This window comes from Zea mays, chromosome 2 (assembly GCF_902167145.1).
Source record: "Zea mays cultivar B73 chromosome 2, Zm-B73-REFERENCE-NAM-5.0, whole genome shotgun sequence".
NCBI classification, from domain to species: domain Eukaryota; kingdom Viridiplantae; phylum Streptophyta; class Magnoliopsida; order Poales; family Poaceae; genus Zea; species Zea mays.
In genome coordinates, this window is record NC_050097.1 from 32,813,881 (window position 1) to 32,884,288 (window position 70,408).

Genomic DNA, 70,408 nt, shown 5'->3' on the forward strand with positions numbered 1-70,408 from the left:
CCAAAAGAGATCAAATCCTCTCCCAACTCCACACAAAGCTTTAGTGACTAGAGAGGGTGATTTGTAGTGTTCATTTGAGCTCTTGCGCTTGGATCGCTTCTTTTCTTTGGCATTCTTTCTTGTGATCAAACACTCACTTGTAATTGAGGCAAGAGACACCAATTGTGTGGTGGTCCTTGCGGGAAGTTTGGTTCCCAAGTGATTTGAGAAGAGAAGCTCACTCGGTCCGAGGGACCGTTTGAGAGAGGGAAGGGTTGAAAGAGACCCGGCCTTTGTGGCCTCCTCAACGGGGAGTAGGTTTGAGAGAACCGAACCTCGGTAAAACAAATCCGCGTGTCTGACTTTATTATTCGCTTGCGATTTGTTTTGCGCCCTCTCTCGCGGACTCAATTATATTTCTAACGCTAACCCGGCTTGTAGTTGTGATTATTTTTTTGAGAATTTCAGTTTCGCCCTATTCACCCCCCCTCTAGGCGACTTTCAGTCCATACCCTGCAGAGGTATCTCCACTCTCTCCGGTGCATTTGCCGCAGGAATATGCGACTTCGACACTCCTCTTATATCAGTAAAGGCATCTGGCAGATTATTTGCTAAGTTTTGCAGGTGTATTATTCGTTGAACTTCAAGTTCGGTTTCTCTAGTGCGTGGGTCAAGCGATTGGATGCTACTAGCACTCCATTCTATTTCTCGGCATTCTTTATTATTAAGGTACAATCCTCCCCCTAATGCCGGGAAATGCTCTTCATCGAAGATGCTATCAGCGTACCGAGCCGTGAACAGATCCCTAGTTCTAGGCTCTAAATATTTGATTATGGACAGAGATTCATAACCAACATAGATCCCCAACTTCCGATGAGGTCCCATAGATGTACGCTGGGGTGGTGATATCGGCACGTATACAACACAGCCGAATTTTCGCAGATGGGAAACCACTGGTTGTTGACCACGCGTTAACTGGTGGGGAGAAGCAGAGTGGTAAGCAGATGGTCTATATTGGATTAAGGCCGCAGCGTTCAAAACTGCGTGTCCCCAACAACTGGTCGGGAGTTTGCTATCTTGTAGAAGTGGCCTGGCTATGAATTTTATTCTTTTAATTAAGGACTCAGCAAGTCCATTCTGTGTATGGACATGCGGTACAAAATGCTCTACATTTATGCCCAAAGCAAGACAATAGTCATTAAAGGCCTTTGAGGTAAACTCTCCGGCATTATCCATCCTGATTGACTGAATGCGATTCTCCGGGAAGCTCGCACGCAAACGGATAATTTGGACAATAAATTTTGCAAATGCGTGGTTCCGCGTGGACAACAGGCACACGTGGCTCCACTTAGTAGAAGCATCTATAAGAACCATAAAATATCTGAAGGGCCCTGATAGGGGGTTGATTGGACCACAGATATCACCCTGAAGTCTCTGCAGGAAACTCGGGGACTCAGCCTTTACTTTCAGGTAAGAGGGCTTAGTTATCAGTTTTCCTTTAGCACAAGAGACGCATAAGAAGTCTTTAGGAATTTGTGTGGTTTTCATGCCATGGCCAATGGAGCTAGTTATGATGTTCCGCATCATCCTTAATCCAGGGTGTCCTAGTCTTTCATGCCATACTCGAAAAGACTCAGGATTTTTAAATATAGTAGACATCACAACAAATTCAGGGGGTGGTTTAATTCTTGAGTAATACAACCCAGAGGAGGTGCCTTGCGCTTTCTCTACCACTTTTGTTTCACATTCGTTTGTTGATGTGATATGGAGGTATTCAGCACCACCCACACATGCAGTTGTAACGTGATAGCCGCTACGACGGATATCTTTGAACGTGAGGAGAGTACGAGTTGCTCCTGGGTATAGGAATGCTTCTTCAATAAAGATCCTAGTACCGTTAGGGAGGACAACGATGGCTCGACCGGAGCCTACAATGCGGCCATTGTTGCCGACAATTGTAATGATATTCTCAGTCCTCTTCAGGAGTGTCTGAAAATATTTCGTCTCTCTAAGAATCGAATTTGTGGCTGCGCTATCAATCAGGCATGGTTCATCGTTTTCCTCCATCGTAGGAAGTGAGTCTTGTTCTATATAAATAATATATAATATTGATTTAGTTCATCATCCATGATGACAACATATAATAGAGCAAGAACAATTAAACCATGAATGAGGAATAAATAAAATTGCAAAGCAATTAATCTCAATCAACCAAATAGTATGGGCTCAGCAGGAGCATTTATTACATCATAACCAAATAAATGTGAAAGGGAATTAGGCTTACACCTAGTTCCTAAATAATTTTGGTGGTTGAATTGCCCAACACAAATAATTGGACTAACTAGTTTGTTCTACTGTATAAGTTATACAGGTGCTAAAGGTTCACACTTAGCCAATAAAAAGACCAAGAGTTGGGTTCAACAAAAGAGCAAAGGGCCAACCGAAGGCACCTCTGGTCTGGCACACCGGACTGTCCGGTGTGCCACCGGACAGTGTCCGGTGCACCACCGGACATATCCGGTGCACCAGAGGACTCCAACTCGAACTCGCCACCTTCGGGAATTTCCAAGAGGCACTCGCGCTATAATTCACCGGACTGTCCGGTGTACACCGGACAGTGTCCGGTGCGCCAAGGAAGAGCGGCCTCAGGAACTCGCCAGCTTCGGGAATCTCCAACGGCTAGTCCGCTATAATTCACCGGACATGTCCGGTGTGCACCAGACTGTCCGGTGCAACTCCGGAGCAACGGATACTTCGCGCCAACGGCTACCTGCGGCGCATTAAATGCGCGCGCAACGCGCACAGAGGTCAGGCGTGCCCATACTGGCACACCGGACAGTAAACAGTACATGTCCGGTGTGCACCGGACATCCAGGCAGGCCCACAAGTCAGAAGCTCCAACGGTCGGAATCCAACGGAACTGGTGACGTGGCTGGGGCACCGGACATGTCCGGTGTGCACCGGACTGTCCGGTGCGCCATCGAACAGACAGCCTCCACCAACGGTCAAGTTTGGTGGTTGGGGCTATAAATACCCCAACCACCCCACCATTCATTGCATCCAAGTTTTCCACTTCTCAACCACTTACAAGAGCTAGGCATTCAATTCTAGACACACCAAAGAGATCAAATCCTCTCCACCTCCACACAAGTCTTTAGTGATTAGCGAGAGAGATTTGCCGTGTTCTTTTGAGCTCTTGCGCTTGGATTGCTTCTTTTCTTTCTCACTTGTTCTTGAGATCAAAACTCCATTGTAATCAAGGCAAGAGGCACCAATTGTGTGGTGGCCCTTGCGGGGAAGTTTTGTTCCCGACTTTGATTTGAGAAGAGAAGCTCACTCGGTCGGAAGGACCGTTTGAGAGAGGGAAGGGTTGAAAGAGACCCGGCCTTTGTGGCCTCCTCAACGGGGAGTAGGTTTGAGAGAACCGAACCTCGGTAAAACAAATCCGCGTGTCACACTCTTCATTTGCTTGCGATTTGTTTTCCACCCTCTCTCGTGGACTCGGTTTTATTTCTAACGCTAACCCGGCTTGTAGTTGTGTTTATATTTGTAAATTTCAGTTTCGCCCTATTCACCCCCCCTCTAGGCGACTATCAATTGGTATCAGAGCACGGTGCTTCATTATAGCCTAACCGCTCGAAGTGATGTCGGGAGATCACGCCAAGAAGGAGATGGAGACCGGCGAAAAGCCCACTACAAGCCACGGGAGCACTTCATCGGAAGAGTCCCGCACCAAGAGGAAGGAGAAGAAGAAGAGTTCATCCAACAAAGGGAAGGAGAAGAAATCTTCTTCTCACCACAAAGAGAATAAGGAGAAATCTTCTTCTCACAAGCCGCATCGGAGTGGGGATAAGCACAAGAGGATGAGGAAAGTGGTCTATTACGAGACCGACACTTCATCAACATCTACCTCCGGCTCCGACGCGGCATCCGTCACTTCTAAGCGCCAAGAGCGCAAGAAGTATAGTAAGATCCCCCTACGCTACCCTCGCATTTCTAAACATACACCTTTACTTTCCGTCCCATTAGGCAAACCACCAACTTTTGATGGTGAAGATTATGCTAGGTGGAGTGATCTAATGCGGTATCATCTAACCTCGCTCCACAAAAGTATATGGGATGTTGTTGAGTTTGGTGCACAGATACCGTCCGTAGGGGATGAAGACTATGATGAGGATGAAGTGGCCCAAATCGAGCACTTCAACTCTCAAGCAACAACAATACTCCTCGCCTCTTTAAGTAGAGAGGAGTATAACAAAGTTCAAGGGTTGAAAAGCGCCAAGGAGGTTTGGGATGTGCTCAAAACCGCGCACAAGGGAGATGAGCTCACAAAGATCACCAAGCGGGAAACGATCGAGGGGGAGCTCGGTCGGTTCCGGCTTCGCAAAGGGGAAGAGCCACAACACATGTACAACCGGCTCAAGACCTTGGTGAACCAAGTGCGCAACCTCGGGAGCAAGAAGTGGGACGACCACGAAATGGTTAAGGTTATTCTAAGATCTCTCATTTTCCTTAACCCCACTCAAGTTCAATTAATTCGTGGTAATCCTAGATATACTAAAATGACCCCCGAGGAAGTTATCGGGAATTTTGTAAGTTTTGAGTGCATGATCGAAGGCTCGAGGAAGATCAACGAGCTTGATGATCCCTCCACGTCGGAAGCTCAACCCGTCGCATTCAAGGCGACGGAAGAAAAGAAGGAGGAGTCTACACCAAGTCGACAACCAATCGACGCCTCCAAGCTCGACAATGAGGAAATGGCACTCGTCATCAAGAGCTTCCGCCAGATCCTCAAACAAAGGAGAGGGAAAGATTACAAGTCCCGCTCCAAGAAGGTTTGCTACAAGTGTGGTAAGCCCGGTCACTTTATAGCTAAATGTCCATTATCAAGTGACAGTGACAGGGGCGACGACAAGAAGGGGAGAAGAAAGGAGAAGAAGAGGTACTACAAGAAGAAGGGCGGCGATGCCCATGTTTGTCGGGAGTGGGACTCCGACGAAAGCTCTAGCGACTCCTCCGACGACGAGGACGCCGCCAACATCGCCGTCACCAAAGGACTTCTCTTCCCCAACGTCGGCCACAAGTGCCTCATGGCAAAGGACGGCAAACGGAAGAAGGTTAAATCTAACTCCTCCACTAAATATGAGTCTTCCAGTGATGATAATGCTAGTGATGAGGAGGATAATTTGCGTATCCTCTTTGCCAATCTTAACATGGAGCAAAAAGAAAAATTAAATGAATTGATTAGTGCTATTCATGAAAAAGATGACCTTTTGGATTCCCAAGAGGATTTTCTAATTAAAGAAAACAAGAAACATGTTAAGGTTAAAAATGCTTATGCTCTAGAAGTAGAAAAATGTCAAAAACTATCTAGTGAGCTAAGCACTTGCCGTGAGATGATTGACAACCTTAGGAATGAAAATGCTAGTTTAAATGCTAAGGTTGATTCACATGTTTGTAATGTTTCAATTTCCGATCCTAGAGATAATAATGATGATTTGCTTGCTAGGATTGAAGAATTGAACATTTCTCTTGCTAGCCTTAGAGTAGAAAATGAAAATTTAATTGCTAAGGCTAAAGAACTAGATGTTTGCAATGTTACAATTTCCGATCTTAGAGATAATAATAATATCTTGCGTGCTAAGATTGTTGAACTTAATTCATGCAAACCCTCTACATCTAGTGTTGAGCATATTTCTATTTGTACTAGATGTAGAGATGTTGATATTGATGCTATTCATGATCACATGATTTTAATTAAACAACAAAATGATCATATAGCAAAACTAGATGCTAAAATTGCCGAGCATAACTTAGAAAATGAAAAGTTTAAATTTGCTAGAAGTATGCTCTATAATGGGAGACGCCCGGGCATCAAGGATGGCATTGGCTTCCAAAGAGGAGACAATGTCAAAATTAATGCCCCTCCAAAGAAATTGTCAAATTTTGTTAAGGGCAAGGCTCCCATGCCTCAGGATAACGAGGGTTACATTTTATACCCTGCCGGTTATCCCGAGGACAAAATTAGGAAAATTCATTCTAGGAAGTCTCACTCTGGTTCTAACCATGCTTTTATGTATAATAGTGAGACATCTAGCTCTAGGCAACCAACCAGTGCTAAGTTGCCTAAGAAGAAAATTCCTAATGCATCAAATAAACATGCCATTTCATTTAAGACTTTTGATGCATCTTATGTTTTGACTAACAAATCCGGCAAGGTAGTTGCCAAGTTTGTTGGGGGCAAACACAAGGGATCAAAGACTTGTGTTTGGGTACCCAAAGTTCTTGTGTCTAATGCCAAAGGACCCAAAACCGTTTGGGTACCTAAAGTCAAGAACTAAATTTGTTTTGTAGGTTTATGCATCCGGGGGCTCAAGTTGGATACTCGACAGCGGGTGCACAAACCATATGACAGGGGAGAAGAAAATGTTCTCCTCCTATGAGAAAAACCAAGATCCCCAACGAGCAATCACTTTCGGGGATGGAAATCAAGGTTTGGTCAAAGGTCTTGGTAAAATAGCTATATCTCCTGACCATTCTATTTCCAATGTTTTTCTTGTAGATTCATTAGACTACAATTTGCTTTCTGTATCTCAATTATGCAAAATGGGCTACAACTGTCTTTTCACTGATGTAGGTGTCACTGTCTTTAGAAGAAGTGATGATTCAATAGCATTTAAGGGTGTGTTAGAGGGTCAGCTATACTTGGTAGATTTTGATAGAGCTGAACTCGACACATGCTTAATTGCTAAGACTAACATGGGTTGGCTCTGGCACCGCCGACTAGCCCATGTTGGGATGAAGAATCTTCATAAGCTTCTAAAGGGAGAGCACATTTTAGGATTAACAAATGTTCATTTTGAGAAAGACAGGATTTGTAGCGCATGCCAAGCAGGGAAGCAAGTTGGTGCCCATCATCCACACAAGAACATCATGACGACCGATAGGCCGCTTGAGCTACTCCACATGGATCTATTCGGCCCGATTGCTTACATAAGCATCGACGGGAGTAAATATTGTCTTGTAATAGTGGATGATTATTCTCGCTTCACTTGGGTATTCTTTTTACAGGAAAAATCTCAAACCCAAGAGACCTTAAAAGGATTTTTGAGACGGGCACGAAATGAGTTCGGCTTAAGGATCAAGAAAATAAAAAGCGACAACGGGACGGAGTTCAAGAACTCTCAAATCGAAGGCTTTCTTGAGGAGGAGGGAATCAAGCATGAGTTCTCTTCTCCCTACACCCCACAACAAAATGGTGTAGTGGAGAGGAAGAATCGAACCCTATTGGATATGGTGAGAGCACCTAGAGGGGGGGGGGGGTGAATAGGTGATCCTGTAAAACTTCAAAACTTAAGCCACAAAAAACTTTGTTAAGTGTTAGCACAATTATGGCCAAGTGGCTAGAGAGGAGTCAAAACACAATAACCACAAGAAATCAATCACAGAGATGACACGGTGGTTATCCCGTGGTTCGGCCAAGTACAAAACTTGCCTACTCCACGTTGTGGCGTCCCAACGGACGAGAGTTGCACTCAACTCCTCTCAAGTGATCCAATGATCAACTTGAATACCACGGTGTTCTTGCTTTTCTTTTCTCAATCCCGTTTGCGAGGAATCTCCACAACTTGGAGCCTCTCGCCCTTACAAAAGATGTTCACAGAGAATCACGGAGCAAGGGAGGGATTAGCAACTCACACACAACACAAAGATCACAGCGAATACGCACACACAAGACCCAGACTTGAGCTCAGAAGACTAGCACACTAGAACGGAGCTCAAATCACTAGAATGTCGAACAAGTGTGCAAGATTGATGTGTGAGTGATCAAGAGTGCTCAAGGAATGCTTGGTGTACTCCTCCATGCGCCTAGGGGTCCCTTTTATAGCCCCAAGGCAGCTAAGAGCCGTTGAGAACAAATCTGGAAGGCCATCTTTGCCTTCTGTCGTCGGGCGCACCGGACAGTCCGGTGCACACCGGACACTGTCCGGTGCCCGATTTGTTTCCATAAAAAGCTCATCCGACCGTTGCTTTCTGATGCAGATCTGCGCACAGTTGGCGCACCGGACATGTCCGGTGCACACCGGACAGTCCGGTGTACCTTTCCGACCGTTGGCTCGGCCACGTGTCGCGCGCCGATCGCGCGGCCGACCGTTGGCCCGGCCGACCGTTGGCTCACCGGACAGTCCGGTGCACACCGGACAGTCCGGTGAATTTTAGCCGAAGTCGCCGGAGAAAAACCTGAGAGCGGCGTCTTCAGGTCGAGGCAGCCTGGCGCACCGGACACTGTCCGGTGCACCACCGGACAGTCCGGTGCCCCATACCGAAACAGCCTGTTGGCTGTACACAGCCAACATTCTCCTTTTCTTCTTCTCTCTGTTTCTAACACTTAGACAACTATATTAGTACACAAAACCAATGTACTAAGGCTTAGAAACATACCTTTGCTTGTGATTTGCACTTTGTTCATCCATGGGCATAGATTCATATTTAAGCACTTGTGTTGGCACTTAATCACCAAAATACTTAGAAATGGCCCAAAGGCACATTTCCCTTTCAATCTCCCCCTTTTTGGTGATTTATGCCAACACAACATAAAGCAACTAGAACAAGTGCAAAATCACTTCAAATGACACTTAAATTTATTTTGATTCATTTTTGGCATATATGGATCATCCTTTGCCACCAACTTGGTTTGTTTTTGCAAATCAAACTCAAATCTCTATCTCTAAGTCAAACACACATGTTGAAGCATAAAGAGAGTCATTCCAAAAGAGATTGATCAAAGATTTCAAAAACTCCCCCTATTTCCCATAATCAACACTTCTCCCCACAAGAAGCCAACTTTTGACAATAGAGACAATAAAAGCTTTTGACACAACAAAAACTCTATTCTACTATTTTCAAAATCTCTCAAGTGGTAGCTGATCCATTTATTGCTTTGGCCTTTATTTTCTCCCCCTTTGGCATCAAGCACCAAAACGGGATCAATTGTGGCCCTTTAACCCCATTGCCTCACCAAAATCTTCAATTAAGAGTACAAAGGCAATAAGATCATAGAGATGAACTTGGAATAAGTTACCCTCTCATCGGAGTGCAGTGGAAGTATTGCATGGACCAAGTTCACCTTTCCCCTTTCAATCCACCTTCGAGACTAAATCAATCAAACTCAAGCAAATGGTTAGTCTCAAAGGGTCAAGTTGTAACACATCTCCCCCTAAACATGTGCATCACTTTGCAACGGACTTGTGAGGTCCAGGGAGTGTTTGTACAACTTGAGCACCACAATAAGCAACAAAATGCAGAATGAACCTGATCAAATGCATAAACACATGTATGCTACAATTCAATCCAAGTTCCGCGAATCTAAGACATTTAGCTCACTACGCAACCTGCAAAAGGTCTTCTCATCTAGAGGCTTAGTGAAGATATCGGCTAGCTGGTTCTCGGTGCTAACATGAAACACTTCGATATCTCCCTTTTGCTGGTGGTCTCTCAAAAAGTGATGCCGAATGTCTATGTGCTTTGTGCGGCTGTGTTCAACAGGATTTTCCGCCATGCGGATAGCACTCTCATTATCACATAGGAGTGGGACTTTGCTCAGATTGTAGCCAAAGTCCCGGAGGGTTTGCCTCATCCAAAGTAGTTGCGCGCAACACTGACCTGCGGCAACGTACTCGGCCTCGGCGGTGGATAGGGCAACGGAGGTTTGTTTCTTAGAGTTCCATGACACCAGGGACCTTCCTAAGAATTGGCACGTCCCTGATGTACTCTTCCTATCGACCTTACATCCAGCATAGTCGGAGTCTGAGTATCCAACCAAGTCAAAGGTAGACCCTTTTGGATACCAGAGTCCGAAGCAAGGCGTAGCAACTAAATATCTAAGAATTCGCTTCACCGCCACTAAGTGACATTCCTTAGGATCGGATTGAAATCTAGCACACATGCATACGCTAAGCATAATGTCCGGTCTACTAGCACATAAATAAAGTAAAGATCCTATCATTGACCGGTATGCTTTTTGATCAACGGACTTACCTCCTTTGTTGAGGTCTGTGTGTCCGTCGGTTCCCATCGGCGTCTTTGCGGGCTTGGCGTCCTTCATCCCAAACCTCTTTAGCAAGTCTTGCGTGTACTTCGTTTGGGAGATGAAAGTGCCGTCTTTGAGTTGCTTCACTTGGAACCCAAGGAAGTAGTTCAACTCGCCCATCATCGACATCTCGAATTTCTGCGTCATCACCCTGCTAAACTCTTCACAAGACTTTTGGTTAGTAGAACCAAATATTATGTCATCGACATAAATTTGGCACACAAACAAATCACCATCACATGTCTTTGTAAAAAGAGTTGGATCGGCTTTCCCAACCTTGAAAGCATTAGCAAGTAGAAAGTCTCTAAGGCATTCATACCATGCTCTTGGGGCTTGCTTAAGTCCATAGAGCGCCTTAGAGAGCTTACACACATGGTCGGGGTACCGTTCATCCTCGAAGCCAGGGGGTTGCTCCACGTACACCTCCTCCTTGATTGGCCCGTTGAGGAAAGCGCTCTTCACATCCATTTGGTACAACCTGAAAGAATGGTGAGCGGCATATGCTAGCAAGATACGAATTGACTCTAGCCTAGCCACAGGAGCAAAAGTCTCCTCGAAGTCCAAACCTGCGACTTGGGCATAACCTTTTGCCACAAGTCGAGCCTTGTTTCTCGTCACCACCCCGTGCTCGTCCTGTTTGTTGCGGAACACCCACTTGGTTCCCACAACATTTTGCTTGGGACGAGGCACCAGTGTCCAAACTTCATTGCGCTTGAAGTTGTTTAGCTCCTCTTGCATGGCCAACACCCAGTCCGGATCTAGCAAGGCCTCTTCTACCCTGAAAGGCTCAATAGAAGAGACAAAAGAGTAATGTTCACAGAAATTAACTAATCGAGATCGAGTAGTTACTCCCTTGCTAATATCACCCAGAATTTGGTCGACGGGATGATCCCTTTGAATCATCGCTCGAACTTGGGTTGGAGGTGCCGGTTGCGCTTCTTCCTCCATCACTTGATCACCTTGTGCTCCCCCTTGATCAATCGTCTCCACTTGAGGTACCTGTACATCACCTTTGGTTGGGGGATTCACCATGGTTGAGGAAGAAGGTTGATCACGTTCATCTTGTTCCTGTGGCCGCACTTCTCCAATTGCCATGGTTCGTATAGCGGCCGTCGGAACATCTTCTTCATCTACATCATCACAATCAACAACTTGCTCTCTTGGAGAGCCATTAGTCTCATCAAATACAACGTCGCTAGAGACTTCAACCAAACCCGATGATTTGTTGAAGACTCTATACGCCTTTGTATTTGAGTCATAATCTAACAAAAACCCTTCTACAGCTTTGGGAGCAAATTTAGAATTTCTACCCTTCTTCACTAGAATGTAGCACTTGCTCCCAAATACACGAAAGTAGGATACATTGGGTTTGTTACCGGTTAGTAGCTCATACGACGTCTTTTTGAGGAGGCGATGAAGGTAGACCCTGTTGATGGCGTGGCAAGCCGTGTTTACGGCTTCCGTCCAAAAGTACTCGGGGGTCTTGAACTCTCCTAGCATCGTCCTCGCCATGTCGATGAGCGTCCTGTTCTTCCTCTCTACCACACCATTTTGCTGTGGTGTGTAGGGAGCGGAGAACTCGTGCTTGATCCCTTCCTCTTCAAGGAACTCCTCCACTTGAAGGTTCTTGAACTCGGACCCGTTGTCGCTTCTTATCTTCTTCACCTTGAGCTCAAACTCATTTTGAGCTCTCCTGAGGAAGCGCTTGAGGGTCCCTTGGGTTTCAGACTTATCCTGCAAAAAGAACACCCAAGTGAAGCGGGAAAAGTCATCAACAATAACTAGACCATACTTACTCCCTCCTATGCTCAGATAGGCGACGGGTCCGAAGAGATCCATATGCAGCAACTCCAGAGGTCTTGAAGTGGTCATCACATTCTTGCTGTGATGCGCTCCTCCCACCTGTTTACCTGCTTGACAAGCTGCAAGGTCTATCTTTTTCGAATTGCACGTTAGTCAAACCTATCACGTGTTCTCCCTTTAGAAGCTTGTGAAGGTTCTTCATCCCCACATGTGCTAAGCGGCGATGCCACAGCCAGCCCATGCTAGTCTTAGCTATTAAGCATGCATCTAGACCGGCCTCTTCTTTTGCAAAATCAACTAAATAAAGTTTGCCGTCTAATACACCCTTAAAAGCTAGTGAACCATCACTTCTTCTAAAGACAGACACATCTATATCTGTAAATAGACAGTTATACCCCATATGACATAATTGACTAACAGATAATAAATTATATCCCAAAGACTCAACTAAAAACACATTAGAAATTGAGTGCTCATTAGAGATTGCAATTTTACCTAACCCTTTTACCTTGCCTTGATTCCCATCACCGAATATGATTGAATCTTGGGAATCCTTATTCTTGACGTAGGAGGTGAACATCTTCTTCTCCCCCGTCATATGGTTTGTGCATCCGCTGTCGATAATCCAGCTTGAACCCCCGGATGCATAAACCTGCAAGGCAAATTTAGGCTTGGGACTTAGGTACCCAACTCATGTTGGGTCCTACAAGGTTAGTGCAAATATCCTTAGGGACCCAAATGCAAGTTTTGTCTCCCTTGCATTTTGCCCCTAACTTCCTAGCAACAATTTTCTTATCCTTTCTACAAATAGCAAAGGAAGCATTTAAAGCACAGTAAATTGTAGAAGGTTCATTCACTACTTTCCTAGGAGCATTATGAACAACATTTCTCCTAGGCATTTGATGAACAACATTTCTTCTAAGCACATTTCTACCAGGCATAACATGAGAACTAGAAGCAGTCATAGCATAAGAGTCATAAGCATGTGAACCAAAAACATCATGACCTTTGAAAGCATTTCTAGAATATCTCCTATCATGATATAAAAAGGCATGGTTCTTTTTAGCACTAGTAGCCATAGGAGCCTTCCCTTTCTCCTTAGTGGGAATGGGAGCTTTATGGCTTGTTAAGTTCATGACTTCCCTCTTGAAGCCAAGTCCATCCTTAATTGAGGGGTGTCTACCGACCGTGTAGGCATCCCTAGCAAATTTTATTTTATCAACTTCACTCTTGCTAGTCTTAAGTTGAGCATTAAGACTAGCCACTTCATCATTTAGTTTTGAAATTGAAACTAAGTGTTCACTACAAGCATTAACATCAAAATCCTTACACCTAGTGCAAATTGCAATATTTTCAACACAAGAGTTACTTGCTACTTCTAGTTTAGCATTTAAAACATTAATTTCACCTTTTAAAGAAGAAATGGTTTTATTACAAGTAGAAAGTTCACAAGAAAGTATTTCATTTCTTTTAACTTCTAGAGCAAGTGAATTTTGTGCACTAACAAATTTATCATGTTCTTCATATAAAAGGTCTTCTTGTTTCTCTAAGATTCTATCCTTTTCATTTAAGGCATCAATCAACTCATTAATCTTAGCTATCTTAGTTCTATCCAATCCCTTGAATAAACTAGAGTAATCAATTTCATCCTCACTAGATTCATCATCACTAGAAGAATCATAAGTATTAGCATTACGAGTGATTACCTTCTTTTCCCTTGCCATGAGGCAAGTGTGATGCTCGTTGGGGAAGAGGGTTGATTTGTTGAAGGCGGTGGCGGCGAGTCCTTCATTGTCGGAGTCGGAAGAGGAGCAATCCGAGTCCCACTCCTTGCCTAGATGCGCCTCGCCCTTTGCCTTCTTGTAATGCTTCTTCTTTTCCCTCTTGTTTCCCTTTTCCTGGTCACTATCATTATCGGGACAGTTAGCAATAAAATGACCAAGCTTACCGCATTTGAAGCATGATCGCTTTCCCTTGGTCTTGGCCTTGCTTGGCTGTCCCTTTCGACTTTTTAGCGCCGTCTTGAATCTTTTAATGATGAGGACCATCTCTTCATTATTAAGACCGGCAGCCTCAATTTGTGCCACCTTGCTGGGTAGCGACTCCTTGCTCCTTGTTGCCTTTAGAGCAATGGGTTGAGGCTCGTGGAGTGGACCGTTCAACGCGTCGTCGACGTATCTTGCCTCCTTGATCATCATCCGCCCGCTCACGAATTTTCCAAGTACCTCTTCGGGTGTCATCTTCGTGTACCTGGGATTCTCACGAATATTGTTCACGAGATGAGGATCAAGAACGGTAAATGACCTGAGCAGTAGGCGGACGACGTCGTGATCCGTCCAACGCGTGCTTCCGTAGCTCCTTATTTTGTTGATAAGGGTCTTGAGCCGGTTGTATGTTTGAGTTGGCTCCTCGCCCCTTATCATCGCGAACCGTCCAAGCTCGCCCTCCACCAACTCCATTTTGGTGAGCAAGGTAGCGTCATTTCCCTCATGAGAGATCTTGAGGGTATCCCAGATTTGCTTGGCGTTATCCAAGCCACTCACCTTGTTATATTCATCCCTGCACAATGAAGCTAGAAGAACAGTAGTAGCTTGTGCATTCTTATGGATTTGCTCATTAATGAATATAGGACTATCCGAACTATTAAAGTGCATTCCACTATCTACAATCTCCCATATACTAGGATGGAGAGAGAATAGGTGACTACGCATTTTGTGGCTCCAAAATCCGTAGTCCTCTCCATCAAAGTGTGGGGGCTTGCCGAGTGGAATGGAAAGCAAATGTGAATTTGAACTTTGCGGAATGCGAGAGTAGTCAAAGGAAAAGTTAGAATTGACCGGTTTCCTTTGCTCGTAGTCGTTGTGGTCGTCGTCCTTTTGGGAAGAAGTAGACTCATCACTGTCGTTGTAGTAGACGATCTCCTTGATGCGCCTTGTCTTCTTCTTCTTTCCTTCCTTCCGTCTATGACCCGAGCCAGAGTCGTTAGGCTTGTCATCTTTGGGCTCGTTGATGAAGGACTCCTTCTCCTTATCGTTGATCACGATTCCCTTCCCCTTAGGATCCATCTCTTCGGGCGATTAGTCCCTTTCTTGAAGAGAACGGCTCCGATACCAATTGAGAGCACCTAGAGGGGGGGTGAATAGGTGATCCTGTAAAACTTCAAAACTTAAGCCACAAAAACTTTGTTAAGTGTTAGCACAATTATGGCCAAGTGGCTAGAGAGGAGTCAAAACACAATAACCACAAGAAATCAATCACAGAGATGACACGGTGGTTATCCCGTGGTTCGGCCAAGTACAAAACTTGCCTACTCCACGTTGTGGCGTCCCAACGGACGAGAGTTGCACTCAACTCCTCTCAAGTGATCCAATGATCAACTTGAATACCACGGTGTTCTTGCTTTTCTTTTCTCAATCCCGTTTGCGAGGAATCTCCACAACTTGGAGCCTCTCGCCCTTACAAAAGATGTTCACAGAGAATCACAGAGCAAGGGAGGGATTAGCAACTCACACACAACACAAAGATCACAGCGAATACGCACACACAAGACCCAGACTTGAGCTCAGAAGACTAGCACACTAGAACGGAGCTCAAATCACTAGAATGTCGAACAAGTGCGCAAGATTGATGTGTGAGTGATCAAGAGTGCTCAAGGAATGCTTGGTGTACTCCTCCATGCGCCTAGGGGTCCCTTTTATAGCCCCAAGGCAGCTAAGAGCCGTTGAGAACAAATCTGGAAGGCCATCTTTGCCTTCTGTCGTCGGGCGCACCGGACAGTCCGGTGCACACCGGACACTGTCCGGTGCCCGATTTGTTTCCATAAAAAGCTCATCCGACCGTTGCTTTCTGATGCAGATCTGCGCACAGTTGGCGCACCGGACATGTCCGGTGCACACCGGACAGTCCGGTGTACCTTTCCGACCGTTGGCTCGGCCACGTGTCGCGCGCCGATCGCACGGCCGACCGTTGGCCCGGCCGACCGTTGGCTCACCGGACAGTCCGGTGCACACCGGACAGTCCGGTGAATTTTAGCCGAAGTCGCCGGAGAAAAACCCGAGAGCGGCGTCTTCAGGTCGAGGCAGCCTGGCGCACCGGACACTGTCCGGTGCACCACCGGACAGTCCGGTGCCCCATACCGAAACAGCCTGTTGGCTGTACACAGCCAACATTCTCCTTTTCTTCTTCTCTCTGTTTCTAACACTTAGACAACTATATTAGTACACAAAACCAATGTACTAAGGCTTAGAAACATACCTTTGCTTGTGATTTGCACTTTGTTCATCCATGGGCATAGATTCATATTTAAGCACTTGTGTTGGCACTTAATCACCAAAATACTTAGAAATGGCCCAAAGGCACATTTCCCTTTCATATGGCAAGGACCATGCTTGATGAGTACAAGACTTCGGATCGGTTTTGGGCCGAGGCAGTCAACACCGCCTGCTACGCCATCAACCGGTTATATCTTCACCGAATCCTCAAGAAGACATCCTATGAACTCCTAACCGAAGGCTTTTTACTTGGTTATGACTCAAACACAAGGGCATATAGGGTCTTTAACAAGTCCACTGGACTAGTTGAAGTCTCATGTGACGTTGTGTTTGATGAAACTAACGGCTCTCAAGTAGAGCAAGTTGATCTTGATGAGATAGGTATTGAAGAGGCTCCGTGCATCACGCTAAGGAACATGTCCATTGGGGATGTGTGTCCTAAGGAATCCGAAGAGCCTCCAAATGCACAAGATCAACCATCCTCCTCCACGCAAGCATCTCCACCAACTCAAAATGAGGATGAAGCTCAAGTTGATGAAGTAGAAGATCAAGCAAATGAGCCACCTCAAGATGACGGCAATGATCAAGGGGGAGATGCAAATGATCAAGACAAGGAGGATGAAGAGCAAAGGCCGCCACACCTAAGAGTCCACCAAGCAATCCAACGAGATCACCCCGTCGACACCATCCTCGGCGACATTAATAAGGGGGTAACTACTCGATCTCGGGTTGCACATTTTTGTGAGCATTACTCTTTTGTTTCCTCTATTGAGCCACACAGGGTAGAGGAAGCACTTCAAGATTCGGATTGGGTGGTGGCGATGCAAGAGGAGCTCAACAACTTCACCAGGAATAAGGTATGGCATTTAGTTCCACGTCCTAACCAAAATGTTGTAGGAACCAAATGGGTCTTCCGCAACAAGCAAGACGAGCATGGTGTGGTGACAAGGAACAAAGCTCGACTTGTGGCCAAGGGATACTCCCAAGTCGAAGGTTTGGATTTCGGTGAAACCTATGCACCCGTAGCTAGGCTTGAGTCAATTCGCATATTATTGGCCTATGCTACTTACCATGGCTTTAAGCTTTATCAAATGGACGTGAAAAGTGCCTTCCTCAATAGACCAATCAAGGAAGAAGTCTATGTTGGGCAACCTCCCGGCTTTGAAGATAGTGAGTACCCAAACCATGTCTATAAACTCTCTAAGACGCTTTATGGGCTTAAGCAAGCCCCAAGAGCATGGTATGAATGCCTTAGAGATTTCCTTATTGCTAATGGATTCAAAGTCGGAAAGGCCGATCCTACTTTATTCACTAAAACTCTTGAAAATGACTTATTTGTATGCCAAATTTATGTTGATGATATCATATTTGGGTCTACTAACGAGTCTACATGTGAAGAATTTAGTAGGATCATGACACAAAAGTTCGAGATGTCTATGATGGGGGAGTTGAAGTACTTCTTAGGATTTCAAGTAAAGCAACTCCAAGAGGGCACCTTCATTTGCCAAACGAAGTATACTCAAGATATTCTAAGCAAGTTTGGGATGAAGGATGCTAAGCCCATCAAGACACCCATGGGAACCAATGGGCATCTCGACCTCGACACGGGAGGTAAGTCCGTGGATCAAAAGGTATACCGGTCGATGATAGGTTCTATTTATGTGCATCTTGACCGGATATTATGCTTTCCGTATGCATGTGTGCAAGATTCCAAGCCGACCCTAAGGAAGCTCACCTTACGGCCGTAAAACGAATCTTGAGATATTTGGCTTATACTCCTAAGTTTGGGCTTTGGTACCCTCGGGGATCCACATTTGATTTGATTGGTTATTCGGATGCCGATTGGGCGGGGTGCAAAATAAATAGGAAGAGCACATCAGGGACTTGCCAGTTCTTGGGAAGATCCTTGGTGTCTTAGGCTTCAAAGAAGCAAAATTCGGTCGCTCTTTCCACCGCCGAAGCCGAGTACATTGCCGCAGGACATTGTTGCGCGCAATTGCTTTGGATGAGGCAAACCCTGCGGGACTACAGTTACAAATTAACCAAAGTTCCTTTGCTATGTGATAATGAGAGTGCAATCAAGATGGCGGATAATCCCGCCGAGCATAGCCGCACTAAGCACATAGCCATTCGGTATCATTTTCTTAGGGATCACCAACAAAAGGGAGATATCGAGATTTCTTACATTAATACTAAAGATCAATTAGCCGATATCTTTACCAAGCCTCTTGATGAACAAACTTTTAACAAACTTAGGCATGAGCTCAATATTCTTGATTCGCGCAATTTCTTTTGCTAGATTGCACACATAGCTCATTTGTATACCTTTGATCATGTCTCCTTCATATGCTATGACTAATGTGTTTTTCAAGTCTACTTCAAACCAAGTCATAGGTGTATTGAAAGGGAATTGGAGTCTTCGGCGAAGACAAAGGCTTCCACTCCGTAACTCATCCTTCGCCGTCGCTCCGAGCCACTCTCCATCTTTGGGGAAGAGAGCAAAAGGATTTCATCTTTGGTATAATCTTAACTCATTTGTTTATGACCAAAGGGGAAGAAATTACTTCGAGGGCTCTAATGATTCCGTTTTTGGCGATTCATGCCAAAGGGGGAGAGAGTATGAGCCCAAAGCAAAAGGACCGCACCACCACCAATTTCAAAAACTTAGTTTTTCAAAGAATATTTTTTCAATTGGTATCCCATTGTGTTCAAAAGGGGGAGAAAGTAGTATTTCAAAAATGATATATCAAAACCCTCATTTGAAACAGGGGGAGAAAATTTCAAATCTTGAAAATGCTTTGCAAAATCTCACTCATTTACCCTTGACTATTTGCAAAAGAACCTTGAAAAGGATTTACAAAATTTTTTTTGCAAAAACAAAACATGTGGTGCAAGCGTAGTCCAAAATGTTAAAAATGAAAGAAACAATCCATGCATATCTTGTAAGTATTTATATTGGCTCAATTCCAAGCAACCTTTGCACTTACATTATGCAAACTAGTTCAATTATGCATCTCTATACTTGCTTTGGTTTGTGTTGGCATCAATCACCAAAAAGGGGGAGATTGAAAGGGAATTAGGCTTACACCTAGTTCCTAAATAATTTTGGTGGTTGAATTGCCCAACACAAATAATTGGACTAACTAGTTTGTTCTAGTGTATAAGTTATACAGGTGCTAAAGGTTCACACTTAGCCAATAAAAAGACCAAGAGTTGGGTTCAACAAAAGAGCAAAGGGCCAACCGAAGGCACCTCTGGTCTGGCACATCGGACTGTCCGGTGTGCCACCGGACAGTGTCCGGTGCACCACCGGACATATCCGGTGCACCAGAGGACTCCAACTCGAACTCGCCACCTTCGGGAATTTCCAAGAGGCACTCGCGCTATAATTCACAGGACTGACCGGTGTACACCGGACAGTGTCCGGTGCGCCAAGGAAGAGCGGCCTCAGGAACTCGCCAGCTTCGGGAATCTCCAACGGCTAGTCCGCTATAATTCACCGGACTGTCCGGTGCAACTCCGGAGCAACGGATACTTCGCGCCAACGGCTACCTGCGGCGCATTAAATGCGCGCGCAGCGCGCACAGAGGTCAGGCGTGCCCATACTGGCACACCGGACAGTAAATAGTACATGTCCGGTGTGCACCGGACATCCAGGCAGGCCCACAAGTCAGAAGCTCCAACGGTCGGAATCCAACGGAACTGGTGACGTGGCTGGGGCACCGGACATGTCCGGTGTGCACCGGACTGTCCGGTGCGCCATCGAACAGACAACCTCCACCAACGGTCAAGTTTGGTGGTTGGGGCTATAAATACCCCAACCACCCCACCATTCATTGCATCCAAGTTTTCCACTTCTCAACCACTTACAAGAGCTAGGCATTCAATTCTAGACACACCAAAGAGATCAAATCCTCTCCACCTCCACACAAGTCTTTAGTGATTAGCGAGAGAGATTTGCCGTGTTCTTTTGAGCTCTTGCGCTTGGATTGCTTCTTTTCTTTCTCACTTGTTCTTGAGATCAAAACTCCATTGTAATCAAGGCAAGAGGCACCAATTGTGTGGTGGCCCTTGCGGGGAAGTTTTGTTCCCGACTTTGATTTGAGAAGAGAAGCTCACTCGGTCGGAAGGACCGTTTGAGAGAGGGAGGGTTGAAAGAGACCCGGCCTTTGTGGCCTCCTCAACGGGGAGTAGGTTTGAGAGAACCGAACCTCGGTAAAACAAATCCGCGTGTCACACTCTTCATTTGCTTGCGATTTGTTTTCCACCCTCTCTCGCGGACTCGGTTTTATTTCTAACGCTAACCCGGCTTGTAGTTGTGTTTATATTTGTAAATTTCAGTTTCGCCCTATTCACCCCCCCTCTAGGCGACTATCAAAATGTTCTTCTAAAAATAAAAATTGCTATGGAAATAAATGTGGAGCTAATGGCTGATAACGTGATCAACTACAGGAGATCATCAGTATCGAAATCGACTTTGCCTAACGTAGCATCGTTCTTAGTTGTGGCATCAACATTTATGGTAGCATGCTCAAACTGTGCAGCAGGCTGAGGCAACTCAAGGTGCTCTCCAGTTGTGGCGTCTACAGGCACCTGGATAAAGTGAGCCTCTGAGTTCTGGCGTTTCTTCCATTCCTGATATATGTCAATCAGGTATTTCTCAGTGGTGCATGTACGGGACCAGTGCTGCTAAGACCCGCACCTAAAACATCCTTCGCCAGCATGCTTTGAGACACTTGCATCGCCCTGCTGGGGTTGCTTTTGCCTTTGCCTCTGCCTCTGCCACGACCATTGTTGCTGCTACTGTCGCTGCCATTCTGTGGCTGCTTCTTAAAAGTTCCCCTTGTTGGCCCCTGATTATTGCGGCGCCCACGACCCCTTCCTCTAGAGGAGCCTCTCTTCCCCTGAGACGGGAAGTTTGCATGTACTTCTGGTACGGCCGCAGCGCCGACAGGACGCTTCTGGTAGTTTTGCATCAGGAGCTCATTCTGAGCCTCTGCGCCAAGCAACATGTTGACGAGCTCACAGTACTTCGTGTACTTGTTGTTTCGGTATTGCTGCTGAAGCACCATGTTGGAGGGGTGAAAGGTCTGGAGAGTTTTCTCAATCATCTCCAGGTCTGTGACTATCTAGCCACAGAAACGTAGCTGAGCGACAATGCGATGAATGGCAGTGTTGTAAGCCTCCACAGTCTTGAAGTCGAGGAAGCGGAGTGTGGCCCATTCCTGTTGCGCCCGCAGAAGCATCACATGCTTCTGCACACCGAAGCGCTCTCGCAACTTCGTCCACAGTACTAGATGGTCTTTCACCTCCAAATACTCCATCTTTAAGTCTGGATGGATGTGGCGCCTAAGGAAGTTTGCAGCTTTTGCTTTCTCATGAAGCTGCAGGCCAATGTCGTTTGGGCCTAGCCGAACGATTGCCTTTCCCAGCTGCATCGCCTCCAGATGAAACTGGCAGTCGTTAGCCCAGGTCAGGTAGTTTTTGCCATTCAGGGCAAGCTCCGCGAAGTCAGTCTTGCTGCCTTCAGCCATAGCCTGTCACGCAAAATTAACTCCAGGTTAATTAGCCATGTCAATTATCCATAACAGAAATTTAAATGGTTGCACATGCATTATTCTATTTATAAAAAAGATAGAATAAAATGATATACGAAGTATGTAAAAAAATATTAAACAAACTCAGCAAGAATTTATTTAAATGTATGTTCGGTGGCATGAAACACGATAATGAAACAACAAATAAACGGTCATGCAAAACCATATCAGTCCATCCGTTTGTGCAAGCGACTTGCGGGGTGGGATGCGGCCGTATGCGCATGCGGAGGTGTTCGTGGTGGGACCGTGGGAGCGAGCGCAGCGGGGCTGCAGGCCGCGCGCAAGCAGCACTGTGAGGGCCACTCCGTATCCAGCACGTGCATGCGGTTCTAGAAAACTTAAACCACCCTGCAAGGAAAACGTCAAAGGCCACAAGCCTATCTTTCCACTTTTTTTTCCTTAAGATAACGTCAACCTCACATGCATGGAAAAAACTTTCCTATTTTTTCTCCCTAACATAACGTCAACCGGCCATGCAGGGAAAAAAAACTTTTCCACCTCTTTTTTTTTCCAAGAAAAACGTTAACCGCCGCCTATGCATGCAGGGAAAAAAACTGCCTATGATCTGGCATGCGCATGCGCACAGAGGATTTGTCACGCTCGGCAATAGGTCTAGCAGAGAAAAAGATCTGCCGCCTATGGTCTGGCACGCCCGGCAATGGCTTCAGCCTTCTGCGGCGGTAGTACTTTTTCTCTCTTTTTTCTTTTTGCGAAGAAAACTTGAACCGCCTATGGTCTGGCATGCGCGTGCGGAGGATTTGTGCGGTGCGTACGGATGGATTTGAGATACTACTCTTTTATCCATGGTAAAGAGTAAAATTACAGATCTATTCCATACCGTGTTTCTTGTGTTGATGAACCGGAACGAAGCCTATCGCGTAGGACAGTTCGGCAAGGCCGGAGGACCTGCCGGCGTGATGGAGAGTCGATGCCGATCGGATCCACGAGTCGAGGTAGAGCAGTGCTGATGACGTGTTAAACAACGTGGTTGTCGCAGATCCCCGATCCGGACTCCAAACCCTCCCAACAGCAGTAGGGACGTGAGAAGTTGTAGAAGTCCGCTCCCTTCCCAGTAACTCAACACAGAGAGGAACAAGAGACACAGTGAATGAAAGCTCTTCTGTCTATCTTTATTATGATGGGTATGGGTACATATATATAACCTGTGTACTCCTAAGGACAGTTTCGGTATTAGCCCATTAAACCCCTTTTAGGGTTTCTCAACATAGATCACCTTAAAAATAATTCATTCTATTTCAAACTAAAATTCGTTTTTAAATAATTAATAGATTTATACAATATTTAAATATATTCTATATATGTTTAGATTTATCATTATTTATTTGAATATATAAAAAATAAGTACTATTTTGGAATAGAGCTTGTACAATTAACTTGCGTCGGCGCTGCTCCCGCCTCCGCTGTTGGAAAGTGGAACACGTCGAACTCGAAAGGCAGGTTCGGAGCTGGAAAGGCGACGACCCGACGGCGTGCCGCTCCTGATGTATTGCCGCCGCATGATGCTGCCGGGGGATGGCGCTGCCCCGGCCCCCGGGCGGCGAAGCCACTTTCGACGGCGACGACGCACGCGCGCGGATCCTGTCCTGCTTTTCCAGCGCCGGGGAGGGACGTGACGTGGTTTCGCCAGCCAGCCAGCCGGCCGCCGCCGCCTTTTGCCTTCCCACTCCCGGGAGTGCGGGAGATAATTGCTATTATGGAAGAAGAGAGAAGGGAATTCGACGAAATGGAGGCGTTGGCGTTGGCTTCTATATTTTGGAGACGTAGACGACAGACAAACTCCAAAATGGATGTGAGACAGCACTTGGGGCTGCGTAAACAGATATAAGTGTCCTGTCACCGTTTACCGTCCCCGTGCGCAGACGCCGTCTGGCGTTGTCTCTGTCGCTTCTCCTCCGTCGCGGAATTGGAGTGCAGAGTGCTCTTGGGGTGGCTTGCGTCTCCGTCTCCTCTTGCGGCTCCTTCTTCGACGCGGCGCTGGAGCTGTCGCCGCGGATGGAGGCCGCCCTGGAGCTGCGGGCGCGCGCGTTCCTCGCGCTGCGTCGCTACAGCGAGGTCGCGGAGATGCTCCGCGATTACATCCCCAGCCGCGGCAAGTCGTGCTCTGGCGAGGACACCTCCTCGTCCTCGTCGGCGTCCCTCTTGTCCACTGGCTCCGGTGATCTCGGCACGATCTCCCGCGCCAAACTCTTCTCGCCCGACCGCCACCGCTCCGACGACGCGGAACCTGACGCTCGCCCCGTCCGCTCCTTCTGCTGCTTCGACATCTCCGAGCTCAAGCGCCGCGTCCTTGCCGGCCTCTCCAAGAACCCGAGCACCGGTACCCAGTGGAGGTACGGGACCTTGAGCATTGCACGAATTGGTGCCTTGATTTGGCGAGAATGAGAATCCGACCGACCGGTTTCCTGATGGTTGATGCCCACGTCCACGTACAGGTACTTGGTCCTCGGCCAAGCTTGCTTCCACCTCGGCCTCATCGAGGACGCTATGGTGCTGCTGCAGACCGGCCGCCGCCTCGCTTCGGTGGCGTTCCGCCGCGAGAGCGTGTGCTGGTCGGACGACAGTTTCTCGTCGTCGTCGTCCTCCGCGACCGCCGCGACTCCCTGCGTCCCGTCCGGCAAGACATCCAGCTCCGGTTCGGCGTTCATAATCCCAACGACGGAGTCGGAGGCCGTGTCCCAGCTCCTGGCGCACGTGAAGCTCCTGCTCCGGCGCCGAGCGGCTGCCATGGCCGCGCTGGACGCTGGCCTCTCGGCCGAGGCCGTGCGCCATGCGGCGCACCTCGAGTCCCTGTCCATCGACCCGGGCCGCCACTTGCTGTACTCCTACTCCGCCGCCGCGCACGGATTCGTGGCGGCGCTGCTACCGGTCCCCGAGGTGCTCCAGGTTGTGCCGGACGAGATGTTCCAGCTCCACACCACGCGCTTCCCAGAGTTCTTGGGCCTTCTCACGCCGGCCTACCGGCCTGCCATGGGCAATCTGGAAGCGGCCACGCACGACGTGGTCATAGGGGTTCTTGACACCGGCGTATGGCCAGAGTCGCCGAGCTTCGCGGGCGGCAACCTGCCGCCATCGCCGGCTCGCTGGAAGGGGGTGTGCGAGGCTGGCGTGGATTTCCCGTCGAGCTTGTGCGGGAGGAAGCTGGTGGGCGCGTGCAGCTTCTCGCGCGGCCTCCGTGCGGCAAACGGCGGCGCAATAGGTGTGGGGAAGAGGACGTTCAGGTCGGCCCGGGACAGGGACGGGCACGGCACGCACACGGCGACCACGGCGGCTGGCGCGGTGGTGGCGAACGCAAGCCTGCTCGGGTACGCCACGGGGACGGCGAGGCGTGCAACATCGACTCCAATTCCGCGACGGAGGAGAAGCGACGGAGACAACGCCAGACGGCGTCTGCGCACGGGGACGGTAAACAGTGACAGGATACTGATATCTGTTTACGCAGCCCCAAGTGCTGTCTTGTATCCATTTTGGAGTTTGTCTGTCGTCTGCATCTCCAAAATATAGAAGCCAACGCCAACGCCTCCATTTCGTCGAATCCCCTGCTCTCTTCTTCCATAATGGCAATTATCTCGGAGTGCGGGGAGCATGGATGATGCGGTAGTACCGTGCACGATTCGGTTGGAAAGTGGGTGGAAGGCACCGCACCTGGGGGCGGCAAAAGCGGATGCCGAGTTCGCTTTGAATCCTGTCGGCCTCGTAAAAATCACTTTGAATCTCGCGACAAGGCTGGGCCACCCACGCCTCCTAGGCTGCTGCCTGCAGCCGCTCGTACCATCACAATCGAGTCCACATCACGTGGACTTCGGCACTTCGCTGAGAAGTGTGGCCTTGTCACCTGTCAGTACCATGATCGCTAAGCACAGCCAGCCCAGGCGCCCAGCCTACCCAACGACTGCAAAACAGCCACCGATACCGGCCTCTCACTGAGAGGCCAGCCCAGCATGGCCCAACTGCCTTTTCACCTGAGGCTGAACTCAGAAAAGCCTATTAGGTCCAGCCCACCTCCGATTCACCTACATTCATTTGGACAGAGGAGAGTCTAGTAGGGCCTCGGCCGTTTCTTCGTCTCCACAGCTCCCGCAGCCGCGGACCAGCGCGTCACTCTACCGGGTTCCGGCGTCTCCCCTTAGCGCGGCATCCATGGCGGAGCAGGTCAGATAGATGCCTTTGGAACCCCTTGTTTGGGCCACTGGGCGAGCTTGACTGTAGCAGACCTCGTAACGTTTGGTACAAGTGCCCGTGTAGTACTCAGCATTGTGGCTCTAAGCCGATACGCTTCTTACCGATGCTTTTGATTGGAAACGCAGAAGTTTAGTAATTTAACTTCCACCATCCAAATGGTTGAACTTTCACCATTCCAATGGCTGTGTTACCATGTTCTGAGGAATGTGGATTACATGAATCATGTTGTCATATGCTACGATGAAGAGTGTTAGACGTTGGTTGGGTTCCGGTCTTGATGGCCCTGCTGATTGTGGTGTAGCTAGTATATGATCTGATGCATTTTCTTTCTCTCTGCAGACGGAAAGGGCTTTCTTGAAGCAGCCCAAGGTGTTTCTCTGGTAATATTAAAGCGCTTATTTCTGACGCGCCTTTGTTTCATTCATTTTTTTTTGGATGCGAGGCTTATGAGTTGTTTTGGAATTCAGTTCCAAGAAGGCCACCAAGGTAAACAAACCTGGCAAGGGAGGAAACAGATTCTGGAAGAACATTGGCCTTGGTTTCAAGACACCCAGGGAAGCCATTGAAGGTCAGTATTTTTCTTCTTCTTGTCCAGCCATATCGCTGGTGTTTCTGTTAGCTTGTTAGCTCATACGAAGCTATGAACTAGGTCAATGATTCACTAGTCCAACAATTCTGGCTGTTTCAACTTGTATGCCTTAGACAGAACTACATTTAGTCCATTCGTAGATAATTGAACCAAATTCTTAGTCAAGTTATATTAAGGCATCCAGAAAAATACGATAGGATGAGATTTAAGATTTACAGCTTGGGAGTGCAATTTAATAGCAAGTTATGAATTGTGATCCCTATCTATAGCTGTTAGGGAATCTCCAATGGTAGGAGTCAAGCGTAGCTCTTATACCATTGCATATTCACATCCTATATGTCCCCACATGTTACATATAGTGTGTTCTTTATTCTATACATTCTCATGTCATCTATGCAATAGGGAGATGGGCAGATATGTCTTTCTGGCATCAGGGTGCACACAAACAGCCCAGCTCCTCTCCTCACACACTAGGTCACTAGCTCAAAAGTTTTTTCTGGAACCTTGCTTTGGCACGTGGTATCTGGTTAAGTATGTTGCGGCAATGATGAAAGGGAAGCTTGTTTCTCTTGAACAATCACAGTGGCGACTGTCACCTTGCTATGTTTAAGAGCTTATGTTGGCTAAGGCCATGTTTGAATACACTAGAGCTAATAGTTGGCTACTAAAATTAGTTGAAGACATCCAAACAGCTTAACTAAAAGTTAGCAATTAGATATTTTTAGCTAGAGACATCCAAACACTCCCAGCTAATAGTACAGCCAACTATTAGCTACACCATCAATTACTCATTAGTTATTAGCTGGTTCAACCTAGCTGAAATTAACTAATAGTTAGCTAGCTATTTGTTAGCCAGCTAATTGTACTAGCAACTTTTCAGCCAGCTAACTATTAGCTCTAGTGCATCCAAACAGGGCCTAAGTATTCCTTGTATATTTGATGTTAGTGATGTTGCACTATATTATATTATTATACATCAGTAATGGGAACTCTTGTCATATGCTTCATGTTCCATTTGTTGGGTGTATGCACTGAATATTGATGAAGTGAATCTAGTTTTGTTTGAAGAAAATTGTGGTAACCTTATAGATTGTTTTAGGTCCTTGATTTTAGATGCGCTCTGTTGTACTCTAGCCTATCCCAACTTGCTTCGGACTAAAAAGGCTGTTGTTGTTGTTCTCTGTTAGTTCAGTTGATATATTTCCCTTATTTCTTTGTTGTTGCAGGAACCTACATTGATAAGAAATGTCCATTCACCGGCACTGTGTCTATCAGGGGTCGCATCATCGCTGGAACATGCCACAGTGCTAAGATGAATAGGACCATCATTGTTCGTAGGAATTATCTTCACTTTGTCAAGAAGTACCAGAGGCAAGCTAATCTTCAATATTGGCTTGTATTTACTGATCGCTTCGTGCCTTCATGTTGTCTGTTCGCCAACTGATAATTTGTTGGTGTTTGTGTAGGTATGAGAAGAGACACTCCAACATCCCTGCGCACATTTCACCATGCTTTCGTGTCAAGGAAGGAGATCATGTGATCATTGGCCAGTGCAGGTAAAGCTTGCTATATCTTTCCTGGACCTGCTTTTTGTAATGCTGTACCTGGATGGCATGGTTTCTGAAACGCAATTAGCAAAGCTCAATATAACCCGTCCTTCCCTCTGTTGGACATGAAATATCTATCTTGGCTTTTTTTGGCACTGTGCTCTATTCCGTAGATGCACTTATGTTGTACTCCTGTTTTAATTTCAGGCCAGTGTCGAAGACTGTAAGGTTCAATGTGCTCAAAGTTATTCCTGCAGGTTCGAAGAGTGGAGCAGTGAAGAAAGCTTTCACTGCCGCTTAAGATCATGACGAGTTCATCATCCATGGCCCGGAAAAGCTCTGTTATAACGTTTTGATGCTGCCTATTAGCCTTTTTCCCCGTAACTACTATATGTGTACTTGGAATTGGACTTGAATTACATCCAGAACTTGAAATCCTGAAAAAAAAAAATCATAACCCTTTGTCTGATTGCTTAGCACCTTTTAGTTTCAGTAAAAGCATATGACCCTCAAAATGTTTTCTAGGTCAGTAGTGATACGTTTGAAACCTTTTGGCATCCATCTTGGCTTGAAAAAATTGCTATTTTGACATTCTCAATTGTGGCTCTGTGCTATTATGCCATATTGTATCTATAAATTATATGACCATTTGTGTATATGATTTGCGGGCCTGATAGCAAATTAGCGGAATCCAGAAATGATAACGACGAAATTGCAAATGGCCTGACTGCATCATGCCGCAATAAGTTTCCCTCCGACAAAATCCATACTCCATGGTACCTGGTCGTACGGACCTGGAGATTAATAGGCTGTTTGGTTTGAGGATTGAGCTAGTTCATCATCTTCTCACTCCTTACTTTTTTGTTTGGTTTGTGGAATGGAATGAGTCAATCCATCATTACCTCATTACTTATAGTTAGTTAGTTAGTACTAATATGAGGAATGAGGTCATCCCACCAAATTTGAGGAATGGACACATGATGTACTACCATATTTTGGATAAAGTGATTCCTCAAACCAAACACCCTCTAAATCGTGCATGAACTCTGCTGTTCATGGACGCAAGCGGCGAACCTAAGGGGATGTTTGGTCTTCACTAGCTAAATTGTCTGGCGCTCTGAGTCACAGCAATCTTAGTGAGCTACCATGGCAGGCAACTTTGTCTTGTCACGTAACCAAACACAGGCATTTGATAAACCAATCATAGGCATTTGATTTCGAGCGCCTGTGGCTCAGATGCATGGCGCCTCTTACGTGAGAGGATGTGAATCAAATGGGGCTGTCCTGAGGGTATGAACCAAACGGGGCTCATGGGAGGGCGTGAACCAAACACGGGGCTAGCATGGTGCGGTTAGTGTTAGGCACTTTTCCCCCTTGTTTCGCTCACCTGTTATGTTTTTTATAAGAAAGCATTTTTATCTTGAACTACCAATAGTATCCTAATTAATTACTGGAATATGACTTGATGTAACTAGCAGGCCAAACGAAAGTTATAAGACCTTTAGCTCATAGTTCGATTAGGCATGTAGGTTATATTCATACTGGTTTCTCACGTGGAACTATAGAATAAGACCTTGTTCTAAACCTCTAAAACTAATAGTTAGCAGTTAAAAATACTTGAAAAGTTTAGAACAGATCAGCTAATAGATCAATTAATTATTAGTTATATCTCTCAAATAACTATTAGTTATTAACTGCCTAAATCCAGCTAATAACTTATTGGTTGACTAATAATTAGCTCTGAGGGCTAGTTTGGAACTTGGAAGCCATAAAACCGGAGGGAATTAAAGGGGCTAAAATTGACTTCTTATTTAATTTTGAATAAAAAGAGAATTCTAGCTCCTCCAATCTCCTCTGATTTTCTCGCACCCAAACTAGCGTGAAGGTTGGAACGGGGCTAAATTCAATCACTACTAATTGGTATATTAATTTATGACAACAGATGCATTTGCCAAATCTCCAAAGCATTATTGCAAACTTGTCGGCGTTTCGACCCCGGGGGGTCCCTGAACCGACGAGTAAATTGTCGCCGCGTGCCCCAGCCCAGATGGGTCGGCGCGAGACGGAGCGCGAAGGGGGGAGACAGGCGTAAAAGGGGAAACCCGCGGCCTTCGTGTTTGTCCCGCGCCCAGGTCGGGTGCGTGTCACACCCGGGTTTTAGGGGTCCAAAGCCCGGGCGCGAACATAATCACCAGGTGTGCTGGGACCAAGTCTCACACATATGATGAATCATGGCACAGGATCGAATGTCACAACTTTACTATATAATAGGAGTTCTATACAAAATAAATAAATAATTACATTATAAGGAGACAACGGTCCAGCAACCCAAAGTTGACTGGGAGACGACGACCTAGATCTCTCTCACGAACTCATCGCAGCATCCTCCATGCGCCTCATCCTGCGGTACCTGTTCTTGACCTGTGGGGGGGTGTAAGACAGCAAGAGTGAGCTCACATACGTTTATCGCTCAACAAGTTGTGGGGAATAATGTGCATGAACTCGCCAAAGGTGGGAGCTCACGTGAAGTGTATGGCTTACCAAAGAGGATGGTTAGAGCTGAGCATTGCTTTTTAAAGTTGGTCAAAATTTTATTAGCAATTACTAAGTATAAGTAAATACCAACCCAATTAAGTAGTAGAACAAAAGTAACAACATCACCTGCGATGCAATGCATATGACAAATTGAATTTAGTTCCATAAATTAATCATCAGAGAGTCCTGAGCTGCTCATGACCGTGAGCTCGGCTAGTATACCAGTTTTACACTCTGCAGAGGTGGTACCCTTTACCCACAAGTCATGTTACCCATCTGTCAAGGGATCGCGACTTCTCATACACCTCTACCGAGGAGGCGAGGCAGGGTAACACTACGAGGCCTTTACAAAGTTCCACTAGCTTCAGAAAACCCGCTACAGTTTATAGGAAGCTCTAATGCAGGGTTCTTGCCTGACCGCCATCGCAGCAAAATCAACCAAGGACCTCCCTACACTGACCACTCCCCTACTGCCCTTGCCCCTTTCGGGTAAGGTAGTCCTCCACTAGCTTTCCTAATTAATCAGCCAAGGGCGTCCATAAACCCTTGTGGTGGCACGTGTTTCTCAAGTTAAGCTCTATGTTCCAATTAACATTAATGATCTTGACATGAACATAAATAGAATAACAAAATAACTGGAACATAGATATGATAAATAATTATCCCAAATCCATGTAAAGCAATAGCAAACTACCCAAGTGATTCAGGGGTAAACAAGGTAATGAGATAAACAATCTAGGGTAACCTATTGGGTCCCATCAAAATTAACCTATGCATGAATAAATGATATTAAAGAACATTATTGGGTAACAAAAGTGAATCAAGGGCACAACTTGCCTGGCACTTGAGATTCCAGGTACCAGGATGAACTTCAAATGACTCGTAGCCTCGCGCTAGTCGTAGCAATACAAACAAACAGTGTATAGGCAAAATTAACATTACACCAAACATAAGAACAACTTGCGTAATAATGATCTATGCGTTGCTACGAGATCGTAGGAACAAGAACCACTAAATTCGGAGCTACGATCATTAAGTTATGAAATCCTAAAATTATTTAGTGCTTAGAATAGATTAATCCTAATGAACAATTTTAATTCAAGTTTCATGGCTAGACAGTGTTACTGGTTGATAGAAAATATTAATACAAAATTATTGCAATTGGAATGACTCAATTTGGAGTTAAAATGAATTTTCTATGCATTAAATAAGTTCTGGAATTCTTTTTACATTGGAAATTCATTTTCTAAATTCATTTTTCCTATTTTCTCTAAGCTCTGGGCTGCGCACACATTAACAGAGAACCCGAGGTCTAACTCATAAATTGTCTTAAGACTTAGTTTGTATCCGAATCGGACGGCGGGTTAATTTGTAAAAATTACGGGGACTCTTTAGCAAATAGGCCAGGGCGAAGGGGTATCACGATACCTAGGTCGTCCGATCACCAGCTGAGGGCTCGGATTAGATCAGACACCCACCGAACCGGTATGGGCTCGGGATCCTTAGATCATGACTGAACGACCCAGATTTTATGAAGCCCAATCTATTCCGAGCCGTGCGATCACAAATCAACGATCCCGATTCACACGCCGAAGGGGTATGCTTGATTAAATCATGGCCGTCCATCAGTGAGTTGACGGTTCTGATCTATTAGATTGAAGCGACACCTGGGATCTAATCGCAGCCGTTCACTCGGAGATCGAGGGCTCCCGCGTCGTCTTCTCTCCCACGGCTGAGCCACGGCGGCGACGCAGTGCCCACACGGCGGAGACCCACCGGCGCACACCACGCATGCACAAACCAGGTCCCATGGCCAAATTCCCCGGTGCTATGCCTACAGAAGCGCAAGGCGGACACGATGGAGGTGTACTTACCAGCTGCGGCTCGACACAGGGCACTGCCCACGCGCACCATAGGTCTGCGGCACGGGGATGTCTTCCGGTGAGCAATCGACCCTGCCCCGACCCTGCTCGAGTTCAATTGATGGTCGGCATGGCTTCTACATCACGCAGCGACTCCCCAGAGCTTCTTGATTGTGTCACAGCGACACCCCGCCGCGAGTACGACGGCGGCAGTACAAGCTCCCCTGCGGTACTGGTGAGACTCGGAGCTACGCCCAAAACGGCTCGGAACCTAGGGAACGGGTCTCGATATATACTCGTTGCAGCGCACGGTTTCCGGGCAGAAGAACGGCGACCGCGGTAGTGGAGACCGAGTCCCCCGGAGGATTTCGTCGTGTTGTTAGCGCTGGACACGAAGAAAAGATAGGGAGGAGAAGCGGATGGCTCCGACCAGTGGGTCCAGATGACAAAGGGAGACCACGGCTGGGCACCACGAACGGACTCCGCGCATCACGGGCGAATCCAGGGCGGTTCTGTTATGGGGAGGTCAGCAGCCCCCGACCGTGTCCTAACAGCCGATCCCGGTTTGGACGGAAGGTAAGGGATGAGCCTGACGATGAGGGCCCACAGGTAAGTGGAACGAAGCGCGGCGCGGGGCTGACGGACAGGAGGTCCCCTGGTGGGCGTTGCAGGGCGCACAAAGTGGGGTGGCTGACAGGTCGCCCCCCCGTCAGCGCGGCATGTTACCCGGTTGGGCCAAGTGGGTGGAGGGAGGTCGTGGGCCAAAATCAAGGTTAAGGCCCAATTCGGTTAACACCTTATGCTTTCTTTTTCTTTGTTTTGTTTCCAATTTCAAACTAAATTGTTAGTTTAGATTTGAACTTCAGGTTTTAATTGTACCACAGGATTTTCAATATGGACAAAATTCTTACTGCAGATTTTGATATTATTTATTCTACCTAATAGTGTTTTAGCTATGGGAAGTTAATTTACTTAATCAAGATGCTTCTCTCCTAGATTTCGAATTTTGAACTCAAATCCCAATTTAGGTAATAAATCCAGATATGCACAAACCAAAACAATTTCAGCTTGGAGTACAAGTTCGAATATTTCATCTTATTATTATATATATTTTTAACCCTAAAAAATATGCTCCAATAGTGAATCACATAACAAAATCACCTTAATATTATCTCTTTAGAAACTCAAGTTCTACGACCCCATTCTAGGGTTTACAGTGCGCTTGCAGTAGGGGGTTACAAGCGTCCATGCGGGAGGGAGCGAGAGGCTTACGCGAGCGTCGTCCCGTCCTTCCCCGCGCGGCCAACCCTCTGTAAGAGGGCCCTGGACCTTCCTTTTATAGGCGTAAGGAGAGGATCCAGGTGTACAATGGGAGGTGTAGAAGTGTGCTAACGTGTCTAGCAGAGAAGAGCTAGTGCCCTAAGTACATACCGTCGTGGCAGCCGGAGAGGTTTTGGCACCCGGTTCGTGTGGTGTCGTGGCCGTCGAAGGAGCGCTGGAGCCTGGCGGAAGGACAGCTGTCGGGGCTGTCGAGTCCTTGCTGACGTCTCCTTGCTTCCGTAAGGGGGCTGAGAGCCGCCGTCGTCATGGAGCATGCGGGGCGCCATCATTACTTGTTTACCGGGGCGAGCCAGATGGGACGCCGGTCTCGTTCCCCGTAGCCAGAGCTAGCTAAGGGTAGGGTAATGATGGCCCCTCCTGTGACGTGGTCGGTCCGAGCGGAGGCTCCTCCGAGGTCGAGGTCGAGTCTGTCTTCTGAGGCCGAGGTCGAGTCCGAGCCCCTGGGTCGGGCGAGGCGGAGACCGTCGGCTGAGGCCAGGGCTGAGTCCGAGCCCTAGGGTCGGGCGAGGCGGAGTTCGTCGTCTTCCGGGGCCGAGCCCGAGTCCGAGCCCTGGGGTCGGGCGAGGCGGAGTTCGTCGTCTTTCGGGACCGAGCCCGAGTCCGAGCCTTGGGATCGGGCGAGGCGGAGTTCGTCGTCTTCCTGGGCTGAGCCCGAGTCCAAGCCCTAGGGTCGGGCGATGCGGAGTTCGTCGTCTTCCGGGGCTGAGCCCGAGTCCGAGCCCTGGGGTCGGGCGATGCAGAGTTCGTCGTCTTCCGGGGCTGAGCCCGAGTCCGAGCCCTGGGGTCGGGCGATGCGGAGTTTCCTATGGCGCCTGAGGCCGGACTTGGCTGCTGTCAGCCTCACTCTGTCGAGTGGCACAGCAATCGGAGCGGCGCAGGCGGCGCTGTCCTCTTGTCAGGTCGGTCAGTGGAGCGGCGAAGTGACTGCGGTCACTTCGGCTCTATCGACTGAAGGGCGCGCGTCAGGATAAGGTGTCAGGTCACCTTTGCATTAAATGCTCCTGCGATACGGTCGGTCGGCGTGGCGACTTGGCCAAGGTTGCTTCTTGGCGAAGACTGGGCCTCGGGCAAACCGAAGGTGTGTCCGTTGCTGGAGGGGGTCCTCGGGCGAGACGTAAATCCTCCGGGATCGGCCGCCCTTGCCCGAGGCTGGGCTCAGGCAAGGCTGGGCTCGGGCGAGGCGAGATCGTGTCCCTTGAGTGGACCGAGCCTTGACTTAATCGCACCCATCAGGCCTTTGCAGCTTTGTGCTGATGGGGGTTACCAGCTGAGATTAGGAGTCTTGGGGGTACCCCTAATTATGGTCCCCGACAGTAGCCCCCGAGCCTCGAAGGGAGTGTTAATACTCGCTTGGAGGCTTTTGTCGCACTTTTTTGCAAGGGGACCGGCCTTTCTCGGTTGCATTTTGTTCCGGTGGGTGCGCGCGAGCACACCCGCCGGGTGTAGCCCCCGAGGCCTCGGAGGAGTGGTTTGACTCCTTCGAGGTCTTAATGCGTTTCGCGATGCTACGACCGGTCTGGTTGTTCCCTCATGCGAGCTGGCCGTAGCCCGGGTGCACGGTCGGGTCCCAAGTTCTCGGGCCGGTATGTTGACGCTGTCAACGGTTTGGCCGGAGCCGGGTTTGCGAGAGTAGCCCCCGAGCCTCCGCACAGAGCGAGAGAACGGTCAAGGACAAACTCGACTTTTTTACATACGCCCCTGCGTCGCCTTTCTGCAAGGAGGAGGGGGCGAAAAGCGCCATGTTGCCCTTGGAGGGCGCCGAACATGGTGTCTCCAGTGAGCTGCTAACGGGTAATCCGAGTGAACGCCCGTGCCCCATTTGTTAGGGGTCGGCTAGAGGCCCGAAGGCACGCTCCAAAAGTACCTGCGGGTGATTTGCCGGACCCGGTCCCCTTTTGACGGGGTCCGAGGGCTCGATGCCTCCCTCTGATGGGATTCCATTACAAGATCGTTCCCGCTGGTCTCAGAAATGTCCTAGGGTACCTCGGGAGCGTAGCCCGAGCCTTGGTTATGTATCGAACGTACCCAGGGTCATCCCTCGCTCTGTGTCTGAGGCGGCTGTGAACCCTTCGAGGGCCAGCCTACGAACCCCTCATCAGTAGTGGGCGCGGAGCCCGAGTGGCCTGAGGCGACCGTTGAACCCTTCCGAGGGGCCGGCCTTCGAACCTCTGACCAGTGGTGGGCGCGGAGCCCGAGCGCTCTGAGGCGGTTATTGAACCCCTCCGAGGGGTCAGCCTTCGAACCTCTGATCAGTAGGGGGGCTCGGGGCCCGTTTCCTTCATGGAGGAGGACCCCTTTCGGGGTATCCCCTTTCCCGGTCCCTATTGTAAGAGAGAGAAAGAGGAAAAGGATACGAAATCGAATGACGTGGCTGAAAGTTGCCTAGAGGGGGGGGGGTGAATAGGGCGAAACTGAAATTCTCAAAAATAATCACAACTACAAGCCGGGTTAGCGTTAGAAATATAATTAAGTCCACAAGAGAGGGCACAAAACAAATCGCAAGCGAATAGTGAAGTGAGACACGTGGATTTGTTTTACCGAGGTTCGGTTCTCTCAAACCTACTCCCCGTTGAGGAGGCCACAAAGGCCGGGTCTCTTTCAACCCTTCCCTCTCTCAAACGATCCCTCGGACCGAGTGAGCTTTCTCTTCTCAAATCAAAGCCGGGAATAAAACTTCCCCGCAAGGGCCACCACACAATTGGTGCCTCTTGCCTTGATTACAATTGAGTGTTGATCACAAGAGCAAGTGAGAAAGAAAAGAAGCAATCCAAGCGCAAGAGCTCAAAAGAACACGACAAATCTCTCTCGCTAATCACTAAAGCCTTTTGTGGAATTGGAGAGGATTTGATCTCTTTGGTGTGTCTAGAATTGAATGCCTAGCTCTTGTAAGTGGTTGAGAAGTGAAAAACTTGGATGCCATGAATGTGGGGGTGGTTGGGGTATTTATAGCCCCAACCACCAAAAGTGGCCGTTGGGAGGCTGTCTGTTCGATGGCGCACCGGACAGTCCGGTGCACACCGGACATGTCCGGTGCCCCCGCCACGTCATCACTGCCGTTGGATTCTGACCGTTGGAGCTCCTGACTCGTGGGCCCGCCTGGATGTCCGGTGCACACCGGACATGCACTGTTCCTTGTCCGGTGCGCCAGTATGGGCGCGCCTGTCTTCTGCGCGCGCAGAGCGCGCAATAAATGCGTCGCAGGTAGCCGTTGGCGCCGAGTAGCCGTTGCTCCGGAGTTGCACCGGACAGTCCGGTGCACACCGGACATGTCCGGTGAATTATAGCGGACTAGCCGTTGGAGATTCCCGAAGCTGGCGAGTTCCGGAGGCCGCGCTTCCTTGGAGCACCGGACACTGTCCGGTGTACACCGGACAGTCCGGTGAATTATAGCGCGCCGGCCTAAGTAATTCCCGAAGGTAGCGAGTTCGAGTTGGAGTCCTCTGGTGCACCGGACACTGTCCGGTGTACACCGGACAGTCTGGTGCCCCCAGACCAGAGGTGCCTTCGGTTGCCTCTTTGCTCCTTTGTTGAATCCAAAACTTGATCTTTTTATTAGCTAAGTGTGAACCTTTTACACCTGTATAATCTATACACTTGAGCAAACTAGTTAGTCCAATTATTTGTGTTGGGCAATTCAACCACCAAAATTAATTAGGGACTAGGTGTAAGCCTAATTCCCTTTCAATCTCCCCCTTTTTGGTGATTGATGCCAACACAAACCAAAGCAAATATAGAAGTGCATAACTGAACTAGTTTGCATAATGTAAGTGTAAATGTTGCTTGGAATTGAGCCAATCTAAATACTTACAAGATATGCATGGATCGTTTCTTTCTTATTTAACATTTTGGACCACGCTTGCACCACATGTTTTGTTTTTGCAAACTCTTTTGTAAATCCTTTTCAAAGTTCTTTTGCAAACAGTCAAAGGCAAATGAATAAGATTTTGAGAAACATTTTCAAGATTTGAAATTTTCTCCCCCTGTTTCAAATGCTTTTCCTTTGACTAAACAAAACTCCCCCTAAATGAGATCCTCCTCTTAGTGTTCAAGAGGGTTTTGATATATCCTTTTTGAAATACTACTTTCTCCCCCTTTTGAACACAATAGGATACTAATTGATAATATTCTTGGAAACACGAAGTTTTTGAAATTGGTGGTGGTGCGGTCCTTTTGCTTTGGGCTCATACTTTCTCCCCCTTTGGCATGAATCGCCAAAAACGGAAGCATTAGAGCCCTCGAAGTGCTATCTTCCCCTTTGGTCATAAATAAATGAGTTAAGATTATACCAAAGACGAAGTCCTTTTGCTCTCTCCCCCAAAGATGGAGAGTCTCTTGGAGCGACGGCGAAGGATGAGTTACGGAGTGGAAGCCTTTGTCTTCGCCGAAGACTCCAATTCCCTTTCAATACACTTATGACTTGGTTTGAAATAGACTTGAAAAACACATTAGTCATAACATATGAAAGAGACATGATCAAAGGTACATAAATGAGCTATGTGGGCAAGTCAACAAAAGAAATTCCTAGAATCAAGAATATTGAGCTCATGCCTAAGTTTGTTAAAAGATTGTTCATCAAGAGGCTTGGTAAAGATATCGGCTAATTGATCTTTAGTATTAATGTATGAAATCTCGATATCTCCCTTTTGTTGGTGATCCCTAAGAAAATGATACCGAATGGCTATGTGTTTAGTGCGACTATGCTCGACGGGATTATCCGCCATCTTGATTGCACTCTCATTATCACATAGCAAAGGGACTTTGGTTAATTTGTAACCGTAGTCCCGCAGGGTTTGCCTCATCCAAAGCAATTGCGCGCAACAATGTCCTGCGGCAATGTACTCGGCTTCGGCGGTGGAAAGAGCGACCGAATTTTGCTTCTTTGAAGCCCAAGACACCAAGGATCTTCCCAAGAACTGGCAAGTCCCCGATGTGCTCTTCCTATTGATTTTGCACCCCGCCCAATCGGCATCCGAATAACCAATCAAATCAAATGTGGATCCCCTAGGATACCAAAGCCCAAACTTAGGAGTATAAGCCAAATATCTCAAGATTCGTTTTACGGCCGTAAGGTGAGCTTCCTTAGGGTCGGCTTGGAATCTTGCACACATGCACACGGAAAGCATAATATCCGGTCGAGATGCACATAAATAGAGTAAAGAACTTATCATCGACCGGTATACCTTTTGATCCACGGACTTACCTCCCGTGTCGAGGTCGAGATGCCCATTGGTTCCCATGGGTGTCTTGATGGGCTTGGCATCCTTCATCTCAAACTTGTTTAGAATGTCTTGAGTGTACTTCGTTTGGCTAATGAAGGTGCCCTCTTGGAGTTGTTTCACTTGGAATCCTAAGAAATACTTCAACTCCCCCATCATAGACATCTCGAATTTCTGTGTCATAATCCTACTAAACTCTTCACATGTAGACTCGTTAGTAGACCCAAATATAATATCATCAACATAAATTTGGCATACAAACAAGTCATTTTCAAGAGTTTTAGTAAAGAGTGTAGGATCGGCCTTTCCGACTTTGAAGCCATTAGCAATAAGAAAATCTCTAAGGCATTCATACCATGCTCTTGGAGCTTGCTTGAGCCCATAGAGCGCCTTAGAGAGCTTATAGACATGGTTAGGATACTCACTGTCTTCAAAGCCGGGAGGTTGCTCAACATAGACCTCTTCCTTGATTGGTCCATTGAGGAAGGCACTTTTCACGTCCATTTGATAAAGCTTAAAGCCATGGTAAGTAGCATAGGCTAATAATATGCGAATTGACTCAAGCCTAGCTACGGGTGCATAGGTTTCACCGAAATCCAAACCTTCGACTTGGGAGTATCCCTTGGCCACAAGTCGAGCTTTGTTCCTTGTCACCACACCATGCTCATCTTGCTTGTTGCGGAAGACCCATTTGGTTCCTACAACATTTTGATTAGGACGCGGAACCAAATGCCATACCTTATTCCTAGTGAAGTTGTTGAGCTCCTCTTGCATTGCCACCACCCAATCCGAATCTTGTAGTGCTTCCTCTACCCTGTGTGGCTCAATAGAGGAAACAAAAGAGTAATGTTCACAAAAATGTGCAATACGAGATCTAGTAGTTACCCCCTTATGAATGTCGCCGAGGATGGTGTCGACGGGGTGATCTCGTTGGATTGCTTGGTGGACTCTTGGGTGTGGTGGCCTTTGCTCTTCATCCTCCTTGTCTTGATCATTTGCATCTCCCCCTTGATCATTGCCGTCATCTTGAGGTGGCTCATTTGCTTGATCTTCCACTTCATCAACTTGAGCCTCATCCTCATTTTGAGTTGGTGGAGATGCTTGCGTGGAGGAGGATAGTTGATCTTGTGCATGTGGAGGCTCTTCGGATTCCTTAGGACACACATCCCCAATGGACATGTTCCTTAGTGCTATGCATGGAGCCTGTTCTTCACCTATCTCATCAAGATCAACTTGCTCTATTTGAGAGCCGTTAGTCTCATCAAACACAACGTCACAAGAAACTTCAACTAGTCCTGAGGACTTGTTAAAGACTCTATATGCCCTTGTGTTTGAGTCATATCCTAGTAAAAAGCCTTCTACCGTTTTAGGAGCAAATTTAGATTTTCTACCTCTCTTAACAAGAATAAAGCATTTGCTACCAAAAACTCTAAAATATGAAATATTGGGCTTTTTACCGGTTAGGAGTTCATATGATGTCTTCTTGAGGATTCGGTGTAGATACAACCGGTTGATGGCGTAGCAAGCGGTGTTGACCGCCTCGGCCCAAAACCGATCCGAAGTCTTGTACTCATCAAGCATGGTTCTTGCCATGTCCAATAGAGTTCGATTCTTCCTCTCCACTACTCCATTTTGTTGTGGGGTGTAGGGAGAAGAGAACTCATGCTTGATGCCCTCCTCCTCAAGGAAGCCTTCAATTTGAGAGTTCTTGAACTCCGTCCCGTTGTCGCTTCTAATTTTCTTGATCCTTAAGCCGAACTCATTTTGAGCCCGTCTCAAGAATCCCTTTAAGGTCTCTTGGGTATGAGATTTTTCCTGCAAAAAGAACACCCAAGTGAAGCGAGAATAATCATCCACAATAACTAGACAGTACTTACTCCCGCCGATGCTTATGTAAGCAATCGGGCCGAATAAATCCATGTGAAGGAGCTCCAGTGGCCTGTCACTAGTCATGATGTTCTTGTGCGGATGATGAGTGCCAACTTGCTTTCCGGCTTGGCATGCGCTACAAATCCTGTCTTTCTCAAAATGAACATTGGTTAGTCCTAAAATGTGTTCCCCCTTTAGAAGCTTATGAAGATTCTTCATTCCAACATGGGCTAGTCGGCGGTGCCAGAGCCAACCCAAGTTAGTCTTAGCAACCAAGCAAGTGTCGAGTTTAGCTCTATCAAAATCTACCAAGTATAGCTGACCCTCTAACACTCCCTTAAATGCTATTGAATCATCATTTCTTCTAAAGACAGTAACACCTACATCAGTAAATAGACAGTTGTAGCCCATTTGACATAATTGAGAAACGAAAAGCAAATTGTAATCTAATGAATCAACAAGAAAAACATTGGAAATGGAATGGTCAGGTGAAATAACAATTTTACCCAAACCTTTGACCAAACCTTGATTTCCATCCCCGAATGTGATCGCTCTTTGGGGATCTTGGTTTTTCTCATATGAGGAGAACATCTTCTTCTCCCCTGTCATGTGGTTTGTGCACCCGCTGTCGAGTATCCAACTTGAGCCCCCGGATGCATAAACCTACAAAACAGTTTTAGTTCTTGACTTTAGGTACCCAAACGGTTTTGGGTCCTTTGGCATTAGACACAAGAACTTTGGGTACCCAAACACAAGTCTTGGAGCCCTTGTGTTTGCCCCCAACAAACTTGGCAACTACCTTGCCGGATTTGTTAGTAAGCACATATGATGCATCAAAAGTTTTGAATGAAATAGCATGATCATTTGATGCATTAGGAGTTTTCTTTCTAGGCAACTTGGCACGGGTTGATTGCCTAGAACTAGATGTCTCACCCTTATACATAAAAGCATGATTAGGGCCAGAGTGAGACTTCCTAGAGTGAATTCTCCTAATTTTGCTCTCGGGATAACCGGCAGGGTACAAAATGTAACCCTCGTTATCCTGAGGCATGGGAGCCTTGCCCTTAACAAAGTTAGACAAATTTTTAGGAGGGGCATTAAGTTTGACATTGTCTCCCCTTTGGAAGCCAATGCCATCCTTGATGCCCGGGCGTCTCCCATTATAGAGCATACTTCTAGCAAATTTAAACTTTTCATTTTCCAAGTTATGCTCGGCAATTTTAGCATCTAGTTTTGCTATATGATCATTTTGTTGTTTAATTAAAGACATGTGATCATGAATAGCATTAACATCAATATCTCTACATCTAGTGCAAATAGAAGTGTGCTCAACAATAAATGTAGAGGGTTTGCAAGATTTCAATTCTACAACCTTAGCATGTAACAAATCATTTTTAGTTCTAAGGTCGGAAATAGTAGCTTTGCAAACATCAAAATCCTTAGCCTTAGCAAGCAATTTCTCATTCTCAATCTTAAGGCTAGTAACATAAACGTTTAATTCTTCAATCCTAGCAAGCAAATCATCATCATTATTTCTAGGATTGGGAATTGAAACATCACAAACATGAGAATCAACCTTAGCAATTAAACTAGCATTTTCATTTTTAAGGTTGGCAATAGTGTCATGGCAAGTGCTTAGCTCACTAGATAGTTTTTGACATTTTTCTACTTCTAGAGCATAAGCATTTTTAACCTTAACATGTTTCTTGTTTTCTTTAATTAGAAAATCCTCTTGGGAATCCAAAAGGTCATCCTTTTCATGAATAGCACTAATCAATTCATTTAATTTTTCCTTTTGTTCCATGTTAAGATTGGCAAAAAGGGTAAGCAAGTTATCCTCCTCATCACTAGCATTATCATCACTAGAGGATTCATATTTTGTGGAGGATTTAGATTTAACCTTCTTCTTTTTGCCGTCCTTTGCCATGAGGCACTTGTGGCCGACGTTGGGGAAGAGAAGCCCCTTGGTGACGGCGATGTTGGCGGTGTCCTCGTCGGAGGAGGACTCGGTGGAGCTCTCGTCAGAGTCCCACTCGCGGCACACGTGAGCATCGCCGCCCCTCTTCTTGTGGTACCTCTTCTTTTCTCTTCTCTTGCCCTTCTTGTCGTTGTCCCTGTCACTGTCACTTGATAATGGACATTTAGCAATAAAGTGACCGGGCTTACCACACTTGTAGCAAACCTTCTTGGAACGGGATTTGTAGTCTTTCCCCTTCCGTTGCTTGAGGATTTGGCGAAAGCTTTTGATGATTAAAGCCATCTCCTCATTGTCGAGCTTGGAGGCGTCAATTGGTTGTCTACTTGGTGTAGACTCCTCCTTCTTCTCCTCCGTTGCCTTGAAGGCCACCGGTTGCGCCTCGGACGTGGAGGGTTCGTCAAGCTCGTTGATCTTCTTTGATCCTTTAATCATACATTCAAAGCTCACAAAATTCCCGATAACTTCCTCGGGGGTCATTAGTGGGTATCTAGGATTACCACAAATTAATTGAACTTGAGTGGGGTTAAGGAAAATGAGAGCTCTTAGAATAACCTTAACCACCTCGTGGTCGTCCCACTTTTTGCTCCCGAGGTTGCGCACTTGGTTTACCAAGGTTTTGAGCCGGTTGTACATATCTTGTGGCTCCTCCCCTTGGCGAAGACGGAAGCGACCGAGCTCCCCCTCGATCGTTTCCCGCTTGGTGATCTTGGTGAGTTCATCACCCTCGTGCGCGGTCTTGAGTAGGTCCCAAATTTCCTTTGCATTCTTCAACCCTTGCACCTTGTTGTATTCCTCTCTATTTAGAGAGGCCAAGAGTATGGTTGTGGCTTGGGAGTTGAAGTGCTCGATTTGGGCCACTTCGTCCTCATCATAATCCTTATCCCCTACGGATGGTACCTGTGCTCCAAACTCAACAACATTCCATATACTTTTGTGGAGTGAGGTTAGATGAAATTTCATTAAATCACTCCACCTAGCATAATCTTCACCGTCAAAGGTTGGCGGTTTGCCTAATGGAACGGAAAGTAATGGAGTATGTCTAGATGTACGAGGATAGTGTAAGGGGATCTTACTAAACTTCTTGCGCTCTTGGCGCTTAGAAGTTACGGACGGTGCATCGGAGTCGGAGGTGGATGTTGATGAAGTGTCGGTCTCGTAGTAGACCACCTTCCTCATCCTCTTGTGCTTGTCGCCTTTCCGATGCGACTTGTGGGAAGAAGATTTTTCCTTCTTCTCTTTGTGGTGAGAAGAAGATTTCTTCTCCTTCCCTTTGTTGGAGGAGCTCTTCTTCTTCTCCTTCCTCTTGGTGCGGGACTCTTCCGATGAAGTGCTCCCATGGCTTGTAGTGGGCTTTTCGCCGGTCTCCATCTCCTTCTTGGCGTGATCTCCCGATATCACTTCAAGCGGTTAGGCTCTAATGAAGCACCGGGCTCTGATACCAATTGAAAGTCGCCTAGAGGGGGGGGGGTGAATAGGGCGAAACTGAAATTCTCAAAAATAATCACAACTACAAGCCGGGTTAGCGTTAGAAATATAATTAAGTCCGCAAGAGAGGGCACAAAACAAATCGCAAGCGAATAGTGAAGTGAGACACGTGGATTTGTTTTACCGAGGTTCGGTTCTCTCAAACCTACTCCCCGTTGAGGAGGCCACAAAGGCCGGGTCTCTTTCAACCCTTCCCTCTCTCAAACGATCCCTCGGACCGAGTGAGCTTTCTCTTCTCAAATCAAAGCCGGGAATAAAACTTCCCCGCAAGGGCCACCACACAATTGGTGCCTCTTGCCTTGATTACAATTGAGTGTTGATCACAAGAGCAAGTGAGAAAGAAAAGAAGCAATCCAAGCGCAAGAGCTCAAAAGAACACGACAAATCTCTCTCGCTAATCACTAAAGCCTTTTGTGGAATTGGAGAGGATTTGATCTCTTTGGTGTGTCTAGAATTGAATGCCTAGCTCTTGTAAGTGGTTGAGAAGTGGAAAACATGGATGCCATGAATGTGGGGGTGGTTGGGGTATTTATAGCCCCAACCACCAAAAGTGGCCGTTGGGAGGCTGTCTGTTCGATGGCGCACCGGACAGTCCGGTGCACACCGGACATGTCCGGTGCCCCCGCCACGTCATCACTGCCGTTAGATTCTGACCGTTGGAGCTCCTGACTCGTGGGCCCGCCTGGATGTCCGGTGCACACCGGACATGCACTGTTCCTTGTCCGGTGTGCCAGTATGGGTGCGCCTGTCTTCTGCGCGCGTAGAGCGCGCAATAAATGCGTCGCAGGTAGCCGTTGGCGTCGAGTAGCCGTTGCTCCGGAGTTGCACCGGACAGTCCGGTGCACACCGGACATGTCCGGTGAATTATAGCGGACTAGCCGTTGGAGATTCCCGAAGCTGGCGAGTTCCGGAGGCCGCGCTTCCTTGGAGCACCGGACATTGTCCGGTGTACACCGGACAGTCCGGTGAATTATAGCGCGCCGGCCTAAGTAATTCCCGAAGGTAGCGAGTTCGAGTTGGAGTCCTCTGGTGCACCGGACACTGTCCGGTGTACACCGGACAGTCCGGTGCCCCCAGACCAGAGGTGCCTTCGGTTGCCTCTTTGCTCCTTTGTTGAATCCAAAACTTGATCTTTTTATTGGCTAAGTGTGAACCTTTTACACCTGTATAATCTATACACTTGAGCAAACTAGTTAGTCCAATTATTTGTGTTGGGCAATTCAACCACCAAAATTAATTAGGGACTAGGTGTAAGCCTAATTCCCTTTCAGTGGCGCACCTTTTTTTTGACGCAGTCATTATGGCGAAGGCGAAGCGTCGCCCGCTTCTCCTGCCAAAGGTGCCGCCTGTCCCGCCGCAGTGTTAATGCGATGGGACGAGTGGTTCGCGGGGCAGCCGTTGCGCGTGCACGAGTCGTTCGAGGAACGGGACACGGGCGCGCCGTCTTCACGCCGTGGGAGAGGGCTCTCCCGCTGTCCCAGGAGGGGACATGAGTTTGGCTGATGACTTGACCGCTGCTTTCGCTCGCCTGCCACCGCCATTACTACCGGCCCATTTCTGGCCATATTGACCGTCGCGCCTTCTCCCGTGGCTGACTGGCTCGTGACCGATGTGCCTGGTTGGCACTATTGGGTCATGCGCAGGGTTGCCTCAAGTCGCGGTACTGGTTCCGCAGTCGAGGAGGCGCAGTAGTGGCGCGAGTGGCGGTGCAGTATCTTGCACGTAGCAACCGGCGCGCCGGTTATATGACGTGTGGGTCTGGGCCTCCATGCTGGACGTGTCGAAGTCGAAAGGGTGCGCCCCTTTGGTGCGGTTGCATGCCGCCTGCATGGCGGTCCGCCCTTTCACCCGCTGGTCTGGGCGAAAGTGGAGGATTGCTCGTAACCGCTGGGCAGTTGCGCGCACCGCGCGCGTCGGTTTGGCTTCTTCTGCCTTGGGCCAGCTTGCATGACGCGTGGGACCCAGCCCCCGTGTCGTAGGGGGAGGACCTTGGAGCGTGTTGGAGAAGACTCAGCCTGCGATGGCTGAGGACGCAAGCGGGGAGAGTTGCCTTTAAAAGGAGGGTGACCCCTTTGAAAGGCAACCATGTCTTCGCGCTTCCCTTATGCATCGCGTCTTTCCACCTTCTGAGCCCTCGGATGGGGAACACTCGCAGTCCTTCCGCCTTGTCGTTGGAGGAACGCAACTTCGTGGAAGTTGGTACCTTTTAGCCATCGTTCGGCTTCAAGAATTTTCATCAGGCAGCCCAGCCGCATCCCCTCGCTGGTGGTCACCCAAGACGGTGACCACCAGCCCCTGGGTGGGGAGAAGCAAGCTGGGCTGAGATCTTGGTCCCGCCCTCAGCTTCAAGGATCTTCATCATCCTTGCTGGGGCGGAGAGCAAGGTGAGCCGGGGCTCTACCTCCCGCACGGGTCGGCTGGCCACCTCCTCTTCCAGCTTCTGGTGGTGGAGACCATCCTCCAGCTCTGCGGAGGAGGCGTCCTCCAGCCATGCCGGGGAAGGCGAACTGTTGCTGCCCAGCTAGGATGCAACATTCCGTCCTCCTCCTCGCTTTCGTGGTGAGGACGGGAGCGAGGACCTGCCGGTGTGCTTTGGAGCGGCCCGCGCTCGCCGGTGCGACGTTGGTGGAGAGGCGGACGCCGCCTTCGGTGCTGCCGTGGTGGCAGCTGGAGAAAGCTTCCCCACCGTCGAGGTCGTCAGCGCCGCCTATGGACCGACCCCTAGCTCTTTGGCTTTAATATCTGGTTCGCGTCCCTTGAGTGGGGACGCGAACAAGAGCCTTCCGGTGGCCGCGTCCGTCCTGGGACCATGGCTGCTGCTGCAGAGGTCGCTGGCGAGTCGCCCGGAGCTTGTCGCCCCGCGGGCCCTCCAATGTGGGGGGTTGTTCGTACCCGCGGAGGCAGAACCGGAATTCCGTTTGTAATGGCACTTTGAGTGCCGGTGTTTTGTTCATTGTGGCTGTCGGGGCCTGAACATGTATGTATCTTCGGCACGGAGCCGTGTTTTTTCCTCATTTCGAGCACTAAGACTCGCCTGTCGGCTATCTGAACCGCTTCACCAAGCGTGAGTTGCCTCGTGCGAAGGTGACGAGTGAGGTATCCGTATCCCAGAGGCGTAGGAGTCCCTCGGCTCGGTCGGCCTTGCTGGCCGAGGCTTCTCTTGCTTAGTTAAAGGAACCCTCGACCGCTCTTCGATGAGCTAAAGCCGGAGGTAGCGGTGTCAGCGTGGACAGAGGCAGAGTTGGCTCGAAAAGAAGACTTCGTCGGCCAGAGCTTGGCCGGGCCGTCCGCTGGCGGGACCGACGCCGGAGTCGAGTTGCCGAGGCCACGAGCCGGGCTGATGTCCTTGGGGGACAGCTGGCTGAGGCTTCGGGGTGGCCGGCCGAGTCGTCTGCTCGAGCCGGATTCCTGGAGAAGGCCCTGGCGGCGACGGCCCGGGCGTGGTGCTGATGTCGTCCTTCGGAGTGGAGATCCTCCGACCGCGTTGCCGTCCAAGGCTCGGTCGGGCTTTGCCGAAGGTGTAGTTGACGCCGAGGGTGCTGCTGCTCCCTTCGACTGTCAAGGTCCGAGCCTGCAGGATCGGTTTATCTTGTAGTGTGCGTATGTTTTCTGCGGCCGCCGAGGCCCAAACACACTGTCGTCGTGTTGTAAAGCTGTGTTTCTTTTCCTCTTGTTTCGAGTATCTGAACTTATTTGTCGGTAACATAATTGTTTGTCCGAGCGAGAGTTACTTTTCACGGAAGGTGATGAGTGAGGTATCCGTATCCCGGAGGCGTAGGAGTCCCTCAGCTCGGTCAGCCTTGGCTGCTTACGTGTACTCTGTCGTTTTCAGGATCCCACTTTCGAAGTAGTCGAAAAGCACGAAAAACGTTCTGGCAGAAAAGATCTTTTCCGAGGAAAATTTCGACGCAGAGGGGGTTCCCCCTTCTAGCCCCCGAGGGAGGGTCGGGCTTTGCCGAGGCAAGGCTGACCCTTCCTTGATGGTTAGACTTTGTGCGTGAATGAGGTGTACGAACGACTTGAAAGCATCTTAAGGGTAGAAGCGACGTAGCTGTCGGATGTTCCAAGCGTTGCCGTAGACCTCGCCTTGGCTGTTGGCCAGCTTGTACGTCCCGGGCTTCAGAACTTTGGCGATGACGAACAACCCTTCCCAGGGAGGCGTGAGCTTGTGCCGCCCTCGGGCGTCTTGTCGCAGCCGAAGCACCAAGTCGCCCACCTGGAGGTCTCGGGACCGAACCCCTCGGGCGTGGTAGCGTCACAGGGACTACTGATACCGCGCCGATTGTAGCAAGGCCATGTCCCAAGCCTCTTCCAGCTGGTCCAGTGAGTCTTCTCGGTTAGCTCGATTGCTTTGGTCGTCGTAGTCCCTTGTCCTCGGGGAACCGTATTCTAAGTCTGTGGGCAAGATGGCCTCGGCCCCATAGACTAGAAAGAACGGTGTGAAGCCCGTGGCTTGGCTCGGTGTCGTCCTCAGACTCCAGACCACCGAGGGGAGTTCCTTCATCCATCGCTTGCCGAACTTGTTGAGGTCGTTGTAGATCCGCAGCTTGAGTCCTTGCAGGATCATGCCGTTGGCACGCTCTACTTGCCCATTTGTCATGGGGTGAGCCACGGCGGCCCAGTCCACCCGGATGTGATGATCCTCGCAGAAGTCCAGGAACTTTCTGCCGGTGAACTGGGTGCCGTTGTCGGTGATGATGGAGTTCGGGACCCCAAAGCGATGGATGATGTTGGTGAAGAACGCCACCGCCTGTTCGGACCTGATGCTGTTCAGGGGTCGGACCTCGATCCACTTGGAGAATTTGTCGATGGCGACCAGCAGGTGCGTGTAGCCCCCGGGTGCCTTCTGCAAGGGGCCAACGAGGTCCAGACCCCACACAGCAAACGGCCAGGTCATGGGTATGGTCTGTAGAGCCTGAGCGGGCAGGTGGGTCTGCCTTGCGTAGAATTGACACCCCTGGCAGGTGCAGACAATTCTAGTGGCGTCGGCCACCGCGGTCGGCCAGTAGAAACCTTGTCGGAAGGCGTTTCCAACAAGGGCTCGGGGCCGGGAAATGGAGACGTAGCACGTAGCGTAGGTGCTTCTCGAGGGGCGAGATGAAGAGCAGGCCCGCGCCTGCCCCTGTCTTCATCAGCGACCCGTCGAAAAACATGGTCCAGAGTTCCGGTTGGATCGGAGCTGTTGGGAGCTGGGTATCGACCCATTCGGCCACAAAGTCCACCAAGACATGGGACTTGATGGCCTTCCGAGGGGCGAACGAGATTGTCTCGCCCATGATTTCCACTGCCCACTTTGCAATCCTACCCGAGGCCTCCTGGCACTGGATGATCTCCCCCAGGGGGAAGGATGACACCACAGTTACCGGATGAGACTCGAAGTAGTGTCGCAACTTCCGCCGCGTCAGGATCACCGCGTACAACAACTTATGAATTTGTGGGTAGCGGATCTTGGTCTCGGACAGTACCTCACTGATGAAGTAGACTGGCCTCTGGACGGGCAATGCATGCCCCTCTTATCGTCTCTCAACCACGATCGCGGCGCTGACCACCTGAGTGGTAGCGGCGACGTAGATCAAGAGGGCTTCTCCGGCCGCGGGGGGCACCAAGATGGGCGCGTCCGTGAGGAGCGCCTTCAGGTTCCCGAGGGCTTCCTCGGCCTCAGGGGTCCAAGTGAAGCACTCAGCCTTTCTTAAGAGGCGGTACAGAGGCAGGCCTCTTTCGCCGAGGTGCGAGATGAAACGGCTCAGGGCCGCAAGGCATCTCGTGACCCTCTATACGCCTTTCAAGTCCTTGATGGGCCCCATGTTGGTGATGGCCACGATTTTCTCCGGGTTGGCCTCGATGCCCCGCTCGGAGACGATGAACCCCAAGAGCATGCCTCGGGGGACCCCCGAAGACGCACTTCTCGGGATTGAGCTTTACGCCTTTCGCCTTGAGACACCGGAATGTCGTTCCAAGGTCGGAAAGGAGGTCGGAGGCTCCCCTCGTCTTGACTACGATGTCATCGACGTAGGCCTCGACCGTTCGACCAATGTGTTCGCCGAACACGTGGTTCATGCACCTTTGGTATGTCGCACCCGCATTCCTCAAACCAAACGGCATGGTAACATAGCAGTACATGCCGAAAGGTGTGATGAAAGAAGTCGCGAGCTGGTCGGACTCTTTCATCCTGATTTGGTGATACCCTGAGTAGGCATCGAGGAAAGACAGGGTTTCGCACCCAGCAGTGGAATCCACGTTTTGATCGATGCGAGGCAGAGGGTAGGGAACTTTTAGACATGCTTTGTTTAGACCAGTGTAGTCTACACACATCCGCCATTTCCCTCCTTTCTTTCTCACAAGCACAGGGTTGGCAAGCCATTCGGGATGGAATACCTCTTTGATGAACCCTGCCGCCATTAGCTTGTGGATCTCCTCGCCTATGGCTCTGCGCTTTTCCTCGTCGAATCAGCGCAGAGGCTGCTTCACGGGTCGGGCCCCAGCTCGGATATCCAGCGAGTGCTCGGCGACATCCCTCGGTATGCCGGGCATGTCCGAGGGATTCCATGCGAAAACGTCGGCGTTTGCGCGGAGAAAGTCGACAAGCACTGCTTCCTATTTGGGATCGAGCTTGGAGCCGATCCGGATCTGCTTGGAGGCGTCGTTGCTGGGGTCGAGAGGGACGGATTTAACTGTCTCCGCTGGCTCGAAGTTGCCGGCGTGGCGCTTCACGTCTGGCGCCTCCTTAGAGAGGCTCTCCAGGTCGGCGATGAGGGCCTCGGATTCGGCGAGGGCCTCGGCGTACTCCACGCACTCCACGTCGCATTCGTACGCGTGTCGGTATGTGGGGCCGACGGTAATGACCCTGTTGGGGCCCGACATCTTGAGCTTGAGGTAGGTGTAGTTGGGGACGGCCATGAACTTGGCGTAGCATGGCCTCCCCAGCACTGCGTGGTAGGTTCCTCGAAACCCGACCACCTCGAACATGAGGGTCTCCCTTCGGAAGTTGGAGGGTGTCCCAAAGTAGACGGGTAGATCGAGTTGTCCGAGGGGCTAGACGCGCTTCCTGGGGATGATCCCGTGAAACGGCGCAGCCCCTGCCCGGACCGAGGACAGATCGATCCGCAGGAGCCCGAGGGTCTCGGCATAGATGATGCTGAGGCTGCTGCCTCCGTCCATGAGGACCTTGGTGAGCCTGACGTTGCCGATGACGGGGTCAACAACGAGCGGGTATTTCCCCGGTCTCGGCACGCGGTCGGGGTGGTCGCCCCGGTCGAAGGTGATGGGCTTGTCGGACCAGTCTAGGTAGACTGGCGCCGCCACCTTTGCCGAGCAGACCTCCCGACGCTCTTGCTTGCGGTGCCGAGCCGAGGCGTTCGCCACTTGCCCACCGTAGATCATGAAGCAGTCGTGGACCTCGGGGAACTCTCCTGCCTTGTGATCCTCCTTCTTATCGTCGTCGCGGGCCCGACCACCCTCCGCAGGTGGCCCGGCTTTGTGAAAGTGGCACCGAAGCATAGCGCACTCCTCAAGGGTGTGCTTGACGGGCCCCTGATGATAGGGGCATGGCTCCTTGAGCATCTTGTCGAAGAGATTGGCGCCTCCGGGAGGTTTCCGAGGGTTCTTGTACTCGGCGGCAGCGACAAGGTCCGCGTCGGTGGCGTCGCGTTTCGCTTGCGACTTCTTCTTGCCCTTCTTCTTGGTGCCGCGCTGAGTAGACGCCTCGGGGACATCTTCTGGCGGGCGGCCCTAGGGCTGCTTGTCCTTTCGGAAGATGGCCTCAACCGCCTCCTAGCCAGAGGCGAACTTGGTGGCGATGTCCATCAGCTCGCTCGCCCTGGTGGGGGTCTTGCGACCCAGCTTGCTCGCCAGGTCGCGATAGGTGGTGCCGGCGAAGAACACGCCGATGACATCCGAGTCGGTGACGTTGGGCAGCTCGGTGCGCTGCTTTGAGAATCGCCGGATGTAGTCCCGGAGAGACTCTCCCGACTGCTGGCGGCAGCTTCGGAGATCCCAGGAGTTCTCAGGGCGCACGTACGTGCCATGGAAGTTGCTGGCGAAGGCTTGGACCAGGTCGTCCCAGTTGGAGATCTGCCCCGGAGGCAAATGCTCCAGCCAGGCTCGAGCGGTGTCGGAGAGGAACAGAGGGAGGTTGTGGATGATGAGGTTGTCATCGTCCGTTCCACCCAGGTGGCAGGCCAGCCGGTAGTCCGCAAGCCACAGTTCCGGCCTCATCACCCCCGAGTACTTGGTGATAGTAGTCGGGGTTCGGAACCGGGTCGGGAACGGCGCCCGTCGTATGGCCTGGCTGAAAGCCTGCGTACCGGGTGGTTCGGGTGAGGGACTCCGATCCTCCCCGCTGTCGTAGCGTCCCCCACGCCTAGGGTGGTAGCCTCGTCGCACCTTCTCGTCGAGGTGGGCTCGACGGTTACGGTGATGGTGCTCGTTGCCGAGGCGTCCCGGGGCCGCAGGCGCTGTGTTGCGCGTGCGCCCGGTGTGGACCGAGGCTTCCCGCATGAATCGGGAAGTCACGACGCGATGCTCCGAGGGGTACCCCTGCCTTCAGGAGGCAGAGCTTTCGGCCCGTCGGACCGCGACATCCTCCAGGAGATTCTTGAGCTCTCCCTGGATACGCCGCCCCTCGGTGGTTGATGGCTCCGGCATCGCGCGGAGAAGTATTGCCGCTGCAGCCAGGTTCTAGCCGACCCCACTGGAAACTGGTGGCGGCCTTGCCCTGACATCGTCGGCGATGCGGTGTTGGATGCCCTGGGGTAGATGACGCGCTTCTCCGACCGGAGGTTGGCCTGCCCATTCCTGCCCGATGTCCGGGCGGAACGGCTCAAGTGTTCCTGCTCCCCCGTCGAGCCTGGCCTGTATCTCGCGGATTTGCTCGAGCTGTGAGTCCTGACCCCCCGCAGGGACTGGGACCACAGCTAGCTCCTGTAGGATGTCAACGCGAGGCGCAGGCCTAGGGGGATCACCGTTCTTCGGTATACCAAGATGGTTACCTTCGCTAGTACCCCCTAGATCGACGTGGAAACATTCACGACTTGGGCCGCAGCCCTCGTTGCCGAGGCTACGGCTACCGTCGGAAAAGTCGGAAAGGCAGTAGTCGCATGCGGTCATGAAGTCCCGCATGGCACTGGGGTTACCAAGTCCGGAGAAATCCCAACAAAAGTCGGGCTCGTCATCTTCCTCGGAACCCGAGGGCCCGTAGGTCGAGTCGGCTGTCAGCCGGTCCCAGAGTGACCGCATACCGTACCCCGGAGGGTTTGGACTCGCCTCTATGAAAGCGTCCACCGAAGCGAAGTCGCTTGGTGGGTCGAGGCTAAATCCAAAAGGCACGAGATGGGAATCGGTCGATACCTCTTGGTCGACGGGCGGTGACGAAGTCACGTCGGGGGCAGACTGCATCGTCGTCTCAGGTATGAGGGTGACGCCCAGCAAGTCTTTTGCGAGCGTGCTGGCGTCGTCCGTCCGCTTGGAGTTGGCGTGTTGCGGGGAGACGACGCTCGTCTTCGTCTCAGACGCGAAGTCGATGCCCGACGTGTCCCCCGTTGGGGCGCCGGCGCCGTCGACTCGCTCGACAGCCGACGAGGTGCCGCCTCCTGCTTGGCCTTGGTTGCCCCGCCTCCTCCTCCGTCGGCGGGGGAGGCGACGGGACAAACCCGAATGTTGTTCTTCCACCACGTGGGGAAGACGTCGTCGATTCCGCCGCCGGCAGGCGGGTTGTCGGCCGCCATTGTCGCTGTCGCGCGGCAGGGGAAGGAGTATCATGTCGTAGCTGCCGTCGAGGGACATGAACTCAAGACTCCCGAAACGGAGCACCGTCCCAGACTGGAAAGGTTGCTGGAGACTACCCATCTGGAGCTTGACGGGAAGCTGTTCGTCAGCACGCAGCAGGCCCCTACCTGGCGCGCCAACTGTCGGCGTTTCGACCCCGGGGGGTCCCTGGACCGACGAGTAAATTGTCGCCGCGTGCCCCAGCCCAGATGGGTCGGCGCGAGACGGAGCGCGAAGGGGGAGACAGGCGTAAAAGGGAAAATCTGCGGCCTTCGTGTTTGTCCCGCGCCCAGGTCGGGTGCGCTTGCAGTAGGGGGTTACAAGCGTCCACGCGGGAGGGAGCGAGAGGCTTACACGAGCGTCGTCCCGTCCTTCCCCGCGCGGCCAACCCTCTGTAAGAGGGCCCTGGACCTTCCTTTTATAGGCGTAAGGAGAGGATCCAGGTGTACAATGGGAGGTGTAGCAGTGTGCTAACGTGTCTAGCAGATAAGAGCTAGTGCCCTAAGTACATGCCGTCGTGGCAGCCGGAGAGGTTTTGGCACCCGGTTCGTGTGGTGTCATGGCCGTCGGAGGAGCGCTGGAGCCTGGCGGAAGGACAGCTGTCGGGGCTGTCGAGTCCTTGCTGACGTCTCCTTGCTTCCGTAAGGGGGCTGAGAGCCGCCGTCGTCATGGAGCATGCGGGGCGCCATCATTACTTGTTTACCGGGGCGAGCCAGATGGGACGCCGGTGTCGTTCCCCGTAGCCAGAGCTAGCTAAGGGTAGGGTAATGATGGCCCCTCCTGTGACGTGGTCGGTCCGAGCGGAGGCTCCTCCGAGGTCGAGGTCGAGTCTGTCTTCCAAGGCCGAGGTCGAATCCGAGCCCCTGGGTCGGGCGAGGCGGAGACCGTCGGCTGAGGCCAGGGCTGAGTCCGAGCCCTGGGGTCGGGCGAGGCGGAGTTCGTCGTCTTCCGAGGCCGAGCCCGAGCCCTGGGGTCGGGCGAGGCGGAGTTCGTCGTCTTTCGGGACCGAGCCCGAGTCCGAGCCCTGGGATCGGGCGAGGCGGAGTTCGTCGTCTTCCGGGGCTGAGCCTGAGTCCGAGCCCTGGGGTCGGGCGATGCGGAGTTCGTCGTCTTCCGGGGCTGAGCCCGAGTCCGAGCCCTGGGGTCGAGCGATGCGGAGTTCGTCGTCTTCCGGGGCTGAGCCCGAGTCCGAGCCCTGGGGTCGGGCGATGCGGAGTTTCCTATGGCGCCTGAGGCCGGACTTGGCTGCTGTCAGCCTCACTCTGTCGAGTGGCACAGCAGTCGGAGCGGCGCGGGCGGCGCTGTCCTCTTGTCAGGCCGGTCAGTGGAGCGGCGAAGTGACTGCGGTCACTTCGGCTCTATCGACTGAAGGGCGCGCGTCAGGATAAGGTGTCAGGCCACCTTTGCATTAAATGCTCCTGCGATACGGTCGGTCGGCGTGGCAACTTGGCCAAGGTTGCTTCTTGGCGAAGACTGTGCCTCGGGCGAACCGAAGGTGTGTCCGTTGCTGGAGGGGGTCCTCGGGCGAGACGTAAATCCTCTGGGGTCGGCCGCCCTTGCCCGAGGCTGGGCTCGGGCGAGGCGAGATCGTGTCCTTTGAGTGGACCGAGCCTTGACTTAATCGCACCCATCAGGCCTTTGCAGCTTTGTGCTGATGAGGGTTACCAGCTAAGATTATGAGTCTTGGGGTACCCCTAATTATGGTCCCCGACAAAACTCGATTAGACTATCTCTAGCATCTTATCTATCTTCATAACCATATTTAAATTACACTTTACGAACAGTAGAATCTACAGTGCAGAACAGTGCTTTTAGGTAAACTGCTGGAGACAAAACTTACGCCAAATATAGCGGATTTGGGCTCTCTAGCCAAAACGAACCAGGAAGGTGTGAACTAATCACGCTCTTAGGCTTGGCTGACAATCGTGTATAAAGCAGAGTTTAAAATAGTAGATAAGTATAAGCAAGCTGCTGGTGGTGCGCTCAGTCCAACAATGAACAATGTAAAAAATGTTAAGTAAAATCATATAAGCTAACCAGAAATTAAGATTGTGGAATCATCGACATACAATTTCTGTGCTTGAAACAATACTCACTATGCTTGTACACTGTACATGACATGACTTACAAAGAAGCCAACAAAAAGGACAAAAAACATATCGCATGAGGGGCAGGGCGCCAGGGATCACTCTTGTACAAGATTTTCCACACCTACAATTGTCACAGTAAAATGAGGCCTCTAGACTAGGAGTAACTCAGAAGAACTGCCTATGCTGTACCGACTACCCGGATATGGAATGGGGATCCGCGACACAGTATAGGTTCATCTGGTGACTCCGCCTTTGCACGAGCACGAAGAACGTCTGTGGCATCGATTATAACAGAAGCAGCTTGGAGCGAGTAGTCACCCGGTACAAGGAAATACATGGAGAAAGGATGTACCACCTCTTGCAACGGTGGAACTTCCAGGTGTATATCGCTAAGAACACCTACACAGAAGAACTCGTCAGAGTAGTGAACAGGACATATACGCAGAATAATGCTTCAATGAATAACTTTGCCGGTTAAAGTTTGAAAGATTACGGAATAAAAAAAACATTTGTCCAAAACGATCAGTATAACTCAGGTAAATGACGGTCCTTCAAAGTATAATAAGTAAATGGCTACCCAATTGCCCTTAGCCCCGTTTGGATCCCTGGAATTGAATTCTATTCTAATATTTGTAATTTAGGTATAGATCAATTAATCTAAATATGATTTTATGTACAATATATTATAAACTATTGTTGGTCATACGAGAGAGATATTTATGTACTACATTACTACTATAGATGAGCGAGCCGAAGAACATATCATAAATTGCAGAGTAGAATCATGGACTAGTGATACATAAAATCAATTTCCACTTTCTCAACCTATAAATTTGGGATAGGCTTATATTTAGACTTTGGAAAGTGACAGAATGTCAAATTCCAAAGAATCCAAACCAAATAACCTACCATACTAAGTAAATTTTAATTCCTTCAAAATGGATCCAGAGTCCAAACGGCCCTTAATGTAAAAATCTTTGATCATGCACAAAAAAAAACCTCGGTCGGGTAGAAAAGACCGCTCTCTTCGTATTATATTAAGAAGAGACCGAAATATAGTCCCGGCCGAGAAAATCCCTCGAACCCTAGCCTCCATCACTAACATGCCATCACCGCCCACTCTGCAACGGCCCAACCAGAGGGTGGCGTGCAAGACGTACCCGGGAGCGGGCGGGGCACATCGAAAGGATTTTTTAACCAAGCCAGAAATTCGCCCCCGAGGGGATCGAACCCGGGACCCTGGTAGGGGATGGCAACGGGGAATTCCCCGCCAGGGAATAGCTCCCCATCCCCGTCCCCGCGACGAAAAAATTTCCCCACGGGGATCCCCACAAACGCTTGCGGGGAACATTTCTTTCCCATCCCCGTTCCCCGCAGGGATAAATCCCCAACGGGGATCCCCATCCCCGTTTAAATTATAATTAAGACATACATTCTTTGTTATTAATGTTAAAATTGTCACTTATACATATTGTTATATGTAAAAAATCATTATGCATACATCAAAATGAACACATTTGTACAATTAGTGTTCTCTTGACAAGGTAATTGTTTATTTTTATCGTTAACTAGTACACAAAAACATAGTCACGACTCACGTGCAAGGTTAACGGGTCCCCGCAGGGAACGGGGATGGGGAATGTTTCCCCGTCCCTATCCCCGTTTACCCGTCAGGGGATACATTTTCCCCATTTATATCTCCGCGGGGAAGTTTCTTCCCCATCTCTATCCCCTAATGGAAGAATTCCTCGCGGGAAATCAGGGATCGGGTCCCCATTGCCATCTCTACGGCCTCTGGAGGTGCTACTCGGAAGCCTTAACCATTATGCTAGAGAGCACAAGAAGTTGCCTTCTGTAGCACTGGTCATTGGCTGCATTCATAAAATAAAACAAAAACTGAATCCAGATAGCTATGGAACGGAAACAAAAAAGATAACTCACCAGCCCAGAGGACAGTAGCACTATTTTCATCGAAGCAATTCTCTCCAGCAACATCTTTGCATGAAATGCTAAGGTTCATCCGGATAATTTCCTTTGTGTTGTTGCGAATCTGAACTTCCATATGGGTCATTTCATGAGCAGATATAGGATCTTTGCACCTCAGAACATTGCCAGAATCCTTTGGAGAATCGACATTGACCACAGTTCCATTCGTAACAAGCTTAAAGCTAAACATCAGGGGATCTGGCAACAGTATGTCCATTATAGATGCTTGTAGTGCCGTCTGGATAGCATCTTTAATATTCAGCTCACCTGAGCTATTTCTCCCAGAGTGCCATTTCACTTTTATTTTTGAAATCAAGTTGTTGATAGACGCATTTAGCTCTGCCTTGGCATTCCTTTCTGCTATGGCGGCGGCCCTGGATCCAAGAGGTTCATCACTACTACTTGCCTTTACAAAGAAGGAAGCATCAAGAACAGGCAATTTGAAGTTCTCAAGAGGTATGAGAACTCTGGCAGAGTAGTCCCGATCAATTCTAGTTTTGTGACAAGCAGCATCCCCGTCTGAAATTACTTCTTGGTCCACATCCGTGTCATCCAAATGCACAGCAACATCAACATAAAAAACGACATCAGTAGGATTGAAAAGCTCAAGTTCCAGAAGGCGGAGCCCCCAGCTTCCTTTATAGGGATCAACCTTCAATAAGTTTATGTCTTTGCCACTGACAGGTTTTAAGTGTGTTTCAGTAAATCGAGCAGGTATTTCCATGGACAACAGGCGTGCTCTTACAAGACGCATGCCCTGCACAACACAGATATTCAAGGGAACAACTAGGCGTCTTCCAGGTAGAAGAGAAACATCTCCATTCTCAAGATTCGCAGCAGGACCTGAAGTGTGATATACAAATTTAGTCCTCAAACTACAAATGACAATATTTTTGCCTATGTGCCAAGGGGTTCAGTAACCAAAGACAAACTACGGTGTAATCAGGATGTCCGTTACAAATCATCAATCACAACAAAGAACACCTACAGCAAAAAATTGTCCATGGGCTAGAAAAATAGAAAGCTAATAATTTATGCAGGATGAAAGAACAAAAGGGGCCAGGTGCAAGACCAAGAAAACGATAGGATCCCCATGAAACAGAGATGATTAAGAATTGTCACTTGCTAGCACCATGTAAATAGCATCAAACAGAAAGAAAGCAACTGTTAAACTCAAAACAATTATCGCTATCTATGCTTCAGATATACTCCCTCCGTCCCAGTATATAAGGCGTAACCACCTCTGGTTCAAAGACCAAGAAATGCATTTAATTGTCTCTATACCACTGCATCGATATACGTATGCATAGAGAGAGCACGCCTTATATTGTGGGACAAGAATAAAAAGTGGTTACGCCTTATATCTTGAGACGGAGGGAGTACTAATAAAAATATGAAAAGATATAGAGGCATTATTCACAACAGGAGTTAACAAATTTGCAAATGTCTAACCGTAATATGTACATTAACAGCACCATAGATTTCAATATTAATGTAAATATAGATTATGAGAGGAGCTGAATATTAAAGGATGACAGAGTAGAAAAGAATGTGAAACTGATGACCTACCAGCATAGTGAATATCCAAGAATGGATTGGTTCCTTCTCTTGCTATTCTCCTTGAATTTACAGGAGATCTACTGCCATCTGCTTCCAAATCTGCTGAGCTGAGATGCCAGGCTCTTAGAGTCACTGCAAATGTCACTTCTCCACCCGGTTTAATAGGGAGCGCAGATTTCCATGTGCTATGAGCAATCGAAATAACAGAATCCTGATTCTTCCCTGACAATGCAACATTTGCTTCTTCAACTGGCACGGTTCCGGCATTTGTCAGTGTTATCAGAACATCACGAATTTCTCCTTCATAAAGAAGAATAGAACCATCTCCACCCACAACATTGGCAATTAACAATGGCAGAGGAGGAACAACAGAAATGCTAGGAAAGTTGACACTCTTGAACTTGCTAGAGCCACAGCATCTGAAAGGATCAGAAAGGACAAGCCCTTGTGCAGCTCCAAGGAGCAAACAATCGACCTCTTTGAATAGGTGTTCTGTAATAACACCAAAGCAATGAACAATGCACCCAGGAATTGATATTTGTCCGACTTTTGTTGGAATACCAGATAATAAAACTAATTTTGAAGTGTTAGGTGGAAGACTAACGCTAACTGGAAAGGCATCAAAATTCCCAGAATGGACAGAGAGATAGATGCTCTCCACAACTATGTCGAAGCTGCAAGGGTTTGCTAACTCAACCATGACTTGAACCGGCTCCCCCACAATCCAACTAAGCTCTTGCTTGGAAGTCCCAGAAGCTCCTGCTTTGCTGAAAGGAGTATAAATGAAAGGTCCTGAAGGACCTGCACCAGCCCACCACTCCTTTTTATGTGGATTCCGTTTTACTATATCCCTTTGAGAAGGGTGAAGCGGGAAAGAATGCAACCTGGGAAAAAAAATTATAAGTTAAAAAATCCCAGAAGATAGTAAAGACTAATTTTACCATGAGCATCTTCCAGTCTTAAAAGTAGTTTCAACAGTATTCATTCTCTTTTTCTTTCAAATATAACAATAAGATAATAATGATGAGCTTAAGCATACCTGATAAAAGGAAGACATGGATCGGCACAGCGTGTGCCTGTTGGAAGCTTGTCAGCAGCGTTTGCAAGTGAGCTTGCTAGGCCACTCTGACCAGCTGGTGTGATGAGTGGGTAAAATGATCGAAGAAGACGAGCTGCAGCGCTCCATGATGAGAGTGGATCTGCCGCCCGGATCGACGATATCAATATTTCTCTTAGAACCACCATTTGAAGGGTACTCCATTGTGACTCAAACAATGACACTATAGACTGAGGGTGCACCTTTCCAGAATCAGTATTGCCAGCACGAGGTTCCTTAAGAACATATTGCAAACGAAACATGAATCCAACAATATTTAGTATATTTATGCACGATTAATTGATGATTGATTCTCAATATGCTGCAAGTGCACAGTCATTTTTTTTATCTCACCTTGGACGGATCATGATTCATTTTCATAGTCTTTCGGCTTTGGACATGGTATGCATTTGTAGTCATAGTTAGAACCTGCATAGCACTCATAGCAGCATATGCATTGTCTTGCTGAAGGTACAACTGTGCAACTTGTCTTGAAAAAAAGGCCGCCTTGCGCTTATAACCAAGTGTACCAAAAAGTCTTGCAATTTCAATATATAGTATGAGCCGATCACTGGCATCAATAAGAGCCTTGGCACCATCAGCAGCTCCCATTAACAAATCTGAGACCTCCTTGGCAAGTTCTCGCCTGATAAATGAAGATACAGATGACTTCACCATAAATAGAATATACTTTGACAGTTGACACAACTTCAACCTAATATCGTTGTATGATTAACTGTTAATAAAGTACGCAGGAGACTCACCTGCACAAGTATCTTGCCAACTTCAAGGCAGCTTCAAGCTCAAAGCTCACAGGTGAAACTCTACATAAAAGAGAACACTACAATGTTAGTGCGCTAAGTAAATTTTCCAAGTAAATAGCTTGTTATAACATGCCATACAGGATTCCAGTTCCCACCGTTAATAAAGAATTATCACAACAGGAAGATAGGGAGGGAATGAAATGGGCAGGGCAAAGAAGACACAATGTACTCAAGGACAAGATAACATCCTTCAAGCCCTCATGAATTCTCTTCAAAACCAAAGAATAATGCCAAGAAAATTTAATACAGGAATGAACAATGGAAGAAAGACTACTATAGAAATCACTATGATCTCTTGAATATACCAGTAGCTCAAGAAAACAGATGAAATACTTCAATCCTTTGTGTACCTCAGAAGAAACAAAAACAGCTTATGCAGAATGTAACAGAACTAAAGGAGGAAACTGCCATATGGGACAGAAATGGCATGTGATTCACATAAAGGATTAAGGAAGAAAATTAGAAAACATCACCCCTGAAACAATACCTTTGAGCATTATCTTGTAAAGTGGCTCTTCTGTATAGCTGGATAATGGTGTAATAGCGATATTTGACTTCATCCTCCAAAATAGGGTCACTTTGGCCCATCCTATCCACCTGTTCATAAGCAGATTATAATAACCTAAAATAGTTATTGGAAGGTTTCCATGAATCCAGTGCCAAGTGAGATTTAGAAATAAATGAAGATATTTTCAGATGAAGTATTGATAGTTGATACGTGACTTAACAAGATGAATATAGTTGAACAACCAGAACAACTTTACTTCCTCCGGTTTCCTATTAGTTGTCGTTTTGGATAAGGTTCGAGTCAAACTTATAAAATTTTGACTACAAATAACTATTTTGTTATTTAGTTTTGGAACCTAATATTTATATGCACCAATTTGTCATAAAAAGTACTTTTATAAAAGTATAAATGTATTAAGAGTTCATTTGTATTTTAACAAAAAAACATTGGTCAAAGTTATATTTTGGAGACCGTGTCGTTGTCCTAAACGACAACTAATAGGAAACCGGAGGGAGTATGTGAAAGCTTACCACTAATGCGCAGACACTACCCTCAAGGGCTCCAGCATGCCAGAAAACATCACCGGTCAATCTTGCAAGCTCTATAGCGGTGGTGTAATGTGCATTAGCATCCACAGGTGATCCAGCCAAGAGGCAATAATCTCCTATTATCTTCTGTGCACGACCAAGCCTTCTTTTTTTAGCCTTAATTACCTAATAAAAATACAGAAGGATGTTGTCTTGTATAAGTAATACAATCTTGGACTATTTATCATCAATATATACTGGTAAAAAATACTTGGAACACCTATGAACCTCCTCTGAGCCAAGACTGGATTGTGAATCCAAAGGGGTCTTCAAAATGGTTCCTGTGGATTCTGCACGCAAGACCCACTTCTCAAACTCCATCAACAAAGAAGCAGCGAGATCTTGGATCATTGTAAGCATATGAAGTTCCAGCGATTGCTGATCAGAAGGAGGGAACATAATAATATCGTCCCTCTTCTTCGCTGACAGCTATAAAAAAATACCCAGACAAAAAGACATTGCATTAGAGGCTTAGAGCATCAGGTGATATAACATGACAAAGCTAGATGTGTTACAACATGGGTACAATATTCATTACTGTTTAGGTAGGTTCAATCGCATTACACAAAGAGGGAATGACTAAGCACAGTAGTGAACATAAGATAGGCCTTAAAATACTAGCAGAATGCAACGCAAGTGAAGTGAGCACAAATCATAGCCTAACACCCAGTTAGCTATAGTAAATCCAGCCCTCAAGCTAGAATTGCTTTAGTAGTGCAGTCGGATGAAGTGTCAAATGGGATCACAATTCACACAGATCTCATCCAAATGTTCAGGACACCTGGAAGCATCTAAATTATCGTCGATGAGCGTGCCATCGCCATTTGGAACACGTACTAGAGAAAATGAGCATTAACGAAACCCAACGATCCTCACATACGCAGCGTAGACCGCCGGAAGATCTACGGATGCTGAGCCGGCAATTCCTAACACTTTGGAAGACACGCCCGCGATAGCAGCAGGAATGTACCTGTGCGTCCGTGGGGCAGAAGGCGAAGCAGCGGTTGGCGAGCGCCGACGGGTACGACCGCGCAGCGTCTATGAAGTCTGCCGCCACGTGGTCGAGGTCGGGCGAGGACGGCAGGTGACAGATGCCGATCACGGCGAGCACCTTGCGCGAGGACTGGAAGTCCTCCCAGGGTGAAGGCACGCAGCCGCCGAGCACGAACTTGAGGCGGAGGCATCCGGTCTCCCAGGGCTGGTGCTGGAAGGGGCTCTTCTGGTGCTCCGCGTAGTAGGTGCGGAGCGAGGCGAGGTCGACGCGCGCGTGGCGCGCCACCAGGGCCGCGTACTCGCGCAGGCGCGGCGGCGGAATCGGGCCGCCCACGGGGAGCACCGCGACGCGGATGGCAGAACCGGACTCGATGCTCAACCCGGGCTCCATGGCCAGTGGCGCGTCCCCCCTGCCTCGGCTCACCTGGCTGGCTCCGGGTCGGGAAAGGCAGATCTGAGTGTCTCGCTGGTGGAGGAACAGGCGAATAGGCGATGCCCGGCAGGTCGGGGGCAACTGGCAAGAGACGCTTTGCGCAGTGAGGGGCCTCGAATGGGAAATGGATCCTCTACGGTCAGTGCAGACTGCAGAGGGCCTTTTCTGATTGTAGGTAGGCCTAGCGCCCGGCCCAGCCTCTACAGTCGATTGCAAAGGCCGGTTTGATCCGGCTTCGATCTCACTTGTGGGTACTATGTGAGCTCGACACCAAGCTCGCACACGGCTCTACATGATCCTAGGTTTGGCCTAGCATAATGGTGTACCGGGCTCGTTCGGGGTTTTCAGCCTGTTGGGTTAGCTTAGGCATGACCTGTTTCTAAAGAGCTTTTTAGAACCATGGTATCATTAAGACTGGGCTTCTAAAAATAGGTATCCCGAACAACGCAATTTGAATTTTAGTATTATAATCCATTGAACTTTAGATTTTTGGTATCTGAGTCCGATTTAGCCGGCGCTCAACTCGTTGTTACGGCAGTCCGTTTCTTAGAACGGATCCACGGCCGACCGCTCTCCCTCTCTCTATCCTCTCCCTCCCGACGCTCGTCGAGCTCGTCTGCGCTGCTCCTCCCTGGTGCTCGAGCGCTCCTGGTGCTCTCCCTGACGGTCTTGCTCTCTCTGCTCGGCGCTCTCTCTGCCCGGCGCTCTCTCTCCAGGCATGTCAATGGAATCTCCTGTAGTTCTTCGGAGCACGAAGGCATTACTCGACCGATTGGAGAAACGCCTTGTCATTTCTCATTCAGTAGCATCTTCATCAGTAGAAAATGTTGATCATCTACTGAAACGCCTTGGTTCTCCCCCAAGGAGGAGGGCTCCTCCTAGCAGAGAAGGAAAAACTCGGGCAGTGGTAAAAAGACCAGCTAAAAGTTCTGAGGCAAGCATCAAATTGCCTAGATACTCACTGAGGGTGGTGCTCTGTGCTTACATGATACTGGCTCATCCCAGTGCTGTTTTAAGTGGGCAAGGTGAGCGGGAGAAACAGCTTATCGAGTCGGCAGCAAACTTTATCAAGGAGTTCGAGCTGTTGATTAAGGTAATCCTTGATGGACCAGGGCAGTCATCTGGTGTTACTGGCCAGAGGAAGTTCAGGGCACAGTTGGCTAATTTTGACAAGGCGTGGTGTTCGTATCTTTACAGCTTTGTGGTGTGGAAGGTAAAAGATGCAAGATTATTGGAGGAAGATCTTGTCAGGGCTGCATGCAAGCTTGAGTTGTCAATGATGCAAACATGCAAGCTAACTGCAGATAGGCACTCGCAAAACAATCTTACACATGACATGAAGGCAATTCAGAAACAGGTTATTGATGATCAAAAGCTTTTACGTGATAAGGTTCAACACCTGAGTGGCGATGCTGGCCTTGAGCGGATGAACTCTGCTCTTTCCGATACGAGATCAAAGTTCTTTGAAGCAAAGGAGAATGGGAGTCCATTGACAGCACCTGTTGCAAATGTGTCTACCCCTTTGAGCATCAATTCGTCTGGGAAAGCACCACTTTCTGAGGTTCCTGAAAGTTCCAGGACAAATGTTATTGGGACAAGCTCAGTAATGCCAGCAGCAGGGCAGGTTCCTGCTCTTGTTCCGGTACTCCGATCTGGTCATGGAGCTCCAGTAGGGCAACCATCTCCTTCTGCAGGAGACACCTATGGTCAACCAGAGTGCAAGGGTGAGAAGCTTGACAAGCTAATAAGGATTGGCCTGTTGCAACTCATTAGTAGTGTGGAGGGCTTGCAATTGCAGTCAACTCCTGAAAGTTTTCAGATTAATCTGCTGAGGCTGAGGGCCGTGCAGAGCCAATTCCAACAGGTGATCGTGATCGCCACAAGGTAATTGATCCTTTGGCCTCGGTTGTTAGAAAGGTTGGATTCTTTGATGTGTCATATTGATCCATCCAAACTGTATTATTTATGCAGCATGCTCGTCCTGCACCAAGTTCTGATGAGAGAGAACTCGAGGGCCACTCCTCTGGAACTGGAAAATGCCATCTCAGAACTCGTCAAGGCTCTCGCGGAACAGCCAGGGAAGAGCAGCGCAGACGAGCGCCGGGAAAGACCATTGGGGAGCACCAGGGAGGAGCAGCGCAGACGAGCTCGACAAGCGCCGGGAGGGAGAGGATAGAGAGAGGGAGAGGAAGGCCAGGCGCGGCGCAGAGAGGCGCGACGCAGACAGTCGGCCGTGGATCCGTTCGAAGAAACGGACTGCCGTAACAACGAGTTGAGCGCCGGCTAAATCGGACTCAGATACCAAAATTCCAAAGTTCAACGGATTATAATACTAAAATTCCAATTGCGCTATTCGGGATACCTATTTTCAGAAGCCCAGTCTTGGTGATATCACGGTTCCAAAAAGCACGTTTCTAAACGGGTATAAACTCGACTCAGTTTAATAATACAACTATTACACAAAGCTCTATTCTTTATTTAAGGTATATTATTTATTTGTGATATGTGTATTATTTGTGATGTGTAATTGTGTTCGGTTGTATCCTTCAATTGTGATTTATAAACATATTTAACTTTTTATGTTGATCAGATTCTAATTGATTTGTGCGTCAGTGGGCTCGGACCGGCACGATGTTCGTTCTCGGGCCAGGCTTATCAGGTCGAGCTCATTCAGAGGTTTCAGCCCGTCGAGCAGCCCGACCCGACCGGATAGCTATTCGAGCCTAATTGTGTCGTGCTTCAACAAACCTAGGCCGGACCGGGCCGTGTCATGTTCGTTTGGACATCTCTACTTATGGGCTTGTGCTGAGACATAAGATTGTCTTTAAGGACAACTATCCTATCACATCTCATCACCTATTTCAAATATCACTCTATGAACGATATAATCTACAGTTTAAATCCACTATGTTACATGATAACTTAACATGGGGCCAAGACTAAACTGCGCATGTGCACAAATCAAGTCCACAAATCACTTAAAATTTCCATCGAGAATAAAAACGCTAGATTTTTTGAACGCTCCTACACTAACAACACTACCGGAATCTGGGCCTTTGCCGAGTGCCAGGAGCTTTGCCGAGTGTTTTTTGTCGGGCACTCGGCAAAGAAGCATTTGCCGAGAGCCGCACTCGGCAAAGTCCTGCACTCGGTAACGAGCTCGTTTACCGAGTGCAGGACACTCGGTACAGAAATACACTCGGCAAAGACATCTTTGCCGAGTGCCGAACCCTCGGCAAAGGCGGCGCTCACCAAAGAGCCGTCAGCGGCCGTCTAAAGCTGACGGCCGTTAACCTTTGCCGAGGGCCGAGGGTTGGCACTCGACAAAGAGGATTCTTTGCCGAGTGTCAACCAGCTGACACTCGGCAAAGACCTCTTTACCGAGTGCCTTTTTTGGGCACTCGACAAAGTATATTTTTATTTTTTTAATTTTGACAATCAAACTTTTTGTGGTATGTTCCTACACTATGTAGACCTACATGTACTATTTTGGAACAATTATAACAGTGTTTTCAATAGCTAGTAGATTTAGTTCGTTTATTTGAATTTCTTCGAAAAATTCAGATTTGAACTGCAAGTCACTCAAAACTTGGAAAACCGTGCATGCAAAAATGATACTCATGCTATTTAGCACAAGTTACGACCGATTTCAGGAGCGGACCGGAAATTTCGAGCAACATGCTCACTAAACATGGCTGTGAGCTTGCCATCCACAAGTTTAAAAATTGTATAAACACAAACAAAGTCAGAAAATCATGAAACTTGTCCACGTGTCATGATATCATATATAGAGGCTGTGATAAAAATTTGAGAAAATTTCGAAAAAGCTGTGATGTACTATGTGTACAAACCTAAGAGATCCACATTGAAACTCTATGATTTCATGTGTGGATCTCTTAGGTTTCTACACATAGTGCGTCACAACTTTCTTGAAACTTTCTCAATTTTTTATCACAGTCTCTATATATGATATCATGACACGTGAACAAGTTTCATGATTTTCTGACTTTGTTTGTGTTTTATACAATTTTTAAACAACTGGATGGCAAGTTCACGGTCATGTTTAGTGAGCATGGTGCTCGAAGGTTCCGATCGGCTCCTAAAATCGGTCGTAACTTGTGTTACCTAACATAGATATCATTTTTGCATGGACAATTTTCCATGTTTCGAGCCACTTGCAGTTCAAATCTGAATTATCCGAGTAAATCCAATTAAAAGAACAAAATCCAATAATCATAGAAAACAATTTTATAATTGTGCCAAAATAGTACTATGTAGGTCTACATAGTGTAGCAACATACCACAAAAAGTTTGGCTGGCAAAATAAAAAAATAAAAAATACTTTGCCGAGTGTCACACAATGACACTCGACAAAGTGTTCTTTGTCGAGTGCCAGACGGGAGGCACTCGGCAAAAACACTAAGGACACGCTTTGCCGAGTGCCTGTCAGTGGACACTCGGCAAAGAGGTTTTTGCCGAGTGCCGTATCCGGCGCACTCGGCAAAATGTATTTTTTAATTAAAAAAATCTTTGCCGAGTGCCCGCGATCTGGCACTCGGCAAAGACTGTTTCGTTGACAGTAAACCGAGCGTCGCCGCACTCTCTCCTCTCACTCTCTCAATCTCACCACACTCTCACCTCGTCGCTCGCCGCCTCGCCGCGCGCACGCCACTCGGCCGCTGTTGCGCCGCCCCGCCCCGCCATTCTCACGCCGCCACGGTCGCCGCCCCGCCCCTCCCAGCCGTCCTCACACCGCCACGGTCGCCGCCCTCCCCGCCATCCTCACGCCGTCACGGTCGCCGCCCCTCCCCGACATCCTCACGCCGCCCCGCCGCTCTCTGGCAAAGGTCACATTTATTTATTTGTTTGTTTATATGTGTGCATGTGGTATATTTATTAGTAGAATAAAGCGCATGTGATATATTGTTTTGTTTGTCTCAATTTGATATAGTGCATAGATGGATGTATTTGTGATTGACGACCATTGTGTCAATTTGATAAAGTGCATGTGCTATATTTATTTGTTTATCTCAAATTTGATATAGTGCATCGTTTGATGTGGAGGTGCTGCCAATATTTTTAAAGTATGGAGGACCGTGAGTGTATGTAGTTTTGCATTTCTAATATATGCATATGGTTGGTACATAGGAAATTACATGCGATTGATTATATGTGGTTAAACGTAGTTTGCATGTGATTGGTCTATAGGAAATTACATTTCTAATATATGCGTATGATTGGTCTATAGGAATTAAATGTAGTTTTGCATGTGGCTATGGTTATATGTGATTGCCGGCCATCATGCCGTTGAATTATGTGTGGATGTCAGCCATCTTGCCGATAGTTTTATTTGCAGGTTTTATAAACCTCCCCGTGCAGGGGAGGTGCTACCGAAATTTTCTATTGCTAGGCTTATGTTAGAGGATGGAGGACCGTGAATGGATGTACACGGGCTGTAGAGGAAGGAACGATGTCACTCCTGAATGGATTAGAAAGACCGATGATTTCGTGGAACGGGCATATGGCGAAGCTGCTAAAGGAGCGAGTCTATGAAAGGGAAATGTGCCCTTGAGCAATTTCTATAATGTTTTGGTGATTAAGTGCCCAACACATTTAATTAAGTTCTAATGTGCCAAGTAAAGTGAGAAGTGCAAATCAAGGAAAAAAGGTACGTTTCTAGGCTTAGTACTTTGTTTTGAGTACTAATGTATTTTGTCTAAAGTGCTAGAAACAGGGAGAAAAGAATTGGAAAAAGACTTGGCTCTGAGCAGCCAACTCTAGCTCGGCTTGGCACACCAGACTGTCCGGTGGTGCACCGGATAGTGTCCGGTGCGCCAGGCTAGTTCGCGGTGAACTGGCCAATCTCGGGTTTCGACGACGGCGTATGGCTATAATTCACCGGACTGTTCGGTGGTGCACCGGACTGTCCGGTGAGCCAATGGTCGCCAGCGCAACGGTCGCCAGCGCAATCCGCGGGCGACGCGTGGCCCGCACCAACGGTCGGCAGGGGGCACCGGACTGTCCGGTGCGCCAACGGGCCCGGAGCTGCAACGGTCATCTATGCCAGAAAATGAAGGAGATCGGCACCAGACAAGCTACAGTAGTTGTCCGGTGGTGCACCGGACTATCCGGTGCACCACACGACAGAAGGGAAGATTAGCCTTCCAAGATTGTCTTCAACGACTCCTAGCTACCTTGGGGCTATAA

The 70,408-nt window shown here is 48.7% G+C and overlaps 4 protein-coding genes across 4 annotated transcripts; 2 read left to right on the forward strand and 2 right to left on the reverse strand.

Moving 5' to 3' along the window:
* Positions 1 to 23,747: 23,747 nt before the first annotated feature.
* On the reverse strand, positions 23,748 to 24,603 carry LOC109944491 (uncharacterized). Its single transcript, XM_020549278.2, has 2 exons — positions 24,188 to 24,603; positions 23,748 to 24,100 (listed from the first exon to the last, which is right to left on the reverse strand). Exons 1-2 carry the CDS (start codon positions 24,554 to 24,556, stop codon positions 23,834 to 23,836), a joined length of 636 nt encoding a protein of 211 aa, XP_020404867.1. The 5' UTR covers positions 24,557 to 24,603; the 3' UTR covers positions 23,748 to 23,833.
* A 1,180-nt stretch (positions 24,604 to 25,783) lies between these two features.
* On the forward strand, positions 25,784 to 28,697 carry LOC100280559 (40S ribosomal protein S11). Its single transcript, NM_001371670.1, has 6 exons — positions 25,784 to 25,910; positions 26,280 to 26,320; positions 26,408 to 26,508; positions 27,756 to 27,900; positions 27,996 to 28,085; positions 28,284 to 28,697. The coding sequence occupies exons 1-6, from the start codon at positions 25,899 to 25,901 to the stop codon at positions 28,375 to 28,377; spliced, it is 483 nt and encodes a 160-aa protein (NP_001358599.1). The 5' UTR covers positions 25,784 to 25,898; the 3' UTR covers positions 28,378 to 28,697.
* A 27,431-nt stretch (positions 28,698 to 56,128) lies between these two features.
* LOC103646252 (trafficking protein particle complex II-specific subunit 120 homolog) lies at positions 56,129 to 64,333 on the reverse strand. The gene is made up of 10 exons (XM_008670979.2): positions 63,746 to 64,333; positions 63,004 to 63,204; positions 62,719 to 62,901; positions 62,168 to 62,277; positions 61,621 to 61,680; positions 61,211 to 61,502; positions 60,800 to 61,092; positions 59,770 to 60,644; positions 58,156 to 59,043; positions 56,129 to 56,613 (listed from the first exon to the last, which is right to left on the reverse strand). The coding sequence occupies exons 1-10, from the start codon at positions 64,157 to 64,159 to the stop codon at positions 56,393 to 56,395; spliced, it is 3,537 nt and encodes a 1,178-aa protein (XP_008669201.1). The 5' UTR covers positions 64,160 to 64,333; the 3' UTR covers positions 56,129 to 56,392.
* Positions 64,334 to 64,895: 562 nt separating this feature from the next.
* Positions 64,896 to 66,377, forward strand: LOC103648533 (uncharacterized). Its single transcript, XM_008672982.3, has 2 exons — positions 64,896 to 66,085; positions 66,173 to 66,377. Exons 1-2 carry the CDS (start codon positions 64,920 to 64,922, stop codon positions 66,375 to 66,377), a joined length of 1,371 nt encoding a protein of 456 aa, XP_008671204.1. The 5' UTR covers positions 64,896 to 64,919.
* Positions 66,378 to 70,408: the final 4,031 nt, after the last annotated feature.

Excerpts from the sequence above, each read along its gene's own strand:
- LOC100280559 (NM_001371670.1), top strand. Across the intron at positions 26,321-26,407 it reads CAGCCCAAGGTGTTTCTCTG|TTCCAAGAAGGCCACCAAGG; the intron begins GTAATATTAAAG and ends TTTGGAATTCAG. Across the intron at positions 28,086-28,283 it reads GTGATCATTGGCCAGTGCAG|GCCAGTGTCGAAGACTGTAA; the intron begins GTAAAGCTTGCT and ends TTTTAATTTCAG.
- LOC103648533 (XM_008672982.3), top strand. The coding sequence starts at position 64,920 with ATGTCAATGGAATCTCCTGTAGTTCTTCGGAGCACGAAGGCATTACTC. Across the intron at positions 66,086-66,172 it reads GTGATCGTGATCGCCACAAG|CATGCTCGTCCTGCACCAAG; the intron begins GTAATTGATCCT and ends TTATTTATGCAG.
- LOC109944491 (XM_020549278.2), bottom strand. The coding sequence starts at position 24,556 with ATGGACAGGGACTCGAGGTGCGCCGCATGGCGCACGGCCTCGGCCGAG. Across the intron at positions 24,101-24,187 it reads CGAGGACCAAGTACCTGTAC|GTCCCGTACCTCCACTGGGT; the intron begins GTGGACGTGGGC and ends GCAATGCTCAAG.
- LOC103646252 (XM_008670979.2), bottom strand. The coding sequence starts at position 64,159 with ATGGAGCCCGGGTTGAGCATCGAGTCCGGTTCTGCCATCCGCGTCGCG. Across the intron at positions 60,645-60,799 it reads CCATGTCTTCCTTTTATCAG|GTTGCATTCTTTCCCGCTTC; the intron begins GTATGCTTAAGC and ends TTTTTTTCCCAG. Across the intron at positions 59,044-59,769 it reads CTTGGATATTCACTATGCTG|GTCCTGCTGCGAATCTTGAG; the intron begins GTAGGTCATCAG and ends ATCACACTTCAG.